Source organism: Coenobita brevimanus, chromosome 27, assembly GCF_032717465.1.
Source record: "Coenobita brevimanus isolate Jiangsu-jjx chromosome 27, ASM3271746v2, whole genome shotgun sequence".
Taxonomy (NCBI): Eukaryota; Metazoa; Arthropoda; class Malacostraca; order Decapoda; family Coenobitidae; genus Coenobita; species Coenobita brevimanus.
This window is the reverse complement of record NC_136980.1, coordinates 2,638,663-2,704,466: the sequence shown is the minus strand read 5'-3', so window position 1 is coordinate 2,704,466 and position 65,804 is coordinate 2,638,663. Positions and strand designations below refer to the sequence as shown.

Below are 65,804 nucleotides of genomic sequence, written 5' to 3'. Positions count from 1 at the left end.
TTTGAGGATGTTTTGACACTCCACCACTTATCGTGTTACTAATTATCTTGAGTCCTATCACTACAAATGGTGATAATACCACTGTATCCGGTCGAATCAGAGGGGCCTCCATTCATTACACACACTGCCTCGCAAAGATAGCATCCAACACCATACCAGGAAATGGTCATTTTAAGCAAGGATTATCGTTTGCAAGCGCATGCACTATGTTCTCAATCATCTCAAATCATTGCCCCAAACAGGCGAACTTTTCGTTTGCCGCAACCATATTTATTTCAATGGCTGTACCTGTATTATCATCCTAATCGTTCTTCCACGCTTGTTCCGTTTCATTCCCGCTATCTCCGTTCAAATATCTTTAAGCTGAAAAAAATCGTTTATTCCTAATAAGAATAAACTATAAATTACGTCAACAGAATAAATGATTAAAAGGATTAAACATTCATGATGCACGCATCTTATCCAAACCTGCTATCAGGCAGAGACCTTTCAGTGGACAATATCGCCTAAGTGGGATAGGCCACTTTCTAGTATCACTTCCTCTGCTAATTGTGTTATATATATTACACTGCTTTTTTATCATCCTCTTCCGCGCGGTGCCGGGAAAAAACTACTACTACTACTAGCAGCAGTAGTAGAGTACAGTAGTAGAATTGCAGGGAGTAACCTTTGTACCAGCATTCCTTGATGTTCTTGCTTTATACTGTAGCGCTGCTTGGTAGAAAGGTTAAGGGCCAAGCAAGAATGAAGTAGTCATTCGAGTTTGAGAACAATCGGCTGAAGGTCAAGGTCACAAGGCAAAGTCAAATAAGTAAATCCATCCATCATCCATTCCTTTTCTGACCTGTCAGGAGCACAGGGGCCCAGGGCTAAGCTCAGTCCCAACATTTATGGCAGGGGTAACCAGCCTCATTTATTGCTGTGACAACCTGTGAATAGTAAACCTACTTATGGGCCTCATCTGGTTGAAGCACCTGAACCCACTAGACCATCAGCATCACTTGGTTATATGATTAAAACCCAGTACAGTAAACTCTCATGATCCAGTATAATTTAGCCAACCCCTATGCTGGATACTGCATACCTGCAGTACCCTCCCATCAACTGAACATCTGGTGTTGAGCCTGATGACGTATTGCTGTCAATCTTGACCCTCTATTCCAAAACCTTTCTCGTGAGTGAAAATGAAAATTAAGCATAAAATACAATACAGTATTGATACAGTATAGTAATACAGCACAAGTATCTAGGGTTGGCATCAATGGAGGGCAGAGCTGTACAACATGTAGTAGAGTACAGTGCAGTGCACTTAATCCTGTGTACACACTATGCATGTGTACCACTACAGAGCATTAGCGTATGAAGCACTGAGAGGCCAGAAGTTAGTAACAGCACTACAGCATGAGCGAGGCATGGGAGGCCACAGAGTATGTCATAGCACTACAGTTTTGCCATTGTGTGGTCGCAAGAGCAGAGCACGTGTCTCCACTATACGAGATCCACAGAAGAGAATGAGAGAGCGATGGTAGGCTCAGCATGTCAGGTGGGCCATTCCTGCAACGCATTCTGATTGGCTGGTGTGTTGCGGAATTTTCCTGGACGCCGTCTGGGGTCCGCATCTGAGCCAGATGATACATCTTGCCACCGGATATTGTATAGGACCACCGGTTGCTTATTTCGATACCATATTTTGCTTTAATAGAGCAGCGCAAAAAGCAGTGGATATTGCATTGGGATGATTATTGTAAAAACGGATAACTGAGATTTTACTGTTTAGTAAATGGTTTTCTGGGCTTACAGGAAACCATTTGGCTTTCCATTCTGTGCAGTCACCTTCACACTGCACTACACTGAGTGAATGAGTGATATACATCTCCCACCTACCAGAAAACAAGTTAATTTATAAATACATAAATAAATCATATACTTCATTTGTAATAGTTCCAACATGCTTGAATTCATCAGCCTTGGACATGTACTGGCACCTTTCCACACTGTTCAATCTCTGGCAGCCTCCTTATTCAGTCCTTTATCCAAGGTCATACTATGGCCTCGACCCAGGTCTTTTCAGTCCACCTCTCACAACCCTAGCCTCGACATTCACACTTCACACCTTCCACACCCAGTTGTCATCCTACATCCTCTCAACATGCCCAAACCACCTCAATCTACCCCTCCTCATCATAACACCAATACATTCCAATTCCATTCTGTTTCCCAACTCTTCAATTGCAATCCTAGCCTTCCCAGGCTTCAAATTCAAGGACTCATTACACATTCATCTAATCATTATCATTTCTATATGTTTGAGCCTGGGAATATCCTTTTCCTTTACTGAACAGGTCTTACTACCATGCAACATTACACTCCTAACTCATACCACATACATAGATCCCTTAGCACAGAGGGAAAGCCTTCTCAATGTTAGGAGAGGCACAGCTACCTGAACTTCCTCCACCCATTCCATACCCTAGCCACAGACCTAGCTCCAGTACCACTTCCAGTACATAACGTGTCCCCCAAATAACAAAACTCCACACTCAAGAGTCTCTACAGCAAGCTCAATCATTTCATGCCTGACAATCGGTACATGCTCTCCCCAACACACTGCACACACAAAATCAGTGTTATTTCGTAATCTACCTCCAGTACCATTACATCTCTTATGCACCCACTTACCACACACAAATAAAACAAAAGCATTTGGAGGCCAAATTCTAAGCACCCACCAAAATATGTTGTTAGTTAAGGGACAAGCTACCTACAAACCAAATTTGGAGAAAATTTGCATAACTTTACAGACTTCAGTCACTGCATTTCACAAAACACCCACATTAAAAAGTATATGACAGCATATTACATCATCACCCAGACTTCACCACCATTACCCAGACTATCACCCACTCCACACCATCACCCACATTATCACCCAGGTTAAATCATCACCCTACATCACCCCACACCATCATCCAGACCACACTATTGCACAGATCATCACCCCACATCATTAACCCACACATTATCATCCCACACCATCACACACAACCATCCCCTCACACCACACGACCACCCCACACCAGCGAGCCTCAGCTTGGTCATGAGGTCCATGTTATGGCAGATACATCCATGCAGCAAAGGATAACGCCATGGATGACCATGTTGGGGTCTACGTCCCATATTCTGAAAGACATAACCACTGTGGTGACTTACGAACCAACCAAGTCCCTCCCACATTATATGTAACCAGTGTTATGGGAGTGTGTATTGTAAGCAAACTGACTCTACTGAAATATTCAGCTTCATTACACATACTATTTCTGTTAAAACTCAAAATGCAAACTAGACATGTAATATCTGTGAGCAAATGTATGTAGGTGAGGTGGAGGGAGGAAGAGGGAGGGGTAGACCGAGGATGAGGTGGAGGGATGGAGTTGAGAGGTATATGAGGGAGGGGGGGGTGAGTTGGGGGGAGGGGAGTCAAATGGTGGGTGACAGAGTGACTTGGAGGCGTTTTGTCTGCGGCCACCCTTTGCGGGATTAGGGCGTCGGGCTATAGATAGATAGATAGATAGAAATGCACTGATGTTTCCTACATTTGCTTCTTGTATGTAAATACAAATATCTGCTTCTATTTGTTACAAACAAAAGTGATGGTATCTAAGGCTGGAGACAGTACTGTCAAAGAAGAGGGGAGAGTGTCCATGTGCAATCTGCCACAAGGGCACAGGAAGTAATTCCATCTGGTGCAATGTTTGTGATAAATGGGTGCATAAGAGATGTAGTGGTATTAGAGGTAGACTGCGAGATAATGCTGATTTCATATGTGCAGTGTGTCAGGGAGCATGTGGAGATTGCCAGGTGTCAAAGGATTGAACTTGCTGGTGGGTTTCTTGAGTGTGTGAAAGAGTTTTGTTATTTGGGAGAAAAGTTATGTGCTGGAGGTGGGGCTGGGGCTAGCTCTGTGGCTAGAGTGCAGAGTGATTAGAAGTTCAGGGAGCTGTTGCCCCTCCTGACATTGAAAGGGCTCTCCCTCTTTGCTAAGGGATCTTTGTATGCAGCATGTGTTAGGAATGTAGTAGTAGTAGTAGTTGTTCCCTAGGCAGTCTGGCCCAACAGCCCAGAGTCCCTAGGGAAGGCCATGGCCGAGACCAAGTTTCCCACAGAGCTCTCAAGGAGTGATGTTGTGTTGTTGGCGTAGGTGATTGTGTACAATGCAGTCTTCCATAATATGCTTAATAGTAAGGGTTCTGTGTTACATCCTGGACAGGCATCAGCGACGGAGTCATCCAGCCTCTTCTGGTAGCTTAGGAATGTAATGCTGTATGGTAGTGAGACCTGGGCAGTAAAGGAAGAAGATTTTCACAGGCTCAAACGTATAGAAATGGCAATGATTAGGTGGATGCGCAGTGTGTCCCTGAGTGCAAGGCAGGGGGGGCTAGATTTACGATGGAAGAGTTGAGAGGTAGGATGGGACTGGAGTGTATTGGTGTTGTGATGAGGAGCGGTACACTGAGATGGTTTGGGCACGTAGAGAGGATGGGGGATGATAATTGGGTGCAGAAAGTGACAAGTGTTAAGGGTAGGGTAGCAAGAGGTAGATCAAAAGACCTGGGATGAAGTCACTGAATGTGACCTTACGGATAAGGTACTACTCAGGGAAGCTGCCAGTGATCGAGCGGCATGGAGAGTCGTTATTAGGTGACCCAGGCCGATGCATGCATGCATATTGGAGCCTTCAAAAACTAAACGAAACAAAACAATTCACAACTCGCACATTAAGAATTCACCACAGAACAAACGATCACAGGGACCATTTAAATCGAAATCACATCATCATCACCATCCAGACCTCCTTTCCCATCCTAGGGCAGGGTGAGCAGTAGCAATGTCCAGACAAGCCAAATTTGCCCAATCCAATGGGCCATGCTTCCTTTCACTCATCATTTAAGTCCCCGGAATCCTGGCTCTATCTAATACAGTATGCCAAAAACATTCAACACGTTCTGTAGCTTCACATAAATGTATTCAATAAAGTCAATCACTCTATCATAAAATACTGTACCTCATCCCTATGAACTACCATAACAGTAATATCTTTTTCAATCTTACAATTCACTCCACCCACCATTTTGTGCATTTCTTTAAATATCCTCCACCTAAGACCATTAAGTACTAAAAGGACAGAATACATCTCTGGAATTTAATCACTATCCAAAGCAAATACATGTACACAATATTCTAGATATGTTATAAGTCAGGTTTTAAGAGAAAATAGTGACGTCATCTTTAGTTTTACTCGTATTTGTACTGGCCAAGCGTTCTCTTTAAAACTGGAACAAGAGGACAATATGTAAAAGTAATAACTTACATTTATAAAATGCAGTACACTCAACCCAATGCAAAATACACTATGCCTAAACTGATCCTGTCCCATCAATGAGCAAAAATCATAACAAATAAAGTTAAAAGTAATGTGGAATCAGTTATTTGGATAGTGCACTTTACTGTTTAACATACAGTACTGAGAATTGAAAATACAAACAATAACAAATTGTTATAGATATATAGAACTACCTGTAGTGTAATAACTCAATAACTGGCCCATACATCACGTCAAATGGACCAGCTTGCCTAGCCCCAGGCTCCTACGCTCCTCATGGGGTAACAGTGGATTAGATGATGAATGAATGAATGAATTAAAACCGAGGTGGGGGGGTTGCTGCAATAAAAAAAAAAAATCAGCCTGAGATGTTGAAGTAAACCTGAAGCATATTTTATAGCTCTCTCTCTCTCTCTCTCTTTCTCCCCTGTTTTATAAGGAAACCGTCTACTACACTGGGTGGTAACCGCATAACCAAATTATGGCACCTGGTGGTTTAGTGGCTAATTAAGGTGCACCAATTGGATTAAGCAGGTGCAGGGTTATATCCAGGGGGGTGGTTGGGAATTTACTGCTCACATAATGCCACTCAGAGATGAGTGAGGCTGGTCACTCACATCTTAAATGTCAGGACCAACTTGCCTAGCCCCGAGCTCCTATGCTCCTCATGGGGTAACACAGAATTGGATGACGGATGGATTATATATACTTGTATATTACATACTGTATACTCGTATATTATATACATATATATATATATATATATATATATATATATATATATATATATATATATCATCATCATCATCATCCGGACCTCCTTTCCCATCCAAGGGCAAGGTGAGGAGTAGCAATGTCCAGACAGCCCAAAATTGCCCAATCCAATGGGCCACACTTCCATTCACTCATCATTCAAGCCCCCAGAATCCTGGCTCTATCGGATACGTCAACAACATTCACCACGTTCTGTAGTTTCACATAATCGTATCCAACAGTCAATCCAGACACTGCCATGTTAAAAAGGGGTGCCAAAAATCCCTGATCATGCACTTCTCTTCACAAAATTCATCCAGCCAGCTCGATCTCCTGTCAGTTCCCTAGCCTCACCGACTTCCAAACCTCTCTTCCTCACACATTCATCCACCATATCTCTCCACCTTCTCCTTGGCCTACCTCGCCTCCTCCCTCCTTCGAAATCGCTCAGATATACCTTCTTCACCACTCTATTGTTATCCATTCTCTCCACATGACCATACGATCTCAATACACTCTCTTCAATTCTGGTGTCCACCAACTTCCTCACTCTGCATCTTTCACGAATCACATTATTTCATATCCTATCCACCCTCTGTACTCCACATACATTCCTCAGCAGTCCCATCTCCACTGCTCTTACTCTTGACTTTTCATTTTCATGCCACACCATAGTCTCACATCCATATGTTAAAGTTGGCACTAACACTCCTTCATGTAAGCCTCGTGCAGCTGCAACACTCAAGCCTCTGTTTCTTATCAAGGCCTTCATTGCACTAGCTACTTTTCTTCCTTGTGTCACTCTACTTTCAACTTCTTTTGCACATTTTCCTCTCTTTTCTATCACTGTACCCAGGTATTTGAACTTTCTCACCAATTCCAGTCTCTCTCCATTCACTGTTACATTGCACTGGGAGTCACCTTCTCTCTCAATAATCATCACTTTACTCTTTTCTACATTTACTCTCAAGGAGCGACGTTTACAGACATCAGCAAAACACTGCACTAGCCTACCAAGTTCTTGTTCGGTACTTACAAGCAGTACTGCATCATCAGCATACAACAAATTTGAGGTATTCCATCCATCACTATTCATTACCAATGCCATCCCTCTCTCCATTACTCATGTTTTCACTTCTCTCATCACCCCATCCATATATACATTGAACAACCATGGGGACATCACACAACCTTGTTGCACGCCCACACTGATTGTGAACCATTCACTCAGATGCCCATTAACCCTGACACATGCTTCACTACCATCATAAAAACTCTTGACGGCACCTAGCAGCTTACCCTCTACACCGTACATGTGCAAAACTTTCCACAATCCTTCTCTGTCCACTTTGTCATGTGCTTTTTCCAGATCCATGAATGCCATAAACACCTTATGGTCCTTCTCACAAGCCTTCTCTACTATCTGTCTCACTGCAAATATTTGGTCCGCACATCCTCTGCCACTCCTAAAGCCACCCTGTTCATCACTCACTAGGACTTCTGATATCTCTCTTACTTTCTCTATAATAATTCTTCCATATACCTTCCCTACCACACTCAGTAGGCTTATGCCACGATAATTCTTGCACTCACTTCGTTCACCTTCATTTTTGTACAGGGGCACAATCACAGCCTTTTTCCACTCTGCAGGCACAGTTTCACTCATCCATGCCTTCTTACATATCTCCAACAAGCACTTCATTCCATTCTCTCCACTACATTTAAGCATCTCTGCATACACATCAACCCCAGCTGCTTTCCCATTTTTCAGCCGCTTCACAACACTCTTCACCTGTGCGAATGTCACGTCTCCTGGCACTACATTCCTTCTCTGCACACCCCCAAAACCAATCATGTTTACAGCTGCTCTGCTCTCTCTATCCCCATTCATCAGGCTTTCAAAATATTCTTTCCATCTGGTCCTTACTTCGTCTCCATGGGTTAATCTGCCACCTGCATCCTTCACACCATCCCATTTCTTTCCACTTTCACTTCTACATTCCCGCACCTCTTTCCAGAATAACTTTCTATTTTCAGAGTACAGTAGTTTGCATTCATTTTTCTTCCTAGATCCTCATTTACCTCCTCCTTTTTCCACTTCACTAGTCTCTTTACACGCTTCTTGCTCTCAACATATTCATTTCTTATTTCAACTGAACCCATATCCTGTAACCACTTTAGCCACTTCTTCCTCTTTTCCTCCACCGTTCTCTTTACCTCCTCATCCCACCATGCCGTACCTTTCTTCTTTGTTGTTACTTTTGCCACACCACACACCGCTTTAGCATTCCAAACTAAGCAATCCCTATATGCATTTGCAGTCTGTCCAGATCCATATATATATATATATATATATATATATATATATATATATATATATATATATATTTATAAACATCAATGGGGGGGTGGAAGGAAACATGAAGAAATATTTAGGCCTATGACAGCAAAGGAATTACATATTGAACTCAATCCCCTACGTGGACTAGTGTCAAAACAATACTGCACTAAACATGTGAAATACAGGAACTGCACAACTGATTCCCTAAGCTGCCAGTACAGTAGTACCATCTGTGGAGTGAGAAACATATTTCTAGTTCTGGGAGCTGCAGTCAACAATCATTATGTAACTGATCAGAAGTTTCAAACACTTAATGAACTACACAAACTGCAGTTCCTTTGTGTAATAAATTCATATGATGTGTAATATCAAGAACGTGGCTTAATTCTTCAGGTGATGAAGTAACCCTCGTCGGTATGTGGATGGGGGGGGGGGAGCTCTGATACACACCAGATCAATGAAACTATACAGTACTATGTAACATTTTCTAGTCTGATAACCTTGGTAAAAATCTTCGAAGAAATTCAGATTGTTATATTTAGTTCCTTAATTTTGCTGTTACACTACTAACAGCCAGTATTTGAAGCTGCCAATACTAAACACAAGTCCTGTCTTTTCACTCATCTGGGCAACAATACAGCCTAGGTATATAACCTGGTTTTACGAATGATGTGTAAATGGGGACAGCAAATTAAGTGACTAGATCTGACACTAGCACACAGTGCAAGTTATGGTGCATGGGGCAGTGCTGTTGCTGAATAAAAGAACGGCTTCAAGGCTTGAAAAACTAATCTATATACCCTTACACCTACTAGATTCTCTAATGTCTTCACTGCTCACAGTAAGCATCATTCAATATATACACATAATCATCCACTCTGACAAGGTTTGGCACTTAACTGTGTACACCTCATGGAGAACATATACAGTATACATATATATATGTATATATGTTTGATAGTTACAAATGAAATTATGGGGAAATATTGAAATGGTAGAAAATATACAGAAAACAAATACAGTTGATATAAATTATAACCTGCCCCCACCAAACAGGCATTATCCACCTCATCAATAATTACATACCTTAAATTATGACACAGTGAATGAACACATACACTGCACAAACAAACTGTCTCATATACTATACAAACTGACCATACTACAGTACTAGTAACAATTTTATGGTTTAGTACAATCCGTGTATTGTATATACAACATTATGTGCTATTCACAGGAAGCCTTCCTTTCAGCTCATGGAATATATATCTCAAAGGAAACTCATGCTATACAAAGATAAGATTATTTGGAGTTTAGATTTATGAGCATAAAGGCTGCAACTTGTGCCAAAGAGTATCTTGGCTATGTAATGCTTCGAAAACATGCATGGAGAAGGCAATGGGGGGAAAATGTAACACTGTAGCTACTGTGGTAGGGACCAAAATGCCCTCTGACTATGAGTGTAACCTATCATTAAGATTTATATGTAAAATACCAAGACTTGGACTGCAGTAACAAGGACAGCTTATTCATAAAAAAATTTCATTTACTAAGAAACTGTATAAATTTAGCATAAATTTAATAATTATGCTTACAGGATTCAAACTACCATCCACTCCTAGTTTCATCAGCTAACTGAATACTGAGCCCTTTTACCTACAATAGTGTAATTCAATTATTCAGAAAATTACAAAGGAACTTTTGGTGTCTACGGCATAACAATGAAGCATAAAAAATTACAGTAAAAAGAAGTAAGAGTGTCTTCAATAAAACTGAATGAGAGTCTTAATCCAAATGTCATGTAGGCTAGAATAAATCCACCTTTCTCCTGGCACCTTAATAATCTTTTCACAGACAACAGAATAAGACCTTAACACTTTCACTATGAAAATTTACTTCGCACTGAACTTAAGCCATAAAACTATTTTACTCATATTAGGAAGGACCTCTTAAGGGGTTCATGAAGACTGTATGCAATATCTCCAATTCTAAACTTCTCCTCTATGCTAATTTAACTCCATTGTTCTAAACTTCTCCTCTGTGCTAAATAAAAGTAGGTAGACAGCAAGAGTACCAAAAAAAGCCATTGTACTAAATGGGTTATTAATCACTTTGGCTTAGTACATACTTCATTAAACTGATAGTGAAAGGTTTTACCAAGGTTGATGATGTACCTGTGAAATGTGTCAATAACAGGGCATACCAGCATGCCAACCATCACACAGTTTAGTGTAAGTACTTACACCCTGATGACATGTCAAAATTATTTTCTTGCTCTCTTGCATGATTTTATTCAGCACAGGGGAGATTTTCCCAACTGGAGGGGTTGACAGAGCCTTCACTAACCCAATCTGTATCCATGATCCTTTGTAAAATAAAAACTGTCTGGAGACAGTAAGAATAAATTGGAAGACCACCATATTGAAGGGGATAATACAACAACTCCCTACCAATGATTCCCCTCCCCCCACAACAATGACATTTTTCATTTTATTCAAGCTACCATCAGAAAACTTTATTCAAGTTATGAAGGACCATCGGCAATGAAGGACTTATTGAAGACTTTAACCTCTTCAGTTCAAGATTTCTCCGGAGCCTTAGCTGAAAAAATCATCAGGAGACTGCAAGAATCTTGCCTACCACAGTAGTATACCAGTAATGAATATTATTTCTGAATGCCAATGCTTTGAGTAGTTCAGAAATGTTAAACCTTTTTACTGTGAAACATTCCAGTACAATTAACTCTCAATTATCCGGTGTAATTCAGCCAAGCCCAACGCCGATCAACGTGAAAAGCAGGATATTGCATAATACCCCCATCAGCCCAATAATCGGCATCGAGGAGGAAATTGCATGACTATCCGTCTCAACCCTCTATCCTAAAAACTTTCCCATGAGCAAAAGACGAACATTAATCATAAAATATAATACAGTAATGATACAATACAGTAACACTGTAAAACAGCGCTGGATGGCTACCATTCACAAGCCAGTTGATACATCTCGACGAGGGATATAGCACAGAACCTTCAGTTATGTCCCGTTTCAGCACTGGATATTGCATAATTTTGCCAGATACTGCTTTAACAGAACCAAGCCGCAGCACCGGATATTGCGACAATGGATAATTGAGAGTTTACAGTATTTCACTCATCTAAAATACTCTGATTACACTGATTTATTAAGAACAGAACATTCCTTCAAAATACAGCCAACAACAGAGCCATGGTTCATGGGAAATTGAATATGCAATGCTGATGAAATATGGTATTGAAAGGACAATCAAAGGTAAAACTTGCTCTGGTAATTTTTGTGCACTTTACAAAGCCAAAGACCTCTGAGGGAGAGTTAGAAGCTGAACCTGTTCACACAAATATATTATTCTTTTTTAACTAGGAGACCAACGTTCTAGAAAAAACATCCTTGGGAATCTTAAAATAATGGATTTAAATATATTTCAAAATTACTTATTCCCTGCCTCATCTTTAAACTGTGACAGAAAGCCCGATACCTCAGTATCTATGCTCGTAGGTAGAGCAGATGTAGTAGACTTATTACCATTTCCATCATCGTTTCTCGATTTTGCTCTAGCTCCTCTTGGATCTCCTGGAGGTGCAGTCACACAATCTGATGTCTTGCTTACTTTGTCTGGTTCCTGTGCTGCATGGCTGAACTCATGTCTCACGCTGTTCTCTGGCTTATTCACAGCATGTCCTTGCTCATTTGTCATCTGATTTCTGGTTCTGTCCACTTGCTCACTGGTGGAAGTGTTGTCCAGCATACCCTGAACATTTTGTTGCTGTGGTGGACACTGATATGAATTATTATTTTGTCTATTAGCCTTAGGATTGTCATCAGCTTGTGAGCCACATGATTCTTGGCTAGATGGACATGAAGGAGAGTTAAAGGGATCTTCATGTGAAAGCTGCTGTTGTGCATGAGGTGGATGGGTGTCTGGTTTGCACTGTGCCAAGCTGATGGCCTCCATTCTTGGGTCAAAGTGCTGTTGTGAAGTTTGTATCTGAGGATTTGTTACCTGAAAGTTGGAAGGACGCTGTGCTGAGTGGGCCGGGAGGTGCTGATGAACACTGGAACTGAGTTGCGTTGTGTGTGATGGACTGCTGTGTGGAATCTGATGGTTCACAGGATAATGTGACATGTTTGGTGGGTTTGTATGAATGGGATGATTGTTATGGTGAGGATCAGAATTTGGTTTTGGGTGTGGAAGGTGTGCAGCCCCAGAAGGTCCAGAAGGGGAAGGTACTCTCCTCATCACACGCACATTATTTTCATTTGGCCCTGCAGAAATACTGTATATCAGAATGTGCAAGTAATATCTATATCATCTAAAAATAAAGGTAATACACAAAATTATTAAAAAAAAAAAAATGCAAAGAAAGTCACGCTTAAAACTAGGACTGTACAATATTATATGATACTAACAGGTGTTTCATTACTAGTAAATAAATCATAATGAAACTGTATAGAGGGTAGTTTAGGTTATACCTTTAACATGCTTTCAATTTGGGGACCTGCCATTAAATAATGATACTGTAAAGCTAGGGGCCAAATTCAGCAGTCTGGACACACAAATTCCTAAAATGAAACATGCAGATACTGTCAGAGAAACAAGTTCAACTACAATTTTCTCCTGTCCTACACCTCTTCTACTGTCTAATATTCCTAGGCTGAAAGAGGTTTGGTATGTTTCTCTGCTCAGAGATGATGCTCTTTGATATGCTGTATCAGAAAGGAAAGTGAGAGAGATGTCCACAGTGTGATATAGACTCACTGGAATAACTGGCAAACTTTACTCCCTCATTGTACCTTAACTGTTTCAGCATAACTGTTACAATACCTGGTGAAACAGCCCATTATAATCCAACAATGTAACTGGCAACAAATTATCATTTTGGGAATTTGAACAAATTATCATTTTGGTTTATCAGGGCCTTTCAAATACATTCAGGCCCAAGCAGGTCAATTCTGGTCCATTCAAGATGATATCGTTACATCTATTCAGACTTGCTCAGGTCACTTTAGATCCACTCAGGCCAACTTCAGAGCTGGGCTCAAGTGAGGCCATTTACTACAAATAAACACCAACATATAAGTATCCAAAAAGAGATGCACGTCACTCTGTTAAAATAATACAAACCTCTGTTCACTGGACCATCTCTGCTAATCAAATGATCCTTAGCAATGGTTGTGGTATTTGTGGTCCTGTGACTCGATTCAGTTTTGGTGCCTGGTGCAAGTGATGTGTGATGTCCTGTTATCTTGATATAATTGGCAGGAACTAAACCAGATGAAGTGCCATTGGATGCCATTAGCCACCCCCGCACAGTGGACTGCTGAGCTCGTGGAGCCAGGTACAGCACCTGTCCTGGACTCATTGACAGCTCTTGTCGACTGCCAGCCTGTACAGAGGGACAAAATACTAAGACAAATGTCTATTATACCTTCCAATCCTTTACTGCTCCATTATGAATGTATGGGCCCAGGGTAAGGCTATGTAGTCCTGACATTTAAGACAAACGACCAGCTGCTTATCCACGATTGGTATTGTGTGAGCAATACAGTAAACCTCAATTACCAGTCAGATATAAATCCTTATGGACCACATTGAGTTGGAGTTATGCCCATCATATTTTCCACATATGAATGGGATGGAGAGACTAAGAACAAGGTTCTCTAATCTTATTAGGGATATGAATCATGAGAAAGAGAGCCCCTTCCTACCTTCTGTTATGACATACATATTTCAGTTACTCACAACATAAAGTCTTGGTGATGTCATTGCCACATTTTCTACCAACTTAAAGAGGGGTTTCCCACCACAATTTCTGTTCCTTTCACAGTATGCAGGTATTACATGAAAATCAATCTGTGCTTCACAATCAGCATGAATGCTGGTGAAGTATGTACCAACATTTGGTGACCCTTGGACCTGAGAGTGTTAAATGGCATTGAGCTTGAGATAGTTGAGGTTTAAGTGTATGGTACTGAGCTGCTTACCTTGAAAGGGTAGATGGCAACTGCACCATAGTGGTCACCTTGACCTTTCATCCACCCACTGCTGGGAGCAAGGGCGATAGAATACAGCAGTTTCCAGATGAGGTAGGGTCCACCAAACACAACAGCCAGGAACATGATAATAGGCCATGATGACTTTGAAGCCTTAATATCTGCCTCTGTGATTTGTTGAGTGCCAGAGCTGGCTGCTGCAGAACTCTGCCATGCCATTTCTAAGCTTGGATCTTGAACTCGCAGCCCTACACAACACATAATTTCTTTTTGAGATACAGAGCTATCACAGGCTAATAACTAAAAAAGCCATCAATTCAGGTTTACTTTGACATATCAAATTCAGACAATTTGTTGCACAATAGTCCAGCATATCAGTTACTTTACAAAGAAGAGCATCATGAAATATCTGTTCTATTGGAAGATGCAAGGCAACTCATTACACCATTAATTTTACTTTATTAATGTTCTATCAACCATCCTGGCCTTGGTTTGAACTCATCCATGTGCAGATGTTCAAGATGGTGCATAGGTATATTCTTACATGAGTTCACTAGTGATCACACCCTCTCAAGACTGCCTTGATGACATATGACACAAACACTCCCCAACTTAAAAACACTGTCACTTCAACAGCACAAATTTCCATAAGCACTCTTACTCTGCCCTCCAAAATTCTTGCACACCTATGAATGTGGAGACACATCACTTCAACTACAGAAAGTGGTGTTCCTTGACATCATGGATTAGCTGCCATTTAGAACCCATAACCTGTACAGTTGCCTGCTCATGTCAGGTAATGTGCAAGCCACCTGCTAAAATTTGCTAATTAAAAAAGACACCTCAACCCATGAAAGGGAATAAAGTTCAATGTCTTCTACTATGGGACTAAGCCCATTTTATAAACATCATCTAGTAATGTGTAAAAGCTTGGTTCAATACCTTACCTATTTACCTAACCACACTGTGCATAAATGTTTGGCTCAAAATGAATGCAGTGTTATTTAACCCTTCAGTGATCAAAACACACTTAAAATCTTTATATACAGTATGGCTAACATAAAACCTTGTTAATCTCAAACATACGCATTTTGGGGAGTGAATCTGTCCTCTGGGAAGCAAAATCTCTTTCAGCATAAGTTATGTAATGGTTCAGATATCGTGAAGCATGAGGTCTGTCCAAAAAGAAACCAAACTTTTTAATCAGTGAGCCAACAAGTCAATGCAGTAGGCACATGAAGGGAGCACTGTGTAGTGCCAACTTTGAGCTTTAGTCTAACACTAGCCACACCACGTCAAGTTACTTAGTCATCGAGGTACACATGCTTGAGTGAACGTGTTTAGTGCACATATTTGAGCTTTAGTCTAACACTAGCCGCACCACGCCATGTCACTTAGTCATCGAGGTACACATGCTTCAGTGAACAAGTTTAGTGCACATGGCGAATTACTGCAAGTTGAACAATGATGGCTCTCAAACGCAAAGAGCAACGTGTGTGAAATTCTGTTTCACACTCAGAAACTTTCACGATGACTCTTTAAATATTAAAACAGGTTTATGAGGAGGATTATTTGACCCATGCGCAATGTCACAGGAGCTTCAAATCAGGAAGAACATCCACCAAAGATGATCCCAAATCCAGACGTCTTCCAGGTCAACAAACAATGATCACGTTAAGAAAGTGCACCCTGAGATCCATGAAAATCATTGCCTGGCTGTCCGTGATGTTTCCAAAGAAGAATGCACCTATAAAAGTTCACACCACACAAATTTAACCAAAAAACTGAAGATGCATCGAGTTGTAATAAAATTTGTGCTGCATCTGTCAACTGATGAGCAAAAAGAGAACCGTGTCACAGTCAGTCAGGAGCTGTTTGATTGTTCGAATAATGATGAAAACTTTGTGAAAAATTTCATAACAGGTGATGAAACATGGGTGAACAGCTATAATGTTGAAACAAAAAGGAAATCATTGCAGTGTGTTGGAACATATTACTGCAGGGGGGTGGGAGAAAGCTCATCACAGTCGCTCAAATGACTGATAGGGCGTCATTTATCATGAGTTTGTTCCAAGTGGTCAGACAATCAGTACAGACCTTTATGTGGACGTCCTGAAGCATCTGAGGGAGACAGTGAGAAGGAAGAGGCCTGAAGCATGGACAAATAAAACCTGGATGCTGCACCATGACAACACACCTGCTCGTGTGTCGCTCCATATCTGTGACTTTTTGGCGAAGCAAGAGACAACAATTGTCCCCCAGCTGCCCTACTCTCCGGATTTGGCCCCTTCAGACTTTTTTTTTTTTCTTCTTCCGAAGTGGAAATCTACCATGAATGGTCGCTAATAGATGATAAATGAGGTAGAAGAAAATTTGCTATGAGAACTATGCACCATCCCTGAAAACATGTTCAAGGATACATTCCACAACTGGAATAAATGTTGGGAACACTATGAATAGTGAAGAGGAGTATTTTGAAGGAGACAAGTCTGATTAAGTTGTAATTAACGCAATAAATTTGCTTTTTGAAAGGCTCACCTCTTTTAGGTCAGACCACTTACAAATACGATTATTCAGATCATCTTAACTTTTCTGCCAAGCTGTGTATTTCCTATTCTTTTACTGTTACAAGGGAGAGGATATACTGTACTACAGGTATCTCATCACCACCATCAAGACTAACATCACATTCTCTATGACCAGCCTTCCTGAGATAATTTTCCTGCTTCTCTTATATATGAACCAAAATCACAAAAGCCATCCAACACTTTTAAATATTATCTACAGTATAAAAAAAAAAAAAAAAAAAAAAAAAAAAAAAAAAAAAAATGATGTATGAGCAGGAAAGGGGTTGGGAATCCAGGAGGACAGTGAACACAAGCATCCTCTGCCTGAGAGGTCAGCAGGCACTGGGAGGCTGTTCACTGACTGAAAGTGGGCAGGGCAAGTCTACAAAAGAATACTGGATTACTAACCAGATGATATGCGCAGGAAGTTTACACACTATTTTTGTAAGAGTCCTGTCTGCTCATCTTTCCTTCATCACCCATTTAATATTTACAGCACTCCTTTAGGAGTTAAGCTGAAAATGAGCTCTACCAGTGAATGGGATAATATGGTGAGAATATATTAATTTATTTATCAGTATACTCTGTAATCTATATTGCTGTCACCAAAAAAAACACTCCTACACCAATCATGTACAGTCGTCACCTACAGTATGGCGCGGACTTCTATGCCGCGGTTCTCTATGACACGGCAAGGTGAAAAAAAACACACACACACACACGCTTAAAATGCCTATAGCGCGGGGGCCCGGAAAGATTTGAAACGTGCCTCTTGCCTTGGAACCCCTAACCCTACCCCTTCCATTTTAGCACTATCGTCGTCGAAGTTAGGCACGTTCGGTATTTATGCCCTTTATTATTTATTGTTTAGTGTTTAATTTGTGTGTAATTCATGCACTGACCGACTGCTTGATTGTGTGCTTGTGTAAAGTGGGGGGAAAACGGGGAAATGTGGGGTGAAAAGGGGGACTTTGGGAAAACGTCCAGAACTAAATTCCATTATACCCATTGGTTTAGTTATTTGTATGGCACAGTTTTCTATGGCGCGGGCTTGGCCCAGAACCAATTAGCTGCACCTTAGGCGAATGACTGCACCTCAAAGTCTGATACATACAGTAAATGCCCTGTGCAGTATATTACACTACCCGTATTGTACTCATCCCTTTTTAACTGCATATACAGTACTGTACTGCATACTATATACTCTATTTAAATACTATACCCACCAATCAGGTATAAGAGTTTTCTGTAAAGCCATCGTAGCGTTCTAATCACAGCAAGTGCAGAAAATATTTGAGCAAAATGTGACTTCATCCTTCCAAAGTGTTCAGCCACTCCCAGCACAGCACGGAACGAGCTGCAAGCAAATGATGAGAGTCAAAAGGAAGTCTCATCAAAAGTTCAATGGCAATGGTATTATCTAGGGAAGAATATAAATAAATATATATAAACAAGATGCCTGGTTAAAATGACAATATGGTAAAGTTTATGAAACATGTGTGCAAAGTGTGACACTACTGGGTGGCAAAACAAGGGTAGTGAAAGAAGACAATATTTGCAAATCTGAGTGTAGTGGAATATATGTGATATGGAAGACAATAATAATATTCATCACTTAAGATAAATCACTATGGGAGCTATGTTAAGAAATCTAATACAGTAAACTTATGAAAATATGACACTTAAATTATAGTTAACAATCATAGCTGTATTCTTCATTACATACCATATTATGCACTACATCACCATATATTATTTTCACATTACTTCACTATCAATAATCTTAGGAACCATCTACTTCACTACTATATATTATTATACTACTGTATATATTATTAGAGGACATCCCTCACTTACTGATGTGATTACATTGCTGAAAATCATAAAGAGGATTTAAAACAAGCTGATTAATAGTGTTAACAGCATTTCAATCCCTATACATCATGCTGTTATCCACAGGCCAAGATTCAATTCCTGGCACATATGATGAAAAAGTAAGAGAAAGAGAGAGAAAAAAAAACATCCAAACAGTTGGGTGTAATGAACTTCAAAATAAGCACTATGGTTTCTGTCACTTTGGCATTACTGGTACCGGTATACCTAGTTCGGTGGTGCATGTCTAAATAAATCTGAAACAGTGTAAGGACTCAATTTTTTGGTACTCACAACTCAAAACACAATAAATACTTGTAAATTCAAAGGGCATTTTTTTTTTTTTTTTTTTTTTGCTGCAACATGCTTTTATTCATTTATTTATGAGTGTATGAATGCAACACAATGAAAATTACCAAACGAGGAGACTGACCTGTGCACAGCGTGGTAGGTAGACTCAAGCATCATACTAACTGAACCAAAAGCATGAACAATGCTCTCTATACTCTCAAAGGCCGGCCGTGAGCTCTCCTCTGCAAGCTGGATGAACCTATAAGAACAGAGAAATGCTTAAGTACTTTTTAAAAATTTTAATGATCACATACTCATCAGTACATCTGCCTTCAACTCTGTCAGAAACTGATGAAACAAAGCAGCTGCTGTGTCCATCCAGGAGATAAACCTCCTCATATTTTCCTGCATCTCACCATGGACAGGACCCTGGTCCAATCCTGGTAAGGCACTCTACTACAAGGGGGTGCTGGTTCCATAAACGTGTATATGTTATACAGTACCTGTAGGGCAGCCCCACACATGTGACTGATTACCCATGGTAAATGGGTCTACTCAACCAGACAGACTGGAGCTGAGCAACTATAACAAAATCCACCGATCCAAGAAAGCCAATATCACAGTGGTAAGTCTTTTATGCCCCTGGATTTAACCCCCCCCCCTTTATTTTTCTTTTAATAGTCAGAGCTCAAGATTCAGGATGGAGTATGCAGTGCATACTTACAATCAGCACATTTGCAGCAACAGCAAAAAGGTGAAGTATGCATACACTGGTTGCAAATAATGCTACACTTACAAGGAAATGGCCAAAGAAGTGACTAGATCAAACAAATGTGTATTTATACTACTACTCAGGATACTGGATATCTCTGAACAGCTGAAAAACCCACACCAGATGCAGGGATGAATGTGAGTAAACAATGGAAAAGTGTTACAAATATGGAGGTATTAGGTTGGGTACAAAAAAAAAATGTACTGAAAAACTTATAAACGAGAATGTCAAGAAAAAGAGTAATGATAAACATTGCTGGATTTCATGGTACACAAAGATGGAGTATGACAGTTTCAAAAGTGAAGAATGAGGAGGCAGTCAGTGCCGATAATGAAGAAATGACAAAATGTGGAAGAAAGCACAACGAAATATACTAATAAATATATATACAGTATATATATATATATATATACACAAGAGGTGGTTGGGGTTTATTGCTCATGTAATGCCACTCAGGGATGAGTGAGGCTGGTTACTGTCATCTGTCAGGACCAACTTGCCCAGCCCTGGGCTCCTACGCTCCTCACGGGGTAACACAGGATTAGATGATATCTACTGTATCTATCTATCTATCTATCCATCCATCCATCATCCAATCCTATGCCGCCCCATAAGGAGCACAGAAGCCCAGGGATAAGCATGTTGGTCCTGACATTTAAGATGACAGTGACCAGCCTCACTCATCCCTGAGTGGCATTACGTGAGCAATAAACCCTAACCACCCCTTGGATATAAATCTACACAGGCTCAATCCAACTGGAGCACCTTAATTACGCACTAAACCACCAGGCACCATAATTTGGTTATATGGTTACCACCCAGCATAGTAAATGGTTACCTGGATTACAGGAAACCATTTGGCTTGTTACTCAGTGCAGAGTCATCCAAAAGCAAAAGGAAGGGGAAAGACTGGAGGAAAGATGGACAGAAGAGGAAGGATGGAAAGAAGGAAGAGAGGAAAGGGCAGGCACCTGAGAGCAGCCCTACATCGAGTGAGTGGATGGTGAATCCCCTTACTAACCACTAAAAGTAAAATATTAATCATAATAAATAATTTTCCTACAGCTTGTAATTAAGCTTTTTCTCAGCAGAAACATGAGAAATGGGGAAATTCAACACTTTCATTGTTATTCCTGCAAAACTAAATATGGGCTATGACAGGAAGGCCATTGTAAAATTGATCATGTATCTTGGTCCAGCCACTCACCTGTTCTCTTCCATGTGTGATGGAGTGCCAATCATTCCAAACCTATTATAGCCCCCCAGACCACTTCCATATGGCCCATAACTGCTTCCATAGCCACCAAAACCTCCATAGCTGCTGTATGGCCCAAAAGTTGATCTCATGTAGCTGTTGTTGGAATTGCTGTAAGAAGTGGGTCGTGGTGGCAAAGGCGGTACGGGCCCAGGTGCAGGCACAGGCACCCTACCACCACCTCCACTGCCATTGGTGAAGGGGTATGACTGTATGAACCTGAAAGGAAGCTAATGTTAATGAAGGTATTATGTGTCCATTTCTTAACCTCTTCAGCTGGAGGACAGCAAAGGTGCAGCACCAGGCACTGGCACAGTTGCAGACAAAAACCCTGTTCCACTTTTTAATTGAATGTTCATCAAATTCTCAGCAGACATGGTATTCTGGAAAACTGTATAAGCTCCAGAGAGGCATCACTGAATGTCAAGTCGCTGCTAGCTGTCTCTATTTAACACAAAGGTGTGGATCAATATTTACATCTACAACTGTAGAGACACTTTTGGCATCTCTCACCCCTTACTGCCAATAAGAAGGGATCTGACTATATAAGCCATAAAGTTGGTGTGTTGGTATAATTGTGTGCCCCCTCTTTTTTTTTTCTTCATTCCACAGACACTGTTATTAAATTTTTACTGCTACCAGATGGTTTTCTTCACCATAACAAAGCACCTTAGAAGTGATGCAATCAATGAAAGCTGCATCTAATCCTTCCAGCTCAAAAAATCTCCCTTAAGTTTAATAAAATTATCAAGTACAGTAATAGAGATAGGGGTATTATTTTGGAATTATTTTCTTCTCATGATGGCTGAAATTTATTTGCTCACCACTTCCTTTTTTGTCTAAGTAGGCATCTGGCTCTCATTTTTACCCAGCAATGTGACAGTCATCGGAGTGACTCTTGCCAATGAGTAATGTGAAAGGTGTAATTGTGGATGGTTGACCTATGAGATGAAGTCATGATTCCAGGGGCCTGAATGATTAGTGAATGAGTGTGGCTCATTTAACCAGGCACACTGTTTTTAACAGTTCTTCCTTTTTTTTTTTTCTTTCCTTCTTGCTCTCTGGAACTCACCTTATCGAGTCACTGGGTGAGACAGAGGTTGGGATGGTGGATGATGATGAAAATAAGTATTTCTCCTCTCTAAAAATTCATGATTTTTTTTTTTTTTTTTCACTCACAATACTAAATAAGGGGCAAGGGGACTGGCCTGATCCTAGCTTCACCATTAGCTATTGCTTGTACAGTAAAGTTATGATTATGTTCTGTTTGGTTAGGTTACTGTTCATGAAAGAATGGAAAGTGATAAGTCCTTCAGAACCTCCCCAACTTCTTATTTACTATACAGTTCTTAAAATGCATTTGTAATCCATGTTTACAGAAAAGAAACTCCTTAGTATCCCATAAACTAAGTGGTGAATATATTAATTTAAGTGTCTGTTGGATGGGTGCACTGCCAAACATTTACACAGATACTACGTCAACAATGTCCCACTTACCTTACAAAGTCCAGCATGAAACCAAGGATAATTTATTACAGCATTACATCACAAGAGCACTTTCCTTCATCAGTTTCCAGTACTGTTTATCCCTTTCTTTCTTAATGTATTATCCTTTAAATTTCCAGCCATATTCATTCTCTTCATATAAAATCCGTTCTGAACAGGAATGGTTCTTTTTCTATTTATCTATCTCCTGCCAGACGTCATAATCCCATAAGGGGTAGCATTTGACTTTGAGTTATTTGTTTTACGGGGAGGGGCACTAACCCTCCAACCCACTTGTTGACACGCAGGGAGCACATATGGTTTGGTTATATGGTTACCACCCAGCGTTGTAAATGGTTTCTTGGCTCACAGGAAACCATTTGGCTTATCACTCAATGTAAAGCCACCTGTAAAGGAAAGAAAAGCAATAAGAAGTGACAGGAAAGATGGGAGGAATAGGAAGAGAGGAGGGCAGGCACAGAAAAAGAATGATAAAGGCTAAGGAAGAAGTAGGCAGCACTACATCAAGTGAGTGGGTAATGGTCGCCACCACCTACACTTTCTTTTTGCTAAAAACAAAATTCTTGCAGTTAATTCACATTCGGGCATCATGCTCATCAGATACACAGTAGATTTAGTGGAGTTCTTTGAAATCAAGACAATTTATAGTACAAAACAGTAAACCCTCAGTTTGCAAGGCTAATATATCCAAGAATTTTACTGCGCAAATTGTGCCACTGAAACCTTAGCTGATATGGTGAAATACCAAAATTTTCTCCAAATCCACCCCCCCCCCTTTGACCCTCTTGAAAAACTTTCATTCCCTCTTGATCATAAATAACACTGCAGTGCACATACATCCTCTAAGAACATTACTTGGCATAATTGGTGATCATATACTACGACATGGGACAGAGTGATGTTTGGGTGTTGGGGAAGGGGATTTCTTTGGATGACGACTTATCTACCACATGGAAGGTGAAAAATTATTTCAACAGCATAAAGTAATAAAAACTTTACCAGTACCTGAAAGAAGAATAAGAAGATAGTGAGTGGTGGCAATAAGGTGAGTGAGACAAGAGGTAAATGGCGAGCAATGTGTGTGTGTGTGCATATGTGTGTGGCCAACTGACTGAGTGTAAATTGACCACTTCACATCCCATAATTTAAGCCATGTTGATTTATTACCATTTGTTTTCATGAAAAATTTAGCTGAAAGAAGAAAATGTACATTGTGAGTGGTGGCAATGAGGTGAGATACCCAAGACACAGGTGACATGCGATGTGTACATGTGTGTGCCTAGTCAACTAATCAAATGTAAAAAGACCATTTCACATCCCATAATTTTAGCCATGTTGAATTATGACCATTTGCTTTACAAAAATTCTACAAAACGACAATGTTCTGCTTATTCTAGGTGGAGTGAGCATGCACCTATATGGTCTGACAATGGAACTTACACGGGGATGGCCACAAACTCTAGGATTTTCCTGAGCAAACTTTTTTTTTTTTTTTTTTCTGCATTTAATGGGCTGGATCAGCGTTTATCTTTTCACGCCAAACATGTTTAGTGCAAATCATGCCCTCATAAACTGAGGGTCTACAGTACAGTACAGTACTGTATTATAAACAGTATAGCACTGCACTGGCCAAGTGGTTGGCACTATTAGCTATGGAACTGGTAGTCTGATAGCACAAATGTTTGAAGTCTGATGCAGGCAGCTGGCATGACTCAGGTCTCCATCCACCCATTGTGGGTTGACTGAAAAATGAGGGTAAATTTTCGGAATTACGCCAAACTATATGACACTGAAATTAATCTGCTCACTACCGTACTGAATTTAAGCAAATCTAAAAACTTGTCTTCTACAAGAATCCATCACAAGTGCTTTTGTATATGCTTAGTAAATACAGTAATAAGTGTGGGAGATTCTCTGGCTCCTATCTGTCTCTTACTGCAACCACACTCATATGAACTAACCTAACTTGGGTATAACTTTAGAAGTAACCAACATTACCAATTTTCATTATATTACGTCCCTGAACTATTCTAACTAAGACTTACCTTTTAAGCCTAGTTTGAGTTGGGGAAGCAAATTCTGTAGGGGTAGTCACATAGTAACTTAGATTAGGCTATTGCTCAGTAGTGGATGAATGTCGCGCCATATTGGCTGGTGCAGGCGTGTGCACTCGGTCTTATGTCAGGCCCTAAGTTAGGTCTAGGTTAGGTTGTTAGTTTGGGTTCGTTTAATGCAAAATAGTGTGTTTTTAATTAATTTTTGATCTTGATTTTGGGGGATAAACCCTCTTTTGGAAATCTTACTCAAAATTCCAAAAGGGGGATTTTCCCCCCAAAATGAAGGTCAAAACTAATTAAAACAGTAGTTTGCATTGGAAAACATAAAAATAATAATAAAAGAAAATGTTGGTTACTTCTAAAAATTTACCCTAACTGACCCTAATTTTAATGATGATGCAATTATGGACAGAGCTAGGAGCTGGACAATCCTCCTCCCCTCACCTTATGCAATAATGGAGAGAGCTTAGAGCTGGACAACCTTCCTCCCCTCCCCTTATTTACTAAGTACTGAATGGTGGATTTGCAACACATGTGTAAATAAGAGAAAATGCTTAAAATTACATAAACTTTCATTCATTCATTCATTGCCAGACGCCATGTATCCCAGACGGGGTGGCCAAGGGCTTAAAATATTAATTTCAGTTTCCATTAGCTGGGTGTAATTTCCCAAACAATACCAAAATGAGTCCTTAGGGTTACATCTAGTTTAGGTAACTTTGGTAACCTGGATCATGCCATGGCCTTGTGACTCAGAGTAGGCTGAATAACACTACATAGGTTTACAATATGAAAATAATAAGCACAAAACAGCAGTCTCATAGCCTTCGTCCCTACTTTTTCCTACAACAGTACCTTATAACTATCTATGGTCTTTCTGGTAAAACGGTTTAATGATGGAACCTGAAGAAATCTGAGCCCTCTAGACTGACACCTACGGTACAACAAATTTTCACTGTGCATATTAGACATATGAGTAAATATCGCTAATCTGACCACATCCTGCAAGATCAAAAGTGTACTGAAGAACTCTACACATAACTTCGTGGGGCTAATGTAACTTATTAACCATCAAATGCACACCCTGTATAACTACGGTAGTGTCAAGTGCTTTGTCAAATGACCTGATGGCAACTTGGGTAAATAAGTTATATAAGTGGGCTACTTACGAATTGCTGTCAGGGTTGAAGTTGGGCTGTCTGTGGTTGTAGGTCCCCTGTTTTTCCCATAGCTTTGGTGGCGCTGCCATTAATTCAAAGCACTCCTCACACTCTTAGCTCTCCAGCAGTCTAAGTTGGGTGCTTCTCTACAGGGTGAAATCGAGGAATGGGAGGAAAACTATGGGGTACACCTTCGTCCTTGAGTGCTGTGTTGATAATGAATCGCCACTAGATAGCAACACAGTACACAGAACTCTGGATTGTGGGGTGAAGAAATGATTATTCCCGTACGTATAACCCAATATTGCACCATACCACTACTTAATACAAATGAACAATGATGACAGTTTATTGAAAATACTCGGATTTTCATTTGTGACCATTCATGAATCATGATGAATTTACACTTAGCTGTAGACACAAAAATAATCTAAATCATGTGTATTAGAGCTAAATTATATGGAAGCGAAAACTGTAACTGAAAAAAAAATAACACAAAAAGATGAAACTTAAAATATGATTCTGGGTTTAGCAGTTATAGCAATACTTTCGGCAAAATTGTGTAAATTCCAGCCCCACGCTAGAAAGACATAGTAAAATAAATTAGTTATAGAAGGGTAACATTCAGATCTCTACATCAACAGCGTACAGCAATATTAGTATGGATGCTAAGTTATAAGAAATTAGCAACGTTAGCACTAAGGTAGCATAATGGAGCGATCAGCTGAGCGTCTCAGTGGACACATAAACAGTGCTTGGGATGGATACGCTCACAGCATCATTTGTAGCCAAGTCGCTTGTTGCAGGAGGTAAATGGAATTTGAATTGTTCCAATGTATGAAACTCACCTTTTTATGTTATTTGTACTCTAGTGTGACTGCGAAATCTCTTACGCTCTCAGATACGAGGGATGAAATGCTCTCACTTAACCAAGCGGCGGATAAAATAACTAAAGGTTAAGCGGGATATTTCACAAGCCGTGAATTTCCTCTCGTTCTGAATTTTCCGTCTTCTGAGAATGAGACCACTGACGAAAGACCAGAGATGTTGCGTTAATGCATACATTTATTGTGAAAGAACATGAAATCTAGTTCTGGTAGTGACTGAAAAAGTATATTATATAACCATTTCTGCCTTAAGAAATGTCAAAATAAAGTTTTCACATACACAGATCATGAGCCAAAGCTTGTGTGAGAATTTATGGTTGATGAGAAGTCGGGTAAAGCAGCAGTGGGTGTGAGAGATAGCGGTACCATACTTGCCACTTCCGTCTCCCATGGTACGGTACTACTGTCACAAACCGTAACCTTGACAACTCCGTATTCTCGTGGGTTTAACCAAACAGCTCTTCCTTAGCGCCTTATTATGCCTGTTTCGCCTTAACCCCTTCAGTCGGGTAACACGTTTATTAATCTGCTCTTTAATAATCCTCCAGACGAATTTGTTAAGCTTTTTTGGGGGGTGGGGGGTAGGTGAGATGGGCAGGTGAATGGGTAAGTGGAGGCTTTAGCTGATTTGTTCGAAATCTCTTCAGAAATGAATTAAGATGTTTGGAAATAGCGAATATAATAAGGAAAAATGTCATTGGATTCACGGGATTAATCATAATTTTGCATCGACATACAGTAGTCTGCATCAGTAAAGGCAAAATAATATGTTGCAAAATATCCAGATCAACGAGACGGTCGGTATATAAACAGTGCCAAAAATAGCGTTTATTTTTGTTAGCCTGGATGAAGCGTAGCCTGCCTGCATTGTCGAAGTCTTGTAAGTGGAGTTTTATACTGTTTTTACTCTAACTTGGCCTAAAATTGCCATATCTCAGTTTTGAATAATGAATTAAAACAATAGATTAACACTAGAAATTGATGCTGGTCACGATGGAGTACGGTACGTGCTGAGCCTACCTGCGTTATCGAAGTCTTGTAGATGGAGTTTTGTGGTCTTTGCTCTAACATGGCCTAAAACCATCATCTTTCCATTTTGAATGATGAATTAAAACAATAGATTAACACTAGAAATTGATGCTGGTCATGAAGGAGTACGGTACGTGCATTTACCGTAGTGTTGTCATTTTCTACCCGTGAGCTACGTGAAATAAACTACAAAAGAACGAGTCTGGACCAAGGTAGAGTAAAATGAGTATAGCTGTTAACCCTTAACTAAGATGACGTAGGTTTCTTATTGCTATAGCTAGTAAAAGTTGACAAGTAAGATTGCATTCACCATTAAGATAAAACATTGAAGATAATTTTCGTCAATGTTGTTCATATTAGAGGCTGCTCGTAAGTTAAATATAATAATGTGAAATTGATAAGCCAATGTCGTCACCTTTTATAACAGTAAATATTTCAAATCAATTCGTCACCGGATTCAAGGAGTTAAAATCCTGATGGGCGTAGTGGTGTTGTAGTGTTATTCACCCCGACAGGTGGCCCTCCTCCTCTGGCCGAGGCGCGTAGAACTTGCAATATTTTTACTCTCACAACAAGTATGGGCTACTTAAGATGTGGATTTTGTAGGACTTACAGAAAGACGTGATTATTTAATTCCCACAGCATAGATATCTTTATGCATGGCTTACAGATTTTTATTCAACTGAGGTTTACGTCTAACTTGGTCCAAAATTGACATCTGTTCCTATTGAATGCCGAGTTGTAATTATAGTTCAACATCTGAATATTGAAGAAGAGTTATGGAGGGGATGTAGAGCCGTAGCACGGTCGTTTCCTGCCCAGGAACCACGTGTAATAAACTGCAAAAGAACGAAAATCTAGGCCAACTGAAGGTGAAAGAACTATAATAGCCTAATTGTATATGGAGGGAGAGGAAGACACATGGTAAGGTTCTACACTTTGCTTTTCCAGTTCATCCTGCTAAAACGAATCTACAATGATTTTCTTCACGTAACCAAGATTTGTATTTGTAGGAGGGAGGGTGTTGGAGAGGGACGCCCTCACGTGGTGTCACCAACATAAGTGGGCAGTGGAGTTTCCCAGTTATACATAGATCTGCATCACTCACTTCCCTCCCAGTCCTCTGAAAGGAGGATGGAGGACTGCGGAAGAAAGGTAACTCTGGCCTGCAGTCCAGAGGGTTCACATTCAGATAGATGACTCCTTGGAGGGACTCCGTTGATGCGACTGCGACTTCAACTACTATTACTACTACTACTACTACTTTAATTTAGCTCACTCTCTTGTTAAATGAAGGCTATATTTAGGCTAAATTCTCCAGTAAATTAAAAAAAAGCGACTGAATTGCTTCGTGTGAATGACCTTATAAAATCATCTTAGCGAAGTGAAAGGGGGAGAAAGGAGAGAGGAAACTGCTTTTTTTTTTTTTTTTTTTTTTTACCTTTCAGCATAAAACATACACTGATACAAGAGAGGAAATTAAGGTTTACATTATTAACGTACATACAAACAATCTTACACATAACGTAAGCTGTTCAGTCTAAGGACATCTTTTCCCACTCGGCTTGCTGGGTGTGGAAAGGCTGGTTTTGAGAAAGTGTTGTAACAGCCAGGAACGTTACACAAAAACGTTTTAGAGATATGGTATTATTTCTCTCTCTCATGTTTCGTAAATTCTCCGGCTGTGGAGAAGGGCTGCATGGTTTTATTATGCTTCATTTTGTGCATGCTTACTACCAGACGATTATACTGTATTAAACATGGAGGCAATTGTCGAACGGAAGGATTAAGAATAACCTTCATCAACCCCTTCACTACAAGGGGACTCTCCTTATCAGAATACCATCATCTGATATCAAGAATACTTATAAATAATGTCCTGGGTTGAAGGGGTTAACATCTTTTATAATTACCCCTACAGCAGCTCCACGTAATGTATACATCAGACTTCTTAACATTTGACGATGAGAACTGGATTGTGTGTGTGTGTGTGTGTGTGTGTGTGTGTGTGTGTGTGTGTGTGTGTGTGTGACTTGGTTGAGAGAGAGAGAGAGAGAGAGAGAGAGAGAGAGATTTTCCATAAAACTCGAAGAATGCGGGTAGTTTAAAGAGGAGGGGGCACCTAGAGTGCAGGAGAAAGTGGTGAATGTTAGATGAAGACAATCCCAGAGAGAGAGAGAGAGAAAGAAAGAGAGTCCTCATAATGTTAGCTCAAGATCCCAAATGACTACGTGTACTGCGGCAGATGTTGGCCTTGTGGCGGATATATGTACAGTTAGTGCAGGGACCTCTATAAACAGTTACACATCTAGGCCGCTGCACTCATTCACTCAGGTTGCGCAACGCCTCTTCTGTAGCTATTTAGCACCTCTTCTCTAGCGATTTAGCACTTCTGTAGCGATTTATTATGCTTAGAACACCTTTGCCGGGTACCGGTTCTAGCCAACTCTTGGTTGTAACAAGTATCAGTATTATGCTTATACACCTTAACCCCTTCGGCCAGAGGACGTCATTTATAATTTATGCTTTCTCTCCAGGCAATTTTAGTTTTTAGGACTGACGGGTGAGAGATAGCCTTCATTAACTCCTTCAGTACGAGGGACATCCCTTATGCCGAATACAATAGTCTGGTAACAGAAAGAATATAATAATAAAATAATAAGATAACCCTCCCTTAACTAGAGGAGTCAATATTCACTGGTGTGCTATCTATATGGTTTTAATACTGACGTAGTTTGCATCACAGTATACAAAATGATGTTGAGGCACAGTGAACAAAATATCACTGAGGGAGAGATGTTAACAGTTTTATTTATTAAGTCGGCATAAATAGCGTCTTTAATATCTGCCAGGCTCTAGTCGCGTCGGGTGTGTGTGTGTGTGTGTGTGTGTGTGTGTGTGTGTGTGTGTGTGTGTGTGTGTGTGTGTGTGTGTGTGTGTGTGTTGACTTTGGCCATAGACTTAGAATATATACTCTGTACTTTGAGCTTAGACCAATAGTAACACCGGTAGGCCTACACCCCTCAGTAGTGAACCAGAGTAGGAAAGGAAAAGGAGGGGGAGAGGAGTGTCTTATACATTGACAATTGCGTAAGGGTAAAAGCTGGCAGGAGTTGTATGGGAGTAGTGAAGGGCTCATCTCTGCTGTCATTTAAGTGTGAGATGCCAGCGACTTTAATATGTAACACTAGCGAATTTTCCCAGTGATTTCGAAAGTCGTTCAACCTGTATCGGTTTAATTTAGCCGAGACAATAGCAGCAGCAGCAACAACAACAATAGCAGCAGTAATAATAATAATAAATAATAATAATAATAATAATAATAGGCTGCCAGATGGCATATGTACTCGTGACAGAGAGAGAGAGAGAGACAGAGATTTAGGTATGATAATGCAACATATATCGCCAAGGAAGAAGTGTTAGAAAGCATGATAAGCCCACGAGGAGACAGGAAACACTCAAGGTCAGTATATCGCATGCTGTACTGGCCCAGTCCAGGAAGAAGATAATTCCACAGAACGTAGACTAAACATTATATTAAACAGAAATAAGCCGTCTCTTGGCACATGAGACTTGGTGGCACTACTTTCCTGGTGATGTACTGTATTTATTGTGACTTAATGTTCCCCTGTATGATTGTGTACAAGATATATAAAAAAAAATGTTATCGGATTTCAATGAATTCTGGTGGGTAGGTGGGCAGTGGGTCAAGGAAGAATTTATTCAGTTTTGAGGTAGATCCAGATCCAGTTGCAGGAATGAATAATAAATTTTGTTGGCATTTGCGAAGGTACCGTATGCACGATATGAGTGTGTGTAACGGGGCAGACTAAGGCCGTAGAATTGATGGACTTGCTATGTGAGACAGTACAAGCATTCGTCTGGTAAGGAGGAGGAATTACAGCAATAAGTCATATCCTCCCATATATTACCAGTATGCCGGGAATCGAACCCGGGATTCTCAGGTGAGAGCCGTGCAGCAATCCACTACTGTATGCCACGGGTTCGATTCCCGGCAAAGTGGTAATATATTGGATTATTTTTCCTGCATAAAGTAGAGGTTTCTTTTCATTCTGACATGCCGTAAGCGCTTGGGATAGATTAAGAGCATCTACTTGTCAAAGTGCCAGGCCGTTATCTCATCCTCTTCAGGCCTGCAATGAGGACGGAGAGACATTGGTTACAAGGTTGTGAAAATGAAAGAGATTTTCCTTGGTCATGGCGTAGTGGATTGCTCCCTGGCTGTCACCTGAGAATCCCGGGTTTGATTCCCGGCATGGTGGTGATATACTGGATGATTCTTCCTGTGCAAAGTACTAAGTCATGTATTTTATTGGGTGAGGTGGAAGTATGGTCCCTTGGGTTGCTTTGTAGTTTTACAATCGAATTACTTTGCATCAGTACCGCACACGAGGATATTACAGGTAGCTAACCTTCTGATGATCGGAACAGGACGATCTTACTCAGGTGCGATAAGTAATAGTAGTGTTTGTACAGGCACTGTTAATCCTGCTATGGTGGAACAACTCGAGTAGCTGATGTATTCCAAACTATGCCAGGCGATTTTATTCAGCTGATAGTGAGTCATAGGAGTTTTGTGTGTTAAAAATGTGATACGCTAAATATATATCTTATCAAGAAGCTTTACGAAATCTCTTAAGCCGGCGAGATTATGAATAAGTACGGTATATTCCTTTTATCATAATTTGGCCTAGATAATTGTCCTTTTGGAACTTATTTCATGTACTGTACACCTCAGTGGCAGAATAAGGCAATCTGTGGCCCTACATCCTTTCCATAGCACTTCTTCGTGACTAGCATCACTTTCTGTTAAGCTCGTTACAGCTCAGTGGTCAAGGTGGAGAGATGGCAATTTTAGTCCGGGTTAGAGTAAAAAATGATGATTTGCCTGGTGGAGAGGAGCATTTTGAAGGCCTAAATGATGTGTGAATGGATGGATGATCAGTTTCACCTGGCACTATTTTAACTGTTGCTTTTCTGCATTTCCTCTATTTTTGCATCATACCTACCCTATCTGCTAGTGGGATAAATAATGAATAAACGTGATGAAAAAACCTTTCCTTCCCTTCAATTCCCTTCCCACCATACCCTTGCTCTTGTGTTGAAGAAATATTTTAGCTAGTACCGGTATTATTATATAAAATTTCATTTAAAAAAAAAAAGAAGAAGAAGATCCACAGGCCATGTTCTTACGTCCAGCCAAAGTTCTTCGTTACCAGGAGGCTACACACACGGCCAATAAATGAATAAATAAATAAAACTTGGTATATTATCTGTTTCCCTTCGATATAATGCGTCAGGGAGGACAGTGACAGCCTTGTCCTAAATGTGAAGCAGATAGGCTACAGTGGAGCAGTGTGCCAACTTTTTTCCCAGACTGTACACCCACGCCGAGAGTTTGAAAGTTTCTGGGTTGACGTATCGTAAGCAAAGTTAACCCCTTCGCTACGACGATTTTTTAAAGGGCATTCATACGAAGGACTTAAGTCTTTTTTTTTTTTTTTTTACTGGATTTAATAAAAGTTTTCATTATCCTCATTACTACAAGAAATCATCCGTAAGTTTTAAGAAAATCGTGTGAAGTAGTAGTAGTTGTAGTAGTAGTAGTAGTAGTAGTAGTAGTTGTTGTTCTTGTTGTTCTTGTTGTTGTTGTTGATGACGATGATGATGATGATGATGATGATGATGTAGCCCCAGGTTCAGATGTAACGTGAACCCGATGGGCTTGAAGTTACCTGTTTACAGTGATCCACCGTCGTCTTGTGTGGGAATAGGGAGGGGGATGAGGGACGTTAGAATTACTGGGCAGTGAATCTGGCCGATTATATCATTGCCACCACGGGAAGGCGTCCCTCTTCAGCACCTTAAATCGTCCCTAGATATCAGGAATAAAACCGAAATTGAGGAAATGGAGAGGGAGTACGGTCCAAGGTCATGCGGTGAGGTGGGTCGCAGTGAAAGTCGCCAGTAGAGGTGACCGCGGCGGAAGATGGCTCGGTCAAAAAAAAAAAAAAAAAAAAATCCTTGGCTTTCTCTGGGTTTTTCCTATTCGGCCGCGTCCCTTTTTCCGCGCCCGGATTCACAGAGAAACCCACGAGTAATTTTCTGTCGTATTATTATTAACCTCTTGAATTATTATTATTATTATTATTATTATTATTATTATTATTATTTTAAATCCAGTGATGCGTTTTTACACCTTGTTCTTTGCCACCTCCAGACGATTTTATTCAGCAGTTAAAGGTAAATGAGGCTACACATAATTCCTCCACGGCGAAAGTGTCTTGAGAGAAGTAAATCATCTTTAAGTAGGAAGAAATAAGTAAATATATTAAAAAGTCGAAAATGCGTCCACGAACTAAAATGGCCAGTGAAGATGTTTCCTAATTGTTAAAATATTTCCCTATGACCTTTTGGTAGCCAGTTTTATTTAGTAGCTTTATTATTATTATTATTATTATTATTATTATTATTATTATTATTATTATTATTAGTTATTTTTATTATTATTAATTATTATTATTTAGTTATTATTATTATTATAATTATTATTACTGTTCGCTCTCCTGCCTTTCCCTCCAAGTTTTTCGTACCGTGGCAAGTCTTTCCCTTCTCCCTGCCTGCCTGTCCAGTTTTTCACATCACCACCACCACCACAGCCACGAGAGTTGAGGGCCATTCCTCTCCTACCAATATTTTGCTCTGTCCATTTTTTTTTTTTTTTATGTCGCCTTATCGATTTATTTTTCATAATACACCTTGACTTGGCGTAAAATTGACACCTTTCCATCTTGAATCCTGAGTAATAGCGAGATAAGAACACATGGACATAGCGCTAGTCACGAAGAAGTGCCACGGAAAGGATGTAGAGCCGTAGTGTTATCTTATTTAGCCATCAGAGCCGCGGGAAATAAATTGCAAAAGGATGAAAATTTACACAATTAAAATGAAAAAAAAAAAAAAATCAGTGACGTCATGATAGATAAAACTAGGGAGAGAGAGAGAGAGAGAGAGAGAAGTACTGAGGTAAGTTTGTAAGTAAAGGTAATCCGAGAGAGAGACAGAGACAGAGAGACAGAGAGAGAAATGTGTTTGTAAGTAAAGATAAGGACAGGAGGAATGGCCAAAGGTTATATCCGGAGGGGCAGTCACAGCGATAAGATATATATTTATATATTTTTATCTCATATTTCTTCATCATGGTTAGGCAAGGGAAGGCCTGAGGAAATGGTTTGGCCACACACACACACACACACACACACACACACACACACACACACACACACACACACACACACACACACACACACACACACACAGACCCCTCCCACAGTGGTTAGCACATCCATCTCACAGCAGGAAAAACTCTAGATCAATTTTTACGACGGTCAGATTTGGTCGCGGTTTGTTTTTGTCCCTCCTCACCCAGTAGTAAAATTAGGGACCTGGATGTAAAACCGACTGTGGCAGGGAGAGAATGGGCTGGATTTTATTGCCTGCCTTAGTGACCCTTGTAGTTGGTGTTATTGTACGCTAAATTATCTTAACCTTCCATCCCCTCCCCCTCCCGTCATTACCTCCCTCGCCAGACACGCACGCAGAGAGAGAGAAACACACACACACACACACACACACACACACACACACACACACACACACACACACACACACACACACACACACAACATTTATAGCTCAATTGTGTCGCGAATATTCTTTTAATGTAACGCCCTGGGAGGAGTCACAACAGAGACAAAGGACATTATTTCCTCCTCTCATTTATTTCTGTTCTGTATCCTTTATCATTCTTTATCCTTTATTTCTATATCCATCAACATTGTCACCATCCACACCCACTTATCTGTCTCTCAAAACATTTATTTATTTGTGTCTCTTTGGTTTTGCGTTGTCTCTGCTTTGTTGTCTTTCATCTCTTTCTGTCTTCATTGACGCATTCACTATCCGCACCACTTATCCATCGTTCTGAGCATCTTTATATTTCGTTGTCTGAATCCGCTGTCTCCTTACTTAGTGTGTGTGTGTGTGTGTGTGTGTGTGTGTGTGTGTGTGTGTGTGTGTGTGTCAACTTTTTTGTCACCATGATTTTCACTATCCACTATCCACGTATGCATTATTCAAAACATGAATTTCTTTCTGTTTGGTTCCTGTTTATCCCCTTGATTATTTATTTATTTTTTTTTTTATCTTCTCTCTATCACTTGTTTTCACTATCCACATCCACTCTTTCATTATTTTCCTGGGTCGAGTCTTAACAAGGAAAAAGACTCTTATTTCTTTGTCTTTGGTTCAGCCTTTTATTTTTTTTTTTTTTAGCGTATTATTTCTGTCGCCATCAAAGCTTTCACAATCCACATCCACCCATACAGTCATCATTTTCCCGGGAGAAACCACAATAACTACGCAAAGATATTTATTCCTTCTCTTTGGTTCTGTTCTCTCTCTCTCTCTCTCTCTGCCACACTTTCACCTTCCATTCCACCGCATCATCAGTTTTGGGGTCATGACAATAAAGTGTAAAACTTTAAAATATATATCGATTTTGCATGATTAAAGCTGTCTTCCCTTCATCCTCATTTTCTTACATTTTATTCATTCTTCATTACCAGCGGACGTTTTTATTTTGACTGGGAAGACACTCGTACTGAAAGGGTTGTTGAAGAAATAAACTAACCCTTCCAGTTCATAGTCTCTCAGGGTAAATAAAATCGTCCTTTTTGAGAGAGAGAGAGAGAGAGAGAGAGAGAGAGAGAGAGAGAGAGAGAGAGAGAGAGAGAGAGAGGAGTTATTATAGGATGGGTGGAAGAATGGAGGGAGTGGTGGTAGAGGGGCGTGGTAGTGGTGGTAGGGGGGGCGTGATAGTTATGGTAGTGGTGGCAGGGGGGGGCTTGATGGAGGTGGTGGTAAGGGGGGTGTGGTAGTGATGGTAGAGGTGGTAGGGGGGGCGTGGTAGTGGTGGCAGAGGGGGGCTTGGTGGGGATGGTGGTAGGGGGGGCGTGATAGTGATGGTAGTGGTGGCAGCCGGGGGCGTGATAGTGGTGGCAGGGGGGGCTTGGTGGAGTTGGTGGTAGGGGGGCGTGATAGTGATGGTAGTGGTGGCAGGGGGGGGGGGGCGTGGTAATGATGCTAGGGAGGCATGTTGGAGGTGGTGGTGGAGGGGACGTGGAAGTAGTAGTGGTGGTAGTTGTGGTGGTGTGGTGGTGGTAGGGGTAGTTGTGGTGGTGGGGAGGGAAATGAGTGTGGTTATTTGCTGAGAACCTTTTGGAAATGCCACTCCCTAAACACACCCACACATCGACCCGCCATATTATCCAGCCATAACTGGTTTGAGTGTCGGCGGTGGTGGTGGTTGAGTAGGTCAGGAGCACAGTTGGAGAGTAGAGGAGTATAGCACAGTTGGAGAGGAATAGAACATTTGGAGAGGGGTAGCACAGTTAGAGAGGAGTAGCACAGTTGGAGAGGAGTAGCGTTGCCCTCCCTCTGTTGGCTTGGTGGTCACCACGATTATGTATTATACTGGTACCCCTTTTCACTCTAGGCTGGCCCCAAAACTGCCATCTCTCCATATTCATTGTTAAGCGGTACCAATAGATTAACACTAGAACATGATGCTAGTTAACGAAGAAGTGCTGTAGAGAGGATGCTGAAGCGTGGCACTGTTTTTATTTTCTGCCACCCAGCTAAGCGCGAAATATGCCACGAAAGGACAAAAATCTGGCCCAAGTTAGTGTAAAACAAGTATAGATTATTATTATTTTTTTTTCATCTCGCATCCCAGGTAGTTTGTTTCTTTTTCTCCTTCCACACGATTTCACTCAGCTGAGGAAAAGAGCTCTCGCGTGGAAAAGGTTAAGGAAGGCTGTATACAACCCTTCCAGCTCGAAATATCTCTCTCCTACAGAATACAATCGTCTGGAGACAACAAAAATAACCTAAAGATACATAACAGGGCTGAAGGAGTTAAGTGGCTGGTGTCGGCTTCACCCTTGACCTGCTCTTCTTTGCTTATTAAAATGATGTCATCATGAATAAGCTGTGACTTTACTTGGACATATTCTTCGGCTTTGTGGGGGAGTGCTCCGTGTAACAATGCCGAAGTGGAGAGAGAGAGAGAGAGAAATAGTCCACGCAACAATGAAAGTATAATATGCAAAATAACTCGCTTAGGAATATACACTGCGACATCTAGTATGACATGAATAACACGACTCAGTCTTATCTCCAGCAAGGCCATGGGATGAAGGCAGGCAGCGGTGTTTGTGTATGGGGCGGCCGTGGAATGTGAGGCTGCCTAATCCCGCCATATATGGAGAGAGAGAGAGAGAGAGAGAGAGAGAGAGAGAGATTCCATAAAACTCGAAATAATAGTTTAAAGAGGAAGGGGTGCCTAGAGTGCAGGAGAAAGTGGTGAATGTTAGGTGAAGCCAAGCGCAGAGAGAGAGAGAGAGAGAGAGCAGTCCCTTGACGTCTGTGCCTATCAGTACGTAAGCCTTGGTAAAATGGCAAATGAACATACTTCTGTACCACTTTCACTCTAACTTGGCCTAAAATTGTTGTCTATCCATCTTGAATACTTTGTTGTAACAAGAGATGAGCTCCAGATTATGGAGTAAGTAATGAAGTACAGTGGAAAAAATGTTGAACCACAGTAGTGTCTTATTCTGCCACTGAGCTACGAGAATCAAGAGTCAGATGTAGCACTAATTAGCCTGCTCCTTTGCTACCTGAGATCCTTCGTCAGTTGAAAGAAATCATCTGTGAGCAACAATATTCAAATGAATAAAGACGTCTGTGAGCTGAAGTGGGTAATTGTAAACTGGCTCAGGTGTTCAGATGTTGCCCTCACCTGTGTAAAAGCTGGCGCCTCTTTCTTCCATCTCATATCAATGTTACGTACCATAAATCTCTACATATTTAATACATTCTGAAAAAATATATGTAGTATAGATATAGTTACGTGTTCACCGTTATACTGTAGAGATATGTTATGGAAGCGACAGTACCATAAGTTTGATTCTTTTCTATACATCTCTAGATCAGGGTGATGCGTAGATTAGCTGATTTTAAGTTGATGAGTAATGAAGGTTTAGTTACATGAGGGTATGGCATTACTGTTGGTATGTGGGATGTTTATTATTTTAGTACTTGTATCATTGCATTGTGGTGGTAGCTGCAGTGAAGATAGGTGTGATTTGATTCATACTGTGTATCAGATAGATAAAAATGTGCGGAAGGGAACACAAGGAAGGTTTTATTTATTTATTTATTTTATTTCCGAGGACAGCGAATGTTTGATTATTATTGTAGTCACTGTGAAGAGGATCCCTTCGTTGTCCAAAACGGTAGGGATGAACATATTTGACCAAAACGTGATCGGCATGATGAAATGAGTGAGTGCTGCTGTTACCAAGAGTCTGAACCTTGGTCGGAACACTCCCACGTTTTCTGTTATTAATTACTTGTTCTGGGAAATGTGTGCGGCCCCCAACGTTTCAAAGCAGGCTACAAATGGTCCGCCTTCTAAGAAATTGTACTTAATAGAATGAAAGTATCTCGTTAGACGTTGATTGTACTCTACTATCACGATAAGACGTTCGCCTATACTTCCCTGCGAGCTGTTTTTTATGTGATAGCAATATGTACGAGAGAGAGAGAGAGAGAGAGAGAGAGAGAGAATTGAAGGACACTATCACTGGGAGGAAAGGGAAGTGTGTAAGGTAGGACACAGTGCTGGCGGGGAATTATTGGGGATATTAATTTACTCCTGATGGCATAATCACGCTGGAGACGAGCTCTGCGTGGTCCAGAACGTTAGAGAAACTTAATACCAGGACTTAATGATAGTTGTCGTGATAGGTACTGTTTCAAGGCTTGGTACTGACAAACGTTTAGGTGGTTAGTTGATGCTGGGGTAAGATGATTAACTGCCTCATCTCACAGGGGCTTCTCTTTGCTGAATGGGCTAAGTTGTCTGGCAGAAGTCACAGTGAAATCGTAGTGCTGTCATTTTCCGGAGTTACCAAAATATGTCCGAAGGTGTGGCCATTGTCTGAATAAATGATTATTACGATGGCACTATAATGAAGGTGTTGGAAGTGTCTAATAAGTTTTTAACATTATGATACTGGAGTGCTTGGGACGGTAATGAATAAGACAAAGGCTTTCTGCAGTCATCATTTTTACATTGGAAATCTGCTGTTAAGTGCTTATGACCACACAACTCAAAGATTTTCTGGAAGTTAAACCTTTGTAAATCTTAGAGGTGTCCTCCAGTAAACACATATTTGTTATGATAGCTTAGATTTTGCTCAGTAGGCACGTTATATACATATCCAGAAAGGAGTTGTTCAGCCTTTTAACTTGTACCGTCGAGTCTGCTTTCTGCTAAATGTTTGAATAACTAGCATGTTAAGCATGCCATTAACTCTTACAGTCCATCCATGTGGTGTGTGTGTGTGTGTGTGTGTGTGTATGTGTGTGTGTGAAAATACGTCCTTGCAGGGTGTTAAAAGGAAAAGGTCATCCTCGTTGAGAGAAGAGGTTCGCTCATAGGATCCTTGGACGCACTCTTATCTGAATAAAATACGTAGGCTGGCGTTAGGTGGAGTAAAACACAAGAGTTACTCCGATCATGAAAGGGTTAATGATACCAGTATGAACACTCAGGCTATGACGCGCAAATAGTCCGCCAATAGCAGAGATGGAATACTAGAGTTATTCCGATCATGAGAGGCGAAAGATGAACAAGTCCTTGGAGTGGCTGCGGTGACGGAGTAAAGTCCACCGATATTCATAGTTTCCCAAGCGTAACCCCCTCACTGTGGTGGCATATTCTTCAGTTTATTCTTCCTGTGTCCAAAAGATTAGCCTCACCGTAGGATGATCTTTTCGAAACGGAGGAATTTAATTTTAGCCTTCATTAAACCCTTCATAAAAACAGGTCTTCCCAGAGTAGAATAAAACTGTCGAGAGAGAGAGAGAGAGAGAGACGCACAAGATTGACTGTTTTCATAGCTTCGCCTGCACAACTGCTAAAAACTTCACAACCCACTAATGTGAAAAATAAAGTGAAAGACGAGACAAAGTGTGTGTGTAAGATTATTTGCTTAGCTTTCTATTTCGGTGATGCAGCAAACAAATAAAGTGAAAGAATACTACCAGTGATTTTTGTTAATTATTCACAGATAAAGAACCTTTTTTATCGTTAAAAAAAAAAAAAAAATCTTTGTAAAACCCCAGCTGATAACATCCAGCCCAACGCGCCAGATAACTTTTGATAACACGATTCCTCATTGATAACATTTTGCCCATTCAACCCCAGAACGTGATTTGCAGTTAATTCTTTGTTCTGTTAGACGATTATATCAGCCCAGCAATTAATCCTGGTAGCGAAGAATTATTTAATGAATTCTGTATCATCTTCTTCCCTCTCCAAAAGTCTCGAAGCTGAATGAAATCGTCAGGAAATAGTAGGAATTAAGTAAGAAAAGACGTTCGCAGTTATTCATGAGGTTATTATCTGAATGTCTCTTTTCAGGTATCTTTTATGTTTTGCAGAAAATATAACACTGGGTATTTGTCTGCTTAGTCCTTCCACTTCGACGGTATATACTGTATACAGTATACACACACACACACACACACACACACACACACACACACACACACATATATATATATATATATATATATATATATATATATATATATATATATATACACACACACACACACTTGTAATGAAGACTGTTAGTGAAGGCAAAATCTTACCCCTCCAGTAGCCACGAAAAATATCTCCTTAACTAAATGTCAGGAAATGAACAATAACGCACTATATTATTCATTACTGTAATGAAGAAGTTGAGGAGTATATATATAACATACATATTTTATCAGTGTGCCCATCTGTCTGTCCATTTGTGTATCTGTACCTGTTACCTGACACTGCATCTTGTGAGAGTGACCTCATCAGAGGTTTGCAAGGCATTTTTGTCCCTACTTAGTAGAGACCTTTCTTTCTACATATGCCACATCTCCTTACAAAGCCAAAGGCTACTGTTCCCTCGCACCTTTTGTATCCTTTTCATTCCCTGTTTCCCTCTCCCTCTAATTCCATCCACTTCACTCTGTCCTTGTCAGTCTGTCACTCTCCATTGGCTTCAAATAGCCAAGCCACCACGGCTTGAGAATTCAGACAGATAAGCAATGATTGGTTGTACCTTTCTTAAATGTGTTGATATGGCTTTTGGTAAACTCTTTGATTCCATAGAAAGCCATGTATATATATCTTCTTGCCATCTCCAGGTGATTTAATCAGCTTAGGAGAAACTTTTCAAGCTGGAAGGGTTACAAATACCCAGCCTTCTTTACAACCTTCACCAGGTACAAAGAGGATGTTCATTCATTGCCAGACGCCATGTATCCCAGACGGGGTGGCCAATGGCTTAGAGTTAATTGTTTTACAGGGAGGGGCACTAATCCTCCACCAACCCCACTTGATGTCATTTTTCATCATACAGATATTTGTGCCATCTCCAGTTGATTGTATTTAGTATAAGTCTAGAGAAGATTACAAGCAATAGGTGTGTTGTGGTAGTGTTAATATTTTGTTTTTAGTATTGTCATTATTGTGTTGCAGTAGTTAGTAGTACAATGTTGTTGTGTTGCAGGTGTGGCTGGGATGTGTGCCAAGACAACGGTGGCACCTCTGGACCGCATTAAGATCCTGTTACAGGCACATAACAAGCACTACAAACACGATGGTATGGACCCCAGCTCTCACAGTTATTGTAAAGGTCTTATTAGGTTACTACAGTCACAGCTGGTCTTTTAAAGGTAAGAGTAGGTCTTATATTGGATAGGTCACATTAGGCTAATAAAGGTCACATTACCATTACAGCCCACAGTAGGTCGTACATAGGTCACTTTGGTCAGTGTATGAGCAGGTCATAATTATTACATTTTATGTAGGTCACATTAGGTTCCCCACGTGGGTCACATTAACTCCTTCAGGCCATTTATGAATTGTTTATCATATTATATTCATGCAGCCTTCAGACAATTTTATTTTGCTTAAGGAGATAAATCATATTGTGAAAGGGTTGATGGAGGTTTTTGTAACCCCATCACCACACTTGGTTACTCCAGAGTTAAGAAAATTGTCTGGAAGTATGAGGAATAAACCAAAGATAATGATTAATCATAGGAATTATACAGTAATCACTCCAATATCCGGATCAATAGAGCCATCGGTAGGTTCGGATATTGGTTTTGTCCGGATATTGGGCCCCAGCTTATGGACTTGTACTTACGGACCCTAACACAGAGAAACACCTATACAACTCCCTCCGGACATGCATAGCACCTATTTAACACCCAAATCACACCAATAAGGCACATAAATGACTGAAATAAATGCAATAGACACATAAAATGTGGGTTTAGAAGTATGTTCATACATTAATAAACATTCTGGTACTTATGGACTCTAACCGAACCTAACCTAACCGAACCTAACCGAACTCTGAAAAACACATTCCTACTGCACATGCATGAGGTAAGTTTAGTATGGAAAGAAGTACAGTATGACACTTTCTGGTAAGTATAGTATGGGAAAAAATACAATATGAAACATTCTGGTAAATATAGTATGGAAAATAGTACAACATGAAACATTTTGGCTACTTACAGCAAGTCCCTGGCCACCTCGATGAATAACCGCCTCCTCTCGGACTCTGACAGTAAGAACGATTTCCTGAAGCACTTGCACTACACTCTTCCTGAAGTCTTGCACTGAACTTAGTCACTAACACACAGAAGTCCGTTCTTTTCACAGTGTTCACTTTAGTCCAAATAATGTTCCATTAAATTTAAGTGTTGCACATTAACTTTTCCCAAGTTTTTTTAAGTTTCCAAAGCCAAAACAAAGAAGGTTAGTTACGTTAAATTTCTTTTCTACTTAGTCTTTTCTCCCAACTTGAAAACTTTAACACAACACACCGTTTTTTTCACTGCACAACACTCAAAATTCCCGTGTGGTCTAGTGGAGAAGTTCTTGCTGTTTATTCACTGTCAGAGCCCGAGAGTATCACTGGCAGGCGTCCAAGGGGTGCATCGGTGGGTAGTGGTGATGGCGTACCGACTACAGAAGACTCTGAAGACAGCCGCAAACTCACGTCGAGCGGTGACTCCACTGTAGCTGATGTGCTGGGCTGTGGCTCGGAGCATGAGGGCCTGTCTTGGGGAGGCAACGGAGTGGAACCAGGGCTTGGCACAGCGGGGGTCACGGGCCTGAAAAAACTGTCAATCGTTGACTGACGCAAGGACCGACGATTCTGGCGATTGATGATGCGCTGCCGGAAAGCACGCACTTCCTCCACGAGTCCCAAGGGCCCCATCTCCCTGTCGCAGTCCGGGTGTTCCAGGTAGTCTAGGACGAACTCTAGATGTTCCCGGAGTGCGCTCAGCTTGGGGATGGCTGGAGTAGTGTCCTGCTGGGCGGAGTCTGCATCATCATCGCCTTCGTCGTCGGAATCTTCAAGTTCGGGACTGACACCAGCAACCGAAGACGCTTTCTCGATATCAGACAACGTCTGATACCCAGGATAAGCCCTCGTCGTCGTCCAACCACTCACGAACATCGTCCACATCAACATCGTCGCCGTGCGTACGTAGGCCGTGCATGGAAGTCATCCACGTCAAACCCTAGGAAATCGTACTCCACATCTGTTCCGAGAAGCAGACGAGACCAACCATTTTCAAGAGTTTTCACAGGGACTTCCTTCCATGCACTAGCCCAGTTGTACAGCGCAGACTTGATGTTGTAGCGGCGAAGGTTTTCCAAAGTGCGCTTGCCTCGAGTGTCACGTCCTTCCCTGCGCTCGTCCTCGTCCTCGAGAACCACCATCACCTCGTCCAGGAACTTCCGACGGTACAGGCGCTTTGTTGCCACGATCACTCCTTGGTCCATTGGTTGAATGAGAGCAGTCGTATTAGGTGGCAGAAACATGCACCTAATACGGCCATTCTCAGCAACCAAGTCCTTGTCGCACGGGTGGGCAGGTGCATTGTCGAGGAGAAGGAGAGCCTTTACCTGGTCGCGAGGAATTCCCAGTGTCTTCGTCTGGTAATGTATGACCTCCTTGACGAAGTGATGGTGAAACCAGTCTTTGAAAATCACAGCTGTGAACCATGCTTTCAAAGAATGGTACCATACGACAGGAAGGACATCCATCACCCCACGAAGGCACCGAGGCTGCTTTGCACGGCCAACAATAACGGGCTTAAGCCGGTGCATGCCGTTAGCATTGGCACAACACAAAGCAGATATCCGTTCCTTAGAAAGCTTGCGGCCAGGTACACGCTTCTCCGTCTCATCGGCGAGAGTGTTCGTTGGCACCGAGCGATAGAATAGGCCAGTTTCGTCAGCGTTATAGACTTGACCGAGAGTGAGGCCCTCCCTGTCGATCAAGCCTTTCACCTTGTGCCGAAACTCGTCCACTCCATCCTCGTTAGCGTCCAATGCTTCGCCATGTGCTTTACGGTTAGTAAGGCCATGTCGCAACTTGAACGCGAAGAGCCAACCCTCGGATGCCTTGAAGTCTAGGGCGTCGTGAAGCCTTGCAAACTTCTCAGCAGCAGCCTTCAGCTCCGTTCCACGTACCATCACACCAGCTGCACGTTGCTGTCGATACCAAATCAACGTGGAGCGGTCGATCTCTGCATACTTGGGAGTAAACATAACCTTCCTCTCCACGTTGCGTTTGCTTCTCGACGAGAAGTCAGCCGTGTACTGCATGAGCTTGTCTCGGGAACGCTTGATATCAAACAAAGTCGACCGGGCCAGGTTGAACTCGCGGAGAATGCGAGAGAGGAAGACCAACCCGCATCAACCTTCTCCAATATCTCCGTTTCTTCTCCAGAGTCAACACCACTCTCTTCCTTTTCTCAGGAGGCGGGGCCATCATCACACACACTAAGAGTAGGGCAGAGAGCAGCAGGAGGCCTTGCAGCAAGTACGGCACCACCACAAAAGCGAGCACGTGGGCAGCCATGACGAAGAGCGTAGGTCTTGTCGCGGTGAGAGACAGGCGGGAAGTGGGGAGGATGCAGCGGCGCTCTATCGGACGTCGGAGGAATGACGAACCAAAACAATGCTCTCACGCGGCGCGCGCGGCAAGTTCAAATTACGGACGGCAAAAAATCGATTTTTTTTCCAATTTTTTTGGATTTTCGGACCATTTTGGGAATGTTTGATCCCAGGACGATAAGGTTCGGTTAGTGGGGATGTTCGGTTATTGGGCGTCCGGATATTAGAGGGATTACTGTACCTGCTTATTTTCCCCCTTCTGCACCATTTTTGTTCTGTGCATGTGGCAGTCTCAGAAAAAAATATCATTACTTATACACATCTTTACAGATGACATGCAAAACTTTGTAGGCAGACCTCATTATCAGTGAGGGATGTGTTCCAGGGAGTTCATCCAGCTGGTATTGTTAACTGGGAGAAAGAGGTATATCAGCTGTACAATTAGCACTGGGACCTAAACAAGCAATTTTCACTAATTTGCTGCAGATTTAATATCAGTAACAAAAAAAGGACATCATGCAGGACTGTATGTAACAACGAGATATTGTAGTGTACTTAAGTAACAGTTTTCTACCAAACATTACCTTTTTTGTTTGTGGGAATTTACGTTAAGATAGTGATGGCCATCCAAGGTTCCACTCCTATCATCTATTGGTAGCAAGAAAATAATATTTACAAGATATCATCATACTGAAGGACTAATTCAACCCAACTCACTTCATTTTATCTCCTCCACAGGGGTGTTGAGTGGGTTGCGAAACATCGTGGCGCGGGAGAATGTGTGGGCGTTATATAAGGGCAATGGAGCTCAGATGGTTCGCATCTTCCCATATGCCTCCACCCAGTTCACATCATTTGAGCTGTACAAAAAAGTATGGTACTTAGTGCACACACACACACACACATGCAAAAAAAAAAAATTCATGTGTTTAAAACTAGACTAGATAAATGTAGATATGGAGACAGGACAACACAAGCTTAGCTCAGTTCCTATATACTACAAATAGGTAAATACAAATAGGTAAAAACACACACACACACACACACACACACACACACACACACACACACACAGGTGCACCAGTAGCATAGAATAAGTTACTTAAGATAGTTATTGAAGTCTTTTCCATTGGGATTTTTCTCATTAGCACAAAATCCTCTAGTGTTGGCTTGCATAAAGTACTTCATTGCACCAGTTGCGGCAAAAGGGTTAATATGGCATAATTCCTGTTTTAGATGCTGACGCGCATGTGGGGTCAGTACCCATCACTGCGAGGGGCCACATCAGCATTGGCTGGATCAGCAGCAGGAGTAACGGCAGTGTTCCTCACATATCCTCTTGACACCATTCGTGCCCGCTTGGCTTTCCAGGTGGCTGGTGAACATGTTTATTCTGGCATCATCAATGCTGCCATCACCATCTTCCACACCGTACGTCTCATTTGTAATGTTCTCTTTACATGATATTAGCAAAACTGCTACTGAGTTTTGTGCTGCAAAGGGCTGTGCTGTACATACAGCCAGAAGCACCAATCTAGGGACAGAGTAGGTGTAAAAATCTGGCCAGTGAAGAATCTCAGACCCTCATAGATCCAATTGTTTTTTGTCACTCCTAAATTCCATCACTCCTCCTCCCTCCCTTCCTCACTCTTTCTAACTTCCCTCACTCATCCTAACCTCACTCCATCTGACCTCTTTCCTCACCCCAGACTTCCATCTATACTCCCTCTAATCTCCCTCCCTTACTTCTTCTAACCTTACTTTTCCCAACCCCCTCCCTTACTTCTTCTAACCTTACTTTTCCCAACCCCCTCCCTCACTTCTACAACTCTGTTTCTCACTCCTCCCAACCTTCCTAACACTGTCCCTCATTCTTCCCAAATTTCCAACTTTCTCCCTAACCCCCCTCCCCCTCTTTTCTTTCTGATCCCCTTATCGTACTCCTCACAGTGTCCCTCTTTTCTCCTTAGCGCCCTCTTCAACTCCTCTTGCCCCTCCTCCCAGCTTCTATCTCCCCCTTCCCCCACCCCTCTATCTGTCCCAGCACTTACCCCTGTCCATTATATTCTTTTATATGATTTTTTATATTCCACTACTATCTCAAGAAGCACCTACATTATTTTTTACCCTTTTACTCTGGTGATGTATTTTTTATCCAGACTTGTCACCTTCAGATCACATATTTAGGAAAGACTTTTTGAAATGGAGGAGTTATGTATGGTCTTTACTAATCCCTTCAGTACAAGAGATCTTAGGGGTTAAGTCAATGTTAAACCTGCAGAACAGAGGTAATTATCATGTTGAATTTGCCCCGCATTTCTTGAATTTCATAGAAGTTCAAATTAACACTAGTGCATAGAGTTCTTTTGAACCTTAATTCTATGGAATTAATTAATTCATTTTGAAAGGATAAGGAATCTCAGAAATTTGTCATTGATATGGTATATTAAATGGTCACGGCAGTTGTGCTGTGAAAACAACTCCTGCTAGTGTCATAAATGTTGTACGGTAAGATATAGCTGATTAAAAACTGTTTCCCAGAAATACCGTTCACTCATACTGCTCTCAGGCACAGGAAACTAGACTTAAAGATCTGTAGCATAGAGGTAAAAGCACCCTGGTAGTCCCTCCATCTTATAAGGATTAAAAGCTTGTGCTCACTAACACACACTTCCTTCCATGTTTCTGAGGATAAATGGTAGAAATGAAATACAGTACCTTACCATGTCACTGTAGTTTGGATAGCACATACAGTGAAATTAGGGTTATTTCTGCTGGCCGTGTATTTGAAATGAGAATTTAGAAAGTATGAAGTGAAAAAGATGTGATATAAAGGTGGGATTGAAGGGACAGGAAACAAGTGTCTGGAAGGTGGAATTTTTTGATCACTCACATGACACATAGTAAATTTTTCACATCTGTAGTGTTTACAGCCTGATAATTACAAAACCCGTCAGTTTTTGTTTATGTTATAAGTTAGGAAAACATATCGAAAGGCATCTTTTTATATCAGCTTCTTTTGCTATACTCAGTAAGCATTACATTGTCACATCTATCACAGATTGTTTCTCAGTTTGTCATCCAATAATGACACTGTAGCAGATAGAAACCCGTCAGTTTTTGTTTATGTTATAAGTTAGGAAAACATATCGAAAGGCATCTTTTTATATCAGCTTCTTTTGCTATACTCAGTAAGCATTACATTGTCACATCTATCACAGATTGTTTCTCAGTTTGTCATCCAATAATGACACTGTAGCAGATAGATACTTGTAGTACTCAGTTCATTGAATGTCTATTATATTGTAGCTGATGGAATAAGAAAGACGAGACAGAACATTAGTGGAGATGTTTCCATGAGAGTTGCTCTAGATTAGTTTTTAGGCATTGCAGCTTCTGTGTACCTGAAGGATTTGGCTCTTATGATATTTGTATTAATCCAAAGAAACTGAGAAGCCCTCCAAATCAAGACAGTTTCTTTCTCTCCTCTTAGTACAGTACAAGATTATACATATATATAGTCATTCATGCACATAAGTAATTTTTTCTGGAATATAGTATTCTTCTTTACCCTTCATATTGCTTCATGATCTTCAGTCTTTCAAATGCACTGTGTCCATGCTTAATGAACAGTACATATTTTGAATGTGGAATTGTTGTTTTACTACTTTCAGGAGAGGTAGTGTTTTGTGGGCTTAGAGCTTTAGGATCCTTCATTTTGCATAGTGAGTAATATTTTTGTTCAATAATGGAGTTCCTGTTGAGTAAGAATATGTATTAATTGGCAGGAGGGAGGCATGAGAGCATTATACCGAGGATTCTCAGCAACAGTATGTGGGATGATTCCATATGCGGGTCTCAGCTTCTACTGCTTTGAACAAATGAAGTATCTCTGTATGAAATATCTGTCTCATATTGCTTGCCGACCTTGTGAAAAGAACACAGGTATGGATGAAATTCTGTATATCAGTATCATAAAAGTAGAATACTAGCTATATGTGTTGTTCAGTGAAAGTTTCAATTACAATATACATTTTTTGAAATGTTTTTTGCAGATGTTATGGTGTAGACATAATGATACTGTACTTACAATGTAATGAAAATAGCTACATAGTGCTTTCTCATTCTTAGAGTGTTGTACTTTTTGACAGCATTAACTTTGGTTTAGCCAGTACTGTACTTTGTATTTATGTAAGACGATCACAAAACTTATGAAGATCATATTTATTCTTGAACCATTTTTCTCATGTAACTACTACATCATCCCTGTCAAATTGTAATAATGCTATGCACATAGGTTGGTCCTCATAAAGGCAACTAGAGGTTTTTGATCATGTGATGCCACCAAAGGGAAGAGGCCAGCATCTACTATTAAGTATACTGGACTATAGTAGCCCTTCATTTTACACATTTAATTTATCCTGACTATATTCTGCATATCAAGCAGTTACATAGTCAGTACCATAATAATCACTGTTTTATAGCTAATGATGCATCCAGATCTTATGTATGTGTACTAATGGTGCATCCAAATCTGTGTACTCCTATATTTTTTTGTACTATACTCTGTTTCCCGAACCACATGGCTGTAGGAGTGTAAGGTACTACAGCTAAGGCTAAAGTTTACTCTGAAAGACTGTATATGATAATTCCTATTTAAGTTCCATCTCTGCCTTTAAAGCTGATTCTCCAAGACTATCAGCTTACAGTGCCATTTATTTGGAAAAATTATTCAGTATATAGGGACACATCACCAGCTTATTCTGTAATGAGGTAAATTTGATGGTAATTGCCAGTCTCACATAACCCTTTTTTGAAGGGACCTGAGATTGGGCTACCATAGTTCAGAGTGCATTTAGGGGTAAATAACCACCTTAAATCTGATAAGTTCTTCACATATTCAGTAAACCTTCAGCCACCTTTGAAGATCAACCTTATACCCATAGCTAGATCATCACCTTTCTGGTTAGCTCTAACCACTTGACCAGCAGGCATTTTTAAAAGAGAACTGCCTGTAACATGTCTGCCCAGTACATTACAACAGTATAAACCTTGGTCAGGTGGCCTGGTGCTGAAGGTTCCAGCAAAGCTGCTGTGTGGAGGTCTTGCCGGTGCTGTAGCTCAGAGCTTTTCTTACCCCTTCGATGTAACACGTCGACGTATGCAGCTTGCATGGATGAATGAGGAGACACGGAAGTTCGGGTAAGCCTTATTGTAGTAAACTCAGCAGGCACTGGGTTTCAGAGGTAAACTTGCTTTTTTTTTTTTTTTTTTTTTTTTTTTTTTTTTTTTTTTTTTGCATGCCAAGCAGATTTAGCATCTTCAGTATAATTATGCCATTTATCCTTAACTCTTTCTGTCAGCAGACACTCTTACTTAACTAATGAGAGGCTTTTCAAACTGGATCAGTCAGAGTTAGCATTCAGTAACTCATTTGGCACTTGGGTGCCATCTACAGCAGAAAGAGAGAAAAATTATGTGCCATAACTGAAGGGGTTAAGGAGTCTGCCATTTAGTGATTTCTACAGTTGATGTTACTTGTCAGGTTGTCTCATTTCTTGCAAGGCTATAATTCTTGGTGTGTTAGATTTTAGTAGAATTTTTAGATACTGTATATAGTTTCTAGTTAATGCATGGTTGTAGTTTTTTTTTTTTTTTTTTTCATACCTTAACCCGCCCCGTCCCGGAGACGTGAATTCACATCCCCACATGATGTGCACTCATATCCCGGAGACGTAAATTAATGCGGCAACATCGCAAGGTCCCTAATTTGCACAATTTTCAATTTTCGCGAGTGATTTTTGGCACGTTTACACGGGACACCTTCCTCTACAAGTTGCCAGGCAGGGACAATGCCTTACCCAGCATAACCCCCCCCCCACATGACCTTTTCTCAGCAATTCACCTGTTATCAGTGACCTGGCCAGTAAAGCCATGTCATGCCACGGTACGAAATTCAGGGCCAGAGTGATTCCCCAATCGATGACAATGTGGAGGACAAACATTAGAGGAAGAAACAGTCAGAAATGATGATCAGGTAATGTGGCAAAAAAAGGTCAGGAATGGTGATGAGTTAGTGAGTGAAACAGTGCTTATAATGCCTATATTACCGTTTGAAAACCAATATACTCTCGTACTGCATATAAATTTGTACCAAATAAATAAATAAATACCGTTTACGAGTGGTGTAGAATAGATATCCTCCCATAGAACTCGTTTTCTTTGCAGCCAGCCTGATAGAAAACCCTGTAAGGTAAGCTGGTACTCCTACCTGGATCGAGTATTTTACACCTCAGGTGAGCAATTTCTCTATGAATTTTCGATGTTTCTCACCAAAAGCGGATGTTTGAGCCAAAAAAAAAAAAGGTCCAAAAATGTCGAGACTGGGGCGTACCACTGCCCAGAAAATGTCGGGATGGGGCGGGTTAAGGATATGGTATTTTATTTTCTATGCTAAGGTGCTTTGTCAAGTGGGGTTTGTAATACCTAATGCTCGTAGTGTACCTGTAAAGTTTTGCGCCATATTATTTAAGTTTCTTTTGGCATATTTCCTTTGTAAAGCAGCATCAGTAACATTTGATTATATCCTTGTGGACTTGAATTGTCCATGACAGTTAATATCTCCCCGTATTCTTCATTTCTGTAGCCTATTGGTTGCCTAATTTATTAACATAGAAAATGGTGCTAATAAATGTCTTATTTTAAAAAGTTGTGTCAAGATTAATGTTTGTTATGTCCCAGTGAGTGTCCCTCCTCCCCCACCTCGTACCCTTAATGCTACATTTTTCTCTCTTCTCTTCTTTCATGTACTGTCCTGGCTGCTGACTTGAACAGACCGTAAGTTGTTGTTTCCTCTCAGCTGCTTGGCAGTGAGACTTTTGGTTCCACAGTCCTATGTGTTATCATTATATATCATTAACTCTTAACTCTGATTTATTAATTATGAGAAGTAAATTTCTGATGCTTTGATTATTGCTGAACATGCTCTCTGTATACCAACCACTAAATGAGCATTGAGCACTATAATTCCCTGAAAGGAAAAATAGTGATACTAATTTGAAGAATAGCTTCTTCTCTTCTACTCTGCTTCATAAAAGATGTCATATTGTTTAAGATCCACCCTGATTCTTAGAGAGACTATCTGTTGAATAGTATTTTGTACAAAATGGACCCACTATCTCAGCTGTATCTTCATTCTGCATCACTTACAAACTGATTTCACAACATTTCCAATCACTGCCTTTCACCTGTCATAAATTGATTATATATTCATTCATTATCATCAGTGTTTTATGGCCTTTTGCATGCTTGCTGTTTTTTTTTTTTTTTTTTTTTTTTTTTACATAAGAGTATAGTTTAACCACACCACTGAGCTCCCAATAATAGACTCTTTACAGCTGGCTTGTGTACATAAACCATGGTATACCTTATAGCAGCTCTCCAAATGCATTGATATTTTGCTAGCTTGTTAGATAGACGTAAAGCTCTAACATCATCTCACAGTGCCTTGTACCGTGTTTCCTTAGACAGCATGTTCATCATCCATCCACTTTAATACTTGAATACTTGGATCACTTCACACGCCTACCTTTCTTCAGTCTCTTCACTTGTCTGAGCTACCTTAACCTAGCTATGTGCGAACACACTACTATTTTATTAATATACTTTTTTTGATTTAAGTAACCTACCTCTCCACCTAGCACAGGGCAATGAATCCTTTACTGACACAGTATGGAGCCACCTAACCATGTTCATGTTCCTCTCCCTTTACATTGTTCATGTTTGACTACCATACATTATAAAACATTGTACACGAGCTGCATACACTTCATGCTGTAAACAGGAAGAGGCCCCTTCAGATATCAGAAGAGGCAGTAGCTCCGTACAAGTATCTTTCAGGCACTTGTGGTTCTTGCAGTAATGCCAGCTTCATTCCCAGTATTGTGCTGGCACTGATCATATCTCCAATACAGCAGCTAATTGACATGCTTAGAGGACACTGTATACCTGTACTGCATCCCCATAATCCTGCCTTAATTGGAGTCATTTAGTTACCAAGAAAATAGCACATGTAGTAGATAGTGGCAACTATCATCCACTCACTTGATGGAGTGCTGCCTACATAATCCTAAGGTGACCCTACAGTGAATGACAAGCCTAATGGTTTCCTGTAACCCAGGAAGCCATTTATGATTCAGGTTGGTAACCATATAGCCAAATAATGGGGTGATGCAAAGCTCCAGTGGTGTTCCTTTTCAAATGGGGCATCCATCTGGGAACCAGTGCTCCACATCTCGCAGTAGCGAGGCACTGTCTACCACAAGTGAACATTGGTTCACTGTACAGGCCATTTCCTACCTGAGGTTGATGGGTCTGCTCACCCAGACAGACTGGGGTTACTCTGTTACTATTGCAGCACATCCAAAATCAGAAATGTTAGGCAGTCTACCTTTAACCTTTGTCAGGCAAGACACTCCCTCAGCTGATTAAAACTGGAGTTGGCCTGGAACACACACACACACACACACACACACACACCGCTCGCTGGTGCAGTGGTAACGTTCCCGCTTGCCAACTGGTGGACGGGAGTTCGCGCCTCGCTCAGGTTGCGAAAAGTTTCACTGACGAAGTGGGTGGTTACTGTCCCCCTTGAGCAAGGGGACGGGTGTGTGCGTGTGTGAAGGTCACAGCCTTGCCCTTAGATCGGACTATATGAGCTCTTAGCTCCCTTCCGGGAGGGTAAAAGCTGACGATCATGACCATCAAGTGATCCTGACCGACCCGGTGAATTACACAACTGCTCGCTGGCACAGTGGTAACGCTCTCGCCTGCCATCTGGTAGACGGGGGTTCATGCCTTGCTCAGGTTGCATAAAGTTTCACTGATGAAGCGGGTGGGTACTGTCCCCCTTGAGCAAGGGAATGGGTGTGTGCTAGTGTGACGGTCACAGCCTTGCCCATAGATCGGACTCTCAGCTCTCTTCCGGGAGGGTAAAACTCTGCCTACTAATACCATCATAACACACACACACACACACACACACACACACACACACACACACACACACACACACACACTATATGCATGCCCACAAGGACAAATATGGTCCCTGTACTGTATGAAGTCGGCAACTGGGAAGAGTTGAACAAAGCAGGGTCATTTCAGCACATCTAACCTTAAATTTTGAAAGAAAAGTAATTTGGTCTTTCCAATAAAGATCATGAAATCATTGATGAATAGAAAGATTCAGAACTTTTTCTTCACAAACTTTAGGAATGATCATGAATGTTAATGCTGTTTGATGACATATAGAACCTCACCACACCCTGTGCCCTCATACTCATATCTCACACATAATTACTCCCCCTTCCTGACAGGATGGGTATGGTGGACACACTGCGACTCATCTACCAGCAGGACGGCATCACACGAGGGCTGTATCGTGGGATGAGCATCAACTACATGAGAGCAATACCCATGGTGGCTGTGTCCTTCTCTACATATGAAGTCACCAAGCAGTTTCTTGGTCTTGACACAGGACTCTCCATTAAGACTGGATAACATGTCACATTGTTATAGCTTGTCAAGTCATAGCTCTAACCTCCTCAATTTGGTGACATACTTGTTGCTAAAGTCCTTTTATCATGATGATTTTATTCATCTATGGATAGAAATTTTTTATTCAGAGGGGTTAGACAGCATAATTTAATCACTGCATTATTATGAGTTCTTCCTACATCAAATACAGTATGATTGTCTGGTGGTAGCCTGAGTGAAATGAAAAATGTTTTGATAATGATATGGTTAATTTTACTGCAGCGGTCTTTTCCACTGTGTTTTTGCTATCTCCTGACAGTTATACTCAGTTTAGAGGAAACTTTTTAAAGTGGAGAGAATGAATTTAGCCATCATCAACCTTTTCACTATTAACTGGTCCTTCCTAAGTTGAATCACATTGTCAGGTAGTGACTAGAATAAGTAAAAAAAAAAAAAAAGTTGTCATCAGATTCAGGGGGTCAAAGGAAATAAGACTGGATAGCATAGCATAAGCTCTTAACTCACTGGATCTCGCATCTCATAAAAAGCATCAAATTCCAGGTTATGTGTGTAGTATGGTAGATCTCAAGTCTCATTACAACATCAGGGTGGCCATATTCTTAGAGTTGTTTTTAAGTGACTTAGGAGATTTTGTAGAACCCGTTCTACAGCAGATTATTCTGCACATTACACCTCAGTGTCCTCTTGTATGTTCCTGATGCAAAGCACATTAATATTTAGATAATATAAATAACATGCAAGAAAATGTTATGGTGTAATAAGCAAAATAAATAGCTAAAGAAGAGGTGCCATACTCCTTTTACACTAACTTGGCCAATGATTGCCATCTCTTCATCTTGAATGCTGAATTGTAACAGTAGATTAACGGTACAATATGATACTAATCAGGATCAGATGCTATGGAAAGGATGTAGAGCTGTAGTATTGTCTTCTTATGCCACTGACATATGTGAGAAAAAGTTACAAAAGAAAGAAAATTTGGGTTAAGTAAGAGTAAAAAATTTATACAGTCTCCTGTGCCTCTTGGAATATGACCTTTAGACCTGAGAGGGCCATAATGTATGCAGCCCCTCAGTTCCTGATAATTACTTTAGGGAACAATTTTGAACATTAGATATGATTAGCTTCTATACCACATTACATTCCACATTTCATTGTGAGACTGAAAAGCAAAGACAAGCCTTACCAATATAATGTGCCTCACAGATGACTGTTAGAAATTTTGGGCTTGCCTACACCTTGGCAACCTCATGTATAAAAATATGGTCATGGGTATCATGCTTCAGGATCAGAAAATGTAATTGTTTGATGTTGAAAACTCTTCAGACAAAGAGTTACATCTCTAAAAAGATCTCATAGGAACTTGGCTGACTACAAGTATGTTACACGGCAGCTAGTGTTGGGGATTTCACATACTGTAATTTACACCAGTATGTATATAGGCTGTTGGTTTCTAAAGGTCAGGGCCCAGTTAGTTTTATATATAAAGTATATAGGTTTACATCACTCCATTCTTGGGTGGAAAAAAGATCATAATAATGATGAACACTGGCATTATGTATAATAGATTTCAAGATTATGTACTATAGGTAATTTCAGCGTCATGCTGTGAACAAGTTATTAAAGGTCACAGTATCACAGATACTTAGAGCTAAATTGAAAGTATTAGATAATAAATTAATCTGGACAGCAAACTATTGGTTCATACACATGCAAAGTATTTTAACCACACTGGGTGGTAACCATAAAACCAAATTTTGGCGCCTGGTGGTTTAGTGGGTAATAATGGTGCTCCAATCAGATTGAGCCGGTGAAGGCTTATATCCAAGGGGTGGTTGGGGTTTATTGCACACGTAATGCCACTCAGGGATGAGTGAGGCTGGTCACTCTCATCTTAAATGCCAGGACCAACTTGCCTAGCCCCAGGCTCCTACGCTTCTCATGGGGCAACGTAGAATTAGATGATGGATGGATGGATGAAGCAATTAGAATACCCCAGTTGGAGAGATGGCCTTGCATAGGTTCAGTCAACTGGAGATTTACTGCCCCTGAGAGAAGTAGGTTGGTCATGTATTCTGGAATGAACTCGACTATGGTAGCCAAGTGTTGGACCCATGCATACTGAAGGGGGTGAAATAGGATTGACTATTATCATTTTATCATTTGCTTTATGTAAATTATGAGTTACTTTTAATTTATTCATGGTCATCTATTCTGAAATGAACTAGACTCAGGTTGGCCAGTTATGGACCTGTGCACACTGAATGGGGTGAAATAGGATTGATTGTTACCATTTTATCCTTCACTTCATGTGAATTATGAATTATTTTAAATTTATTCATATGAGCTAAACAGCTCAGTCACACTCAGACAGTATAATGTGTCAAGAAATCAAGGACTATGCTGTATTAACCAAATTTTTATATATTTATTCTTACTGACTTTAATGTGTTTTGTAATATTGGTACAAACATGGTACTTAAGTATTATATGAATACTGTAGCTTTATGTTACTGAGTCTGGGTGGTATGGGCATGCTTTTTCAAGCATAATACAGTAACTTTTTATACATACTGGAAATAAGATATTATGATTTTTTTATGACAGTTTAACCCTTTTCTAAGATGACATAATATTTCCTTCCAGGTAGGCTATGACCAGATGAAAGTCTTCCCAAATGTAATCAGATCATTTGGTAGTATCAAGAATTTAGTAAAAATTACATCAGCAGATTGAAAGGGTTAATGTGGTATACAGTATGTGTGCTCTCCTTATAACGAATGCTTCTGGGGGTGCATCTTAGTGATATTCCCAAGTATGGGATGCCATTTACTGATTTTTTTTTGTAAATGGATTGACACTTGGTTAACAGTGTGTAGCCAGAGGAGAGTTCTTTCTGTTATATGCATACAGGGTGATCCATATACTACACTGCTTATACTTCCCCTTGCAGTTTGTTTGGCAAATGCTTGTGTTGTGTGGATAGCTCAGTCATTGTTACCAGTGCCTACCCAGCATCATATACCACCTCCCAAAATCATTTTCAAACTTTATAGTGTCTGTATTATTACATCCACTGATTGCATTGTTATTTTAACATACAAGGATAACCCACTTCCACTCCCACAATGAGACATTCCTACAGCACACAAGGTGCTGCCACACAAGTGTTACGGAGGGTGCAGGATATGAACCACTCTCTGTGTAGCACATTGAACTGGAAGATAATTGCCCATTTACTTAGCGGGCATGAGGTATACATGATAATTTTTATATTATAGTTTGCACAGTCAGGATTACACTGTTACAAGTGAAATATATTGTTTATATTGTTAGTTTTATTTATGACACCAGTTCCTTTATATATGGATATTTGTTGCTTGTTTTGGTGAAAGTACAGTAATCTAGTTTTCTTCACGCTCATATTTTCCGTACAGTTTTAGTAACTGAGGGTGAGCCAGTTACAATATTTTACCCTTTCCTCCATAACCCTTTGAATTCAGTGACATCTTTTTCTTAAATGTTCTCAGTATTTTCAGGCCATTTTATTTGTCTGAGAAAGGCTTCTTGTATTGGAAGGGTTAAAGGTGGCTGCAATTAACCCCTATAATTTGAAGTTTCCTGTGGGCTGGGTAGAATCATTGGGTATACGAAAAAACACATGATGTCACTGTTCTGTTGGGGTTATGGTAGGCTGATTTATGTACAGTGTTACATCTAGAGCATCTATAGTGATGAACAAATTTTTATGAAACAGCATATTTTTGTTATAAAGTTTTGACTGCAATATCACATACAGCATTATATTTTTAAGTCCATGCTGTACTGTACTGAAGCAGTCTTGTTAATTTATGTAGAAAAACTGTATGGATTTGTGATTAAATTTTGAGGTCTTATTCCTTCAAATCAAAGTTCAGTTGAAGTTTTTGCAGGTTATTTATATAACCTAGACTGTATGGCACAATTATTATTACTGGTATTAGGCTAGTTAGAGAGTTAGTGGTTTTGTATTACTGTACTTTGAACATGGTAGATCCTTGATGTTGTAGTGGGTTGAATGATATTTTGAATTAGAGTTTTTAAGATTTTTATGTTTTTACCAACACTTGTATTTCTCTTCACTTCCTAAATATTTATAATTATTTCTCTCCACGTCCAACTATTTGTATTACTGTTTATGTACAAAGAGCTGTGATCTTTTTCAGCGCATAAAGTGTATGACATGTGACTCAGATATCGTGAGGAAGTAATTCTTCTATAGCACTGTTTTTTTCTTCTTTTGTCCTTTCACACATCAATATTTTCCCCTTCACTTCCCATCACCTACTAGTACCATCCTATTCTTGCCTTCTGCTCACTGTATGTCCTAAACCCCATCCTTTAGGTAATGGAGAGGGACACTGTGGCACAGATACTAATAACTGAGCAAAACGGCTGCCTGGTTGCACAAATGTCCATCAGCTCCCTTCCTGTTTCCCAAACATAGTGGTAGACTACAGAATAGCATAGTTCAGTCTGTAGACCCCGAGTCCGTGTTCACATGAGCCCAGGGTCACAACAACAGTGCCATCTCTTACTGTCATTTCTTTTCTTCTTTTTAATTTCATGTACTGTATTTAAATCTGATAAGAATGTCACAGATGAACAAAACAAATCAGGCTTGACTGTAGGGATATCCAGCTGATGTGTTTCATAAAATTTCTATATATTATTGCAATTTGACTCATGAGCAATGCAGGTTTTTGAGTTATACATGAGGACCAGTGTGTGACCCCGAATATCATCAGTGTTTCAGTAATAGAAGCAGATATAAATGTGTGACAGAATATTACTGCCATGATATTTCTGCCAAACTGTTGACCAAAGGGATGCATGTTCAGTCTCTCCCAGGGGTCATTGGATTATACCAGAAATGGCATCCTTTTGTAGAAATTTACATGCTTCAGCTGAACTCTCTAAATAAGGACATCACCTTAGACTTTCAAGAGGGGAAGGGGAATGCATAGCATAAAACTGTATGTGCATTATTGCCTCATTAAATTCATTATCAAAACTATATATATATATATATATATATATATATATATATATGTATTGTATATACATGTATGTACTTATTTATTTATTTTTTATAAAACTTTGAAATACTTTGTAAAGAATCACAAATTCGTGCATCATTTCTACTAGACTGCTACCTACAGCAAGACTACCTGATCTTTTATAGCAATGTAAGTTTAAACCAGTGAATGTTTTATGTAGTGTGAGTGTTAGATCACATTCATGGCTAAAGTTATGAAATGGATAGAAAGGCAGTGTCTAATGCAGTTTATGTAACTTTGTAAGGTAGACTTGAAATTATTTGAGCTGTAAAAATTGTCAAAAATAGATCTGATAGTATTTATTTTTGTGCGAGTTATGTGTGTGCATTTCATATACTATAGCTTTGTATGATGAAGTTAATTATATTCATCAACATTGTTAGCTGTGCTAAACATAAAGAGGGATGAGGGAAATGTAGAGTAGAGTTAATTGCAAGAATGGTGTCATTTTCTGGTAAAGGCAAATACTGTACCTGGCTGCTTTTATAAATACCATTAACTTCTTCAGTATGGTGGTCTTTTTTATCCTATTCTTTCCTGCTGCCGGATGATTTCATTAAGCTCAGGAGACCAGCTTAATAGTTATGAGGTTATCTAACCCATCCATTTCATAGACTTTCTCCTGAGCTGAATAAAATTTTCTGGAAACAGCAAGAATAAGGTAAAACAGATCACCAGATTCAAGCAGTTAAGATGAGCACAATATTTCCTGTATGAGTCCTCCATTTTTGCATGTGATGTGGTTTACAAGTTTTGTAGTATGTGAAAGGTCATTAAACAAAACACATTTTCTTATACGATGCTTCCATTATCTCTTTCATTATGAGAGGTATTCCCTAAATGTATGTTTTTTGCCTGATGCCATAATCCAGTAAGGGGTGGCTACAAATAGATAGCCTCCATGTCACCCCATCTTCTGCCGTCAGATTGCCTTTTCTCCAACTCACACACTCCTCTCTCATACACTTTTCCACGTCATACCACCATCTCATCCTGAAGTGATGGCAGCATGAGAGAGGGAGGATAAAAAGGCAGAGGCTCCCCCATTCAAGGAGATAAAAAGGGTGGGTTCCTCCAATTGGGGAGGGAGAAAGATGGGGGAGTCCCTGATCAGGGAGATTAAACAAGGGGTCACCCATCCCTGATCAGAGGGGTAATAACAGGGGCACCCTTTGATTGCAGAGGGTCAAAGGGAAGAGCTGTCCCTCCATTCCTGCAGTTGGGGAGGGGGGAGGAACCCCCTGATTGGATAGGTAAAAAGGGAGGTGCCCCTCTGATTGTTAGATTGTACAGGAAGAGTGTTGTCCAGGTACAAATTAAATTTCAAGCTAATATCCAAATCTGTTCTTCAGGTATGCCAAACAAATGTGCTTCTGTAGAATGGAGGCATAAATTATAAGATTTTTTTGTTTCACGATGTTATATATTTATATTATAGTCTGCGAATCGGCTTTAGTGTTGAATTAGGAGTGCAAAATCGCCAGTGAAAACACCCTTTGCTCATACCCTCACACATTCCTGAAGGAGATAGCTTTAGGCCTTTATTGTGTTGTCCTAGAATCTCAGATGTACTGTATTAGCATTGTCCCGTGCATACCCCTTCTGAGCATGGAACTTAATTAGAGTTGTGATATCAGCTCATCCATGCGTTAGATCTGGACTGTGTGGAAAGACTAACAACCAATCAGAATGCTCCCCACTGAGAGTAGTGGGTATATCGTATCAAAAGACACAGAATTAGAAGTACAATATATTTCAAATAAATACGAAGGGATGAATGAATTTCTGACTATAAAAGAATTATAAATGAAGAGTAGGCTATTTAATTACAGGGGCATCTGGTTTGAAGAAGGTAAAGGGCATACAATGCAAAAAAAACTAAAATAATATGGTTCACTGGTACTTTCATTCTCTCTTCCACCAAACAATTATATTCAGGAACGATTTATTTCAGGGATTTATTGGGTGGATTTATGAATGGTATTTGTTTACGGGATTTATTAAGGCTGTATCTATCCCTCCCACGCTCGAAAATTAAATAAAATCGTATGGAGTTAAAGTTTGCTCGACCCTACCCCACCCAACCCAACCATTACCCCATTACACCCCACCCAACCCAACCCTCATCCCATTACACCCCACCCAACCCAACCATTACCCCATTACACCCCACCCAACCCAACCCTCATCCCATTACACCCCACCCAACCCAACCATTACCCCATTACACCCCACCCAACCCAACCATTACCCCATTACACCCCACCCAACCCAACCATTACCCCATTACACCCCACCCAACCCAACCCTCATCCCATTACACCCCACCCAACTCAACCATTATCCCATTACACCCCACCCAACCCAGTCAAAGCCCAACTACATCCCACCCAACCACACCATAACCCCACCCAACCTCACTTATCCCACCACTACCCCACTGCACCCCCACCCAACCCCACCATTACCTTACTACACTCTGCCCAACCCCACCATTACCCCACTACATCCCACCCAACCCCACCATTACCCCACTACATCCCACCCAACCCCACCATTACCCCACTGCACCCCACCATTACCTCACTACATCCCACCCAACCCCAACCATTACCCTACTGCACCCCACTGCACCCCACCATTACCCCACTGCACCCCACCCAACCCCACCATTACCTCACTACATCCCACCCAACTCCACCATTACCCTACTATAAAAAAATACACTCCATCCAATCCCACCATTACCCTACAGCACCCCACCCAACCCCACTACATCCCATCCAACCCCACCATTACCCCACTACATCCCACCCAACCCCACCATTACCCCACTACACCCCACCAAAAAAAGACCAGTCACGTGCTGGAACAGCCCCCACCTGGAGAGGCACAGACTTCAGAGGTCGCGTGTTTTATACAGGTTTACTTGTCAAAGAGGGAACTGTGAAGCCCTCCCCTCTGCCTATATGGGCATGACGACCATGAAATTGTCTCGACGCCTGAGTTACCACCTTACAGCTGGAGAACCTAAAAACCAAGGCCCATTGCTGTGGGCATTCATTTTGGCGCCAATCATTCGAATCGACCAATCACAGCGCGCCGTGACTCGGCGCGAAGCACGGGGAGTCGTGCCCCTTTCCTTGCCCAAGGTCCTTGCCAAGTTGCCTGGGAAAGTTTCAGGTTGACGTGGTGACGGTAGGGGGTTCTGCGATCCGCTCCTGCTTTATCTTCGGAAAAACCGGGAAAGTTCCAGAGATCAAGGATTATAAGTATTACATAAGGTAAGACGGCAGTGTTGTGTAATAAAAAATAAGACGAAAAAAAAAAATCAGTTGGGGAATACTTCAGCCGGAGGAACGTGACGGCTGCCGGGGCGCTGCAATGTGACTAACTGACCACCCATTTTCCATGAAACTTATCGCCCTCGAGTATAAATTACTATCGCAATTAAATATTCTAATGAAGGAAAAGAAATATTAAGTTTAATGGGTGATGAGTGAACTTTGAAAACTTAGTAGTGGCTAATAATTTCGGACATTGCCGTTTCGTACAACCAGGGAACTTTGAAATTTCCTTTCGACAGTATACACATCTCACCTTCTACTGTCGGCTTTACTAAATACTTAATCGTCGCAGATTATTAACATTAGCATATAAAACATTATTGTGGCCGTGCCTGGGACTATGGGCAAGGTTTTTGGCAGGAGCGTCGACCAATCATGTTGAACCGTTATAGTCACGTAACACCTACGTAGATGCTCCGACCAATCCGATTTGAAGATGAGTCGCGTGGCACCTACGTCGACATGTCTCTTGAAAGTCGGATCTGAATTCAGTTTAAAAATGCTGCTGTGTGTGGTGGTTGCAGCTATGACTTCGGGGACTTGGTGAAGCGTTTTTATAAGGACGATGTAGCGGTCAGTTTTAAAGTGCAAATTGCCCTGTATATACTGAAAAGACAAACGTGTGGTACTGCGAACGCTTACCCTCCCCAGTCCGAGAGAGTGAAAACTTCCTGCAATCTGCCCCTATTCCTTTCAGTCGAGAAAATACAAACGTCCAAGAACCGCAGCCATCGACTTCGAAACAATAAGGTGGGATTTACGTATTTTCACGATAGGTTAAGTTAGTCATGCGATTAGGTCGGTTAATATCATGGGGGTATGGGGTGTTTTTCTGGTGTTTTTTGTTGATTCAATCGATTTTGTCCCTCAGATTTATCGCAGATTTATTTAGCAGATACAAACTTCCAGCAGACAAATTGTTCACCGTCTACTTTTTTCATTATTTATAAACTGCTACTCAACCAAAAGATGGTAAATTCTTTACAATGACTGGTGCTGAAGCAGGACACCTTCATAAAGCAGCATCTCGGAAAAAACGGGCGCCTCTGCTGAAGGAGGATATTGTCCACATGTAAAATAATACCGGATGATGAGGACGCGGAATAGAACGACGTGGTGGTGGTGGTGGAAGAGGAAAAGGTGGAAATGAGGGAGGTGGTGGTTATGGTGAAGCTGGGTGTTACCAGTTTCCCTCTCCCCAAGCCATTATTCACCAGTTTTCCTAACTATCTGTCACAGTAGTTGAGAATAACGTTACGGTAGTTAAAATGCACAGTATACACAAAAGCCGTATAATACCAAAAGCCGTGGTCCGCTCAACCTGTGTACACAATTCCTCATTTACTAGCCTATTTTTCTCTTCATTCACACAGCTACCAAGCACTTCTTGACCACACTAAGGTTATCAATTATTAGAAAAAAAATGCTAATGGACGGCCCCTATACAGAACACCGAGCTCGTGAAAGGCAATCCAAACCACGAACTTTCAGTTATTTGTGAAAACCACTATGACAGTAAATTTGCAAAACCTCTCCTCCCTACTAGGTAGATGTGCTCTAGCATGGCATAGTGGTTTTCCTCTACAAGGTCATAACTGATCTTTAAATGACCATCAGATATTGATTTGCATACATCAATGATCGGAGACAAACACCTTCCCACTCTCAAGTTCGTAATAACTCCAGTATCTTCTCGTTAACGCAAAACATTTAACTGATGCCCCACTGTCAACATGGCCGTCAGCCTCTACCAGGACGCTACCCAACTCAGGATTC

The 65,804-nt window shown here is 40.7% G+C and overlaps 2 protein-coding genes across 2 annotated transcripts; one reads left to right on the top strand and one right to left on the bottom strand.

The window, feature by feature from the left end:
- Window positions 1-11,937: 11,937 nt before the first annotated feature.
- On the bottom strand, window positions 11,938-26,886 carry Pex13 (peroxisomal biogenesis factor 13). The gene is made up of 8 exons (XM_080268208.1): window positions 26,830-26,886; window positions 25,991-26,234; window positions 21,211-21,477; window positions 19,374-19,490; window positions 18,295-18,425; window positions 14,493-14,749; window positions 13,633-13,894; window positions 11,938-12,773 (listed from the first exon to the last, which is right to left on the bottom strand). The coding sequence occupies exons 2-8, from the start codon at window positions 26,068-26,070 to the stop codon at window positions 11,938-11,940; spliced, it is 1,950 nt and encodes a 649-aa protein (XP_080124334.1). The 5' UTR covers window positions 26,071-26,234; window positions 26,830-26,886.
- LOC145394391 (mitochondrial coenzyme A transporter SLC25A16-like) lies at window positions 26,731-55,585 on the top strand. The gene is made up of 7 exons (XM_080268262.1): window positions 26,731-26,790; window positions 42,606-42,698; window positions 46,763-46,896; window positions 47,261-47,455; window positions 49,813-49,969; window positions 51,085-51,226; window positions 55,402-55,585. Exons 1-7 carry the CDS (start codon window positions 26,742-26,744, stop codon window positions 55,583-55,585), a joined length of 954 nt encoding a protein of 317 aa, XP_080124388.1. The 5' UTR covers window positions 26,731-26,741.
- Window positions 55,586-65,804: the final 10,219 nt, after the last annotated feature.

What these genes read in the sequence shown, in the direction of transcription:
- LOC145394391 (XM_080268262.1), top strand. Translation starts at nt 26,742, where the DNA reads ATGGATACGCTCACAGCATCATTTGTAGCCAAGTCGCTTGTTGCAGGA. An exon ending in CAAGCACTACAAACACGATG is followed by an intron (nt 42,699 to 46,762) that starts GTATGGACCCCA and finishes TCTCCTCCACAG; the next exon opens with GGGTGTTGAGTGGGTTGCGA. An exon ending in CCATCACCATCTTCCACACC is followed by an intron (nt 47,456 to 49,812) that starts GTACGTCTCATT and finishes ATTAATTGGCAG; the next exon opens with GAGGGAGGCATGAGAGCATT.
- Pex13 (XM_080268208.1), bottom strand. Translation starts at nt 26,070, where the DNA reads ATGGCAGCGCCACCAAAGCTATGGGAAAAACAGGGGACCTACAACCAC. An exon ending in TCACACATGGAAGAGAACAG is followed by an intron (nt 19,491 to 21,210) that starts GTGAGTGGCTGG and finishes CTGTTCTTATAG; the next exon opens with GTTCATCCAGCTTGCAGAGG. An exon ending in ACCTACCACGCTGTGCACAG is followed by an intron (nt 18,426 to 19,373) that starts GTCAGTCTCCTC and finishes ATTTGCTTGCAG; the next exon opens with CTCGTTCCGTGCTGTGCTGG.